We start from the raw sequence: 54347 nt of genomic DNA on the forward strand, positions 1-54347 counted from the left end.
GGAACATTTTAAAATCTCTTAATAGGAAAATGATAAAATAATACTCTCAGTGGAATTTTATGTAATTAAAAGCATTTATTCAGGCTTGTACCAAGAGGGAAAACATGATATACCCGCACATAAAAAAGCCAGGACACTGAATTTTATATATATATATACTGCATGATTAAGACTATGTAAAAATTGGTATCTTTAACAGAGCCTGAAATGTGAAAATGATTTTACACATTCAGGATCTGTCCCTCTCCTACTGAGTTCCAGCAAACAGCCCTTGCTTATTGGGAGGAGGACTAGTTGTAAACTGGAGGGTTGGGGAGTGCTGGAAGGTTGGGCCCTCTCACCGCACTCATGAGACAGCCCCTCCAGGCCTCTGCTCTGACCCTGCCAGGGGCCATCCAGAGGGGTCCTTCTAAGTGGGCAGCTTTCTGAGCCTTCTTGTAGGAATCCAAATCGTCACTCACTGACTCTCCAGGTGGCTGAGGCCCTGCGCACTTGGCACTTGGACTTGATCAGCCATTTCCCATGCCTCCCTTTGCTCACCTCCCCGCTGTTTTTAGGGCACTGAGGCTGTATTCTCTGTGGGGAGGCGCTGCCTCCAGCCATCTGACTCCTCCCTCCCTAATAGTCGCTTATCTGAAATGGCACTCTCCCCCACCCATCAGGCTGCTCACTCCTTCCTAGAATTTCTCCCTTGACTCCTCCCAGGGCACACTGGCTTATTATGTTTCCCATTCTCTGATTCTCGGATGCATCCCTCCTACCTAGTGAAGGGCCTGCTACACAGCAGGACCCTGATAAATGCCTGTTATCCTAGAGAATGTTGAACTACGTGACTACCTGAAGGCCTGAGAGCTTCCAAGATGGGTTTCCCATTTCCTGAGTGACCTACCCCTCCAGAAGCCTGGCAGCCACAGGCTCAGAGCACGTGCCTTGGTGGACGCTGAGCTGGGGGTTGGGGGTGGGTGGCTCTTCTGTCTGAGACCTCCATCCCTCCACGCCACGTTCTCTGACCCAGAGGGAGCCAAGGGGGCTGACTCTGGGAGGTCAGATCCTGGTTCAAGGTTAAGGTCACCAGCTGGGTGGCCTTGGGGAAAAGTTACAAGCATCCTCTGAACATTTACATTTTTTTCCCTTGTGCAGAAACAGCAGCATCTACAGCAGTTCCTACTTCACGAGGACAACAGAATGCCCACGAATCACTCTGCAAACTCAGAGCCTGGCAGAGAACAGGTGTACAACAGGAGGCAGTCAGATTATCAGCAGCCCACACATGGGCCTTTGTCTCGTTCAAGTTTATAATGCACACATACACACACACTCACACTTTAACTGATTTGAGCCTTTCAACAGCTGTCAGTTAGAAGGGAAACCACGGTCAAGGGGTGTCATGCCTGCCCACAAGAGAGAACTGAATCTGAAGGGGGCTCGGATGCCCTTCCTCTCTGAGCCCAAGGTAGAATTAGGGAGCAGCTGATCCACATGGCTTCAGATGGCCCAATGGAGCCCGAGTCTAAAGCACAGACTTGGTGAGGCTGTGAATCGCCAATGAAGGCAGAAACTACAACAGCCAGAGGGCCACATTCTCTCAGGCACCTGAGGCAGGCAGGGAGCGCCTAGGTCCCACTGTGTGCAGCCCCCTCGTTGGGCAAGGGCTTAAGAGCAAGTCTGGGTTGGACCCGGCGTGGTGGCAGGACACCTGGAAGAGGCTCCTGGCTTCGGATTGGCTCAGCTCCAGCCATTGCGGCCGCCTGGGGAGTGAATCATTGGAAGGAAGATCTTCCTCTCTCTCTCCTCTCCGTATATCCGCCTTTCCAACAAAAATAAAATAAATCTTTTAAAAAAAAAGAGCAAGTCCGGGTTGATCAACCAGCATCTCAAGGTCCAGCCAGGATTGCCACACATTCCCGCTGCCTCAGGAGGGTAAGCGAAAGAGCCCTTTCTGCAAGTATCTCTTTCTTGGGCAGCAGCTCCAAGCAGCAAATGCCAACTTGGGTGAAGAACCTGACATCCTGCAGCCTCTGACCTCCGACCCAGTTCATCTCAGACAAAGAAAGCACTTCCTCCCCAAGGTAATCGGGAGAAGGCTTTGTACACAGGTCTGGGCCCAGCTCACAGAGACAAACATACGATATGGAATATACCTAACATCTCACAGTGTTGGCTGAGCTGACATGGGAAGGGGCAAAAGCTGCTTCTAAACGACAACTCCGATGGTTCCTGGAGCTGGAGCATCTTGTATGTGGTCAGAAGCCTAGCACATACTCCCTCATGATAATTTGGTCTGAGGGTTCCAGCTGCAGGGTGGGGTCTGGGAGGGGAACATGCTACAGATATCAACTCAAGAGGCAGTATTCTACCACCCACGGCCCCTGCCAGCCCAGGAAACCCTAGCCCCCAGTGATATATTCAGAGACCTTGGCATTGCCAGGTGTGTGGCGGTCATCCCAGGACCCTGAGGTTCTGGCTTCCTGGCATGTGTTCCCCATGGGGAATGTGCCATGTGGGCACCATTTGGCCACTCTCAGAGCACTGTGTTGCACCAAGATGTGGGGCCAGCAGGGCTGAGACACAGCCTGGGGAAGCAAGTGACAACCATTGCCCTGGCCAGGCGCTGCAGGTCAGTGGGAGGGCCACCTGGGAAAAGTGGCTTCTTCCTCCACATTCAGTTAAGGTCACTTTTGGTACTAAAATGAATGGATTCTGCTGATTCTTCACAAAGAGGGAGAGTTCCAGCATATTCATGGCCTTGTATCAAAACTATAAAAATCTTTCTATGTATATATGTACACACGCACACACACACATCTCCAAAGAGTTCGGTCTTGCAGGCTGCTCAGAGCATGGCCAACCGAGAGGCTGGGCTGCTTTGCAGACGTGAAGAATGTCTGGAGAAACAGCAGGAAGGGCAGGAGGGGAGATATGCTGGCTCCCAGCAGCCTGGGAGACAGGACGTGTTCCTTCCTCCATCTCGGGCATGCCAGAGGGGAGGCTTGTGCTCTGGGAGTACCCCTGGCTGCCAGGCCTGGCCAGGGAGACACCAACTCAACCTGCACACATGCTTTGCCCAGGATCAGAATTCATCCCGCAGCTGGGGGGGGTTGTCCATGCCGAAGAAAGACGATGGCTTCCCCTGGAGGTCCCGTTCTCGCTTCACAAAGGCGGTGAAGGAGGAAACACAGTTGCCGATGAAGTGGTCGGCTTGCCCCAGTATGTACAGGTCAACCTGGGCCACCTCGGGTTTCAGGCTCACTACCTTCACCTGCAGGAGGAAGGGCAGAGCTTATCAGCAAGGCTGGCTGTGGGCCAAGCAGGCGGCCCTGTCAAGGCCAGCAGCAGCCACATTGTTGATCTTCGCCCCTTGAGCCGAGGTTATGGACACCGGAGGAGGAGTGGAGAGGCTGATGTGGTGGGCACAGGTGCCCAGCCCACCTCCTCTTCCTGCCTCCAGCCCCAGTTCTGAGCACCCTGCTAGCCCTTGCATGGCTCCCTCTGGCTGTAGTGCCTTTTCTTCATCCATCAGCACCCTGAAAGGGTTCTGCAGGCTCAGCTCAAACCCTGCAGTCCAAGTCTGATGAGCTTCCCAACCACAGAACTGCGATCGGACCAAACTACCTCACTCATCCAGTCTGCAATGCCAAGCCCAGTGTTTGGTTCAATCTGTTCCCCCAAAGTGAACCTTTCTCTTGCTTGGTCAACTACAACAGCCTCCTCATGATCCCATCAAAGCTCCCCTGCTCTGCTCACCACGAAGCCACACAGAACCTTCTAAGACACTTCCAAGCCCTGTCCTTCCAAGCTCCCTCAAGCTGAACATTCTTGAATGTGACCTCCCCCACCCTGCAGAGAGACAACAAATCAGGAACACACTCCACAAGGCTGTGCCCAGGTGGTCTCTGACTTCACCTAGCAGTCCTTGGGCTCTAGCCCCTACCCGCCTCCACCCCACCCACGTTCTTTCCTCTTCCTTCTTTGTACCTTTTGGTCCATGTGGGTCCACTTCTCTCAACCTGGTTAACTTACTTATTCCTCACATATCAGCTCCCGAGGGAAAGCTCTCCCTGGCCCCCTTGGTCAGGGTGGAGTCTTTCGCTCTATGCTCTCACTGAACCTATGGCTCTACTTGGAGCACCTTGTGATTCTTTGGTTAACACTATCTCATGTACCTGACTGGGAGCAGAGATGTGGCTGTCTGCTCTCCCAGGCTGACCAGGTCCAGCACAAAGGCTGTCTCAGTAAATCTGATTGGCAGTCCAATGAAGGGAGGGAACCTGCTAGCCACTGCCCCACTTCTGAGCATGGCACAGTTCTCTGCATGGTCACCATCTCTTCCTGGGTCTTGGCTGGAGAGCCCTGGAGGGAGAGGTCATGTCCTGTTTACGAACACCCCTGACAGCACTGGCCTGGCTTAACAGAAGATCAAGGCTCAGTTCAACAGGAAGGGTGGGACCATGGAGAAGGGGGCTGTGGAGGGGGAGGGGTATATAGGAAGGGCACAGGTCCCCAGCTGAAGGCAAATGCCTAGGTTGTCTTGTACCTAGGTAAGTGTTACACTGCTGGGAGAAAAACAGCCAGTAGATGGTGGGCATTTTGGGCCTGGTTAATGCCAAATTTGTGTTAACTATACCAGTATGCCAGCATAGTTGCTTTCGCTGTTTATCTTTTCCTTTTTTTCGTTTTTATTATTATTATTTTTTTAAGATATGTAGGGAAGGCTAGGAATGCCAGGCTGGGGCATACAACTTTTGTCCCACTACAGATTGCCTAGGGAAAGAGGTCTGGGGACCTACCGGAGTGGGAACGACTGAGGGCACGTTTGGCAGGGGAGGAATGACTCGGGGGTCTCCCACAGACTAGGTTACTGTATTTGGAAGCAGGCAAGGGAGCTAAAATGGAATGATTTAGAGGGGAAAAGCTGGAGGGCATTTCTGGGTCAGGCCAAGGCACCTGCCCACAATGAAGACCTGGGCTGAGCTAAACAGCACTTCCTGCCACCCACTGGTATGTGCAAAAGCTGGGGCTAGGCGGCATGCCTGTCTGGGCTGGGCTGCAGTACCTGCCCAGGAGTGTCAGAGCAGGGAGCGGGTTCACATCAAACTGGGGCACAGCACCTATCCGAATGTGAGAAAACTGGATTTGGGGGCAGATTCTGTAAGGAACTTTTGGGCTTGCCTCATGGGACCGCAGCACCTGCTGGTCTACATGGAGAGCAGTGGGTGGTGACTAAGCCAGCTGGACTACAGAACTCACATAACAGGAACCCACCTGACAGCTAGAGCTGGGAGGAGGTCAGGCTGAGACACCTGCTGGCATATGCAAAGGCTGGGACTGAGGATAGAACACGCCAAGCAGGGCTGCTGTCCCCATTGCCACACATGGGATCCAGGGCTCAGAAGAGACCTGATAGGGCAACTTGGGAAACACCCCTGCCAGGCCCCAGCTCCCTCTGGGAGCAGGGGCAGGCCAGACCAGGCCAGACTGTAGCACTCGTCAGCATGTGTGTAGACTGGATCTGAGTGGGCAAGTCCAGGCCACAGTACCTGCTAGCACCCACAAGAGCTAGGACAAAGTGTGGGCCATGCTGAGCTGGGCTAGGTTGTAACTCCCACCAGCACAAGCTGAAAATGCAGACAGATCATTCCAGGCTGCGTTGAAGCAACTGCCAGCATGTGTAAGACCCAGGGCTGGGAATGGGCCTGGTATGGGAACTCAGGACTTCTGTGCTGGGCTGCAGCTCCCACAGGTGGGTATAAGAGCTGGGACTGTAGATGGACCAGGCTGGGCAAGGCTGAAATACTCAATGGCATATATGTTGGGTTGGGTTTGGGGACAGGCCAGACTGGACTAGGCTCTAGCACCCACTGGTTCTCGCAAGAGCCAGAATGAGTGTGGGACATGCCAGGCACCCAATGGGCCACATAAGAGCCAGGTCTGGAAGTAAGTCAGGCTGGGCTCAGCTGCAGCACCCATTGATTGGTAAGGTGGAATGGGTGTGGACCAGTTAGGCTAGACCACAATACCCACTGATGAGTGCCAGGACTGGGAACCAGCCATGTCAGTCTGGGCAGCAGCACCTGCAAGATCTGGGGCTGGGAATGGGTTTGGTAAGGGAACTTGGGGAACATCCATGCTAGGTCAAAGACCCCACTGGTAAGCACAAGAGCTGGAGCTGGGAGCAGGCCAGACCAGGCTGTGCAGGGTCAGTCCACAGCACACACTGGCATGAATGAGAACCAGGATGGGTGGATCACAACACCTGCTAGTTCACATGAAGGGTGGGACTGGGAGTGGAGCCAGGCTGGGCTAACTACACCTGCTGGCCAGAGTTGGACTGCGGGTGGGCTAGCTTAAGCCAGGCTGTAGCCATCTTCTGCTGAATGCCGAGGCTGGGACAGGACATCTCAGACTGGATTGAAGCACCTGCTGGCATACACAAGACCCAGGGCTGGGAGTGGGCCTAGTAGGGGAACCTCCAGGGCTCCCCTGCTGGGCCGCTGCTTCCACTGGTGAGCCTGAGAACTGGAACTGGGGGTGGGTCAGGCTGGATAAGGTGGCAGCATCTGTCAGCATATGTAAAGGCTGGGGATAGGGACAGGTTAGGCTAAGCTAAGGTGCAGCACCCATGGTGTGCACGAGAACAAGATGGGATATGGGATGGGCTGGGCTAGGCATCAGCAGAGATTGGCACATGCAAAAAAAAAAAGAAATAAAAAAAGGACACAGGCCTGGTCAGGAGTTATTGGGGTTGTCCCAACCTGGCCGTGGAGGGCTAGCTGGGCTGTGCAGCAGCACCCATAGATTCATGTGAGATATGAGGCTGTAACAGAACTGACCAGGCAGCTGCATCCACTGGTATACACATAGGCTGGTGCAGGTGACAGACTAAATCTGACCCTGCACTGGCTAGTGCACATAAGAGTCAAGTCTGAGGTCATCCTAAACAAGGATAGTTGGGGGGGACTCCCCAAATAGACTGCTGGACTCAGACCCAGCCATCCCAAAAAATCACAGGATGTGTGACCTGACATTGAAATGCATGTACTGGGACTGGGCTGATTGGCTGCTGATACCTGTGTAGTGGACAGCATGGTCAGATGCATGTGGGGGGACACATAGACTAGCAGCAGACACTGACTGCCTTGCCAAAGGATACAAAGCCTGCTTGTGGGTCTGAGGATGTACTAAGATAGATTTTGTAAACCAATATAGACCTTGGGATGATCTTCTCAACCCTGGAGCAACAAAATCAACAATTTCTGAGAACTATCAAAACCACTCAAGTAACAAACTAAGAATGCCCTTCCCCACATCGACATCCCTCAGGTGTCATAAAATGACTGTCTCCCATCCCTGGGTGCTGATGTAGTTGACAGCAAGGAACAACCCTCTCTTCCTCCTCCTCTGCAGACACAGGAGAAAAAAAAAATTAAACATGTCCCACCCACCTCTTCCATACTAGGGCCTCTCACCCTAATCAGAGGCCCACATGGGAACGCATCCCTCTCAACTATGTAAATATTTTTTAAAAATTAGAAATTAAAAAAAAAAAAGATGGGCATAGGAACAGGAAATTGAAAATGGCAAGAAGTTCAGGGTGTTGCAAAAATAACTGCTGTAAAAACTCAAAAAAACAAAAAAACAAAAAAAACAAAAAAACTCCCTGGGACTCTCCAAATGCTTCAACTTAGTATAGCAGGGGGTGGGGCTGGGAGGTGAGGGGCAGAGATGGGACTGAAGGCGCTTTGCTGTTCCACAGAGATTTCTGACATCACAAACCCATCACTTTGCTATGTGGATTGCAGCAAAGAAGTAGTACCAGTTAATCATGGCCAAAATCCCCCCAAGAATCCCACCTTGGCCCTGAAACTTATGAGTTCTGTGTCATGCCCACTATAATTAGCTCTGGAACCTCTTGAGTAAATTCTCTCCCTGCTTGTCATTCTGATTTCCTTGGCTATAAAGTGCAGGACCCTGAGGTTCCCCAGTTCTGATTTTCTAAGCAACTCGGCACTTTCCGTCTCAGTAGAAGCTTCCATTTCTGTCTGGGGTACAGGGAGAAGGGGAGCCACTCAACACAAGTCAGGGGTGCCTCCAACGGCTGCCTCTTCAGGACTGCACAGCACTTCCCGCTTTCATTCATTCAGCAGAGTTTTGCTGCACACCGTTGATGACTTCACTCACCGTACTCATCATTACTGCCTAGTCTCGCGGATCCTGCAGCTCCTTACCAAGCACATTCTGCTCATGTTTTATGTATTGAAAACCTATAATTCCTGAAGGCTACAACCGTAAAGGATAGAATTTGCCTCCAACCAAACCCAGAATGGATGGCAGAATTCTGGTGCGCCCCTCAGGCGGTGAGACCACCATTGCACCAATGAGGGGCACAGACCCATGTCCCCCGACCAATAAGGGCCGAGGCGACCCGTTTTGGCTTCCATGTCAAGGAGAGCTTGAAAAGGCCCCTTCCCTGTCTCTTCTGCGCTCTTCTTCCTCTGCAGTCCACTCCTTCACACGTGTCTTCCTGCTGCACGGGGAAGGGAAGCCCGTGACCATGGTTCCCTGAAATAAAGGCCATCTAAATTCTTTTCATATATTTGGCTGAGTTATTCTTTCCCTGGTGGTCAGCGAATCTAACATTTTGGCCAGCGGCGAATCTAACAATCCCCTTCCCTTAAGCATTTACTAAGCACAAATGATCCTTCCCTTTGTGTGTCAACTACCTATTTCTACTGACAGCTAGCTTGACTGAGCACTTATTCTGGAGAGGGAACTGCTGTAACATCTCAACACACAGGCTTCACAATCTTCCTGTGAGTAAGTACCATTTCATCTGATTCTGCAGACTCAGAGAAAAGCCAGTCACCTTGGCAAGGCTGCAGAGTGAGCAGAACCAACGTGCCCTGGCCCTGGAGACCCTGCTCCTGACAGCTCTGCTGTGCTGCTCTCTCCCCAGGGCCTACTCTATGTCCTTATTCCAAAACACCCCACTGTTTCCTCTGTGCCAGGCACTGCAAAACACCGCGGATGGCAAGGCAGTTCTTAGCCTCCATGGCTCAGAGCTCTGAGCTGCATGCTGAGCAAGCTGAGGGACACAGCCTGGAACCTGGCCTTCAAGGATTCACAGCTTCTGGGAAGGTATAAAGACCTGCTCCTCCACAACTCAAGAAATCAGTGCAAGAGCAGAAGTCATGAGGTGCTGTGAGCGGTACTGAAGTGGAGGAAAACCTGGAATGACTCCGTGGAGGACACATCTGAAGTGCAGCTGGAAGGGCGGGCAGGAACTGGAGAACTGGGCATCCAGGCAAGAGGCTGCAGCACAATCAGGAGCGCCCCCAGCATTTGCCTTCCCCGACTCCACCGTGCTGTTCCCTGGTGGCCCCAGGGCATACCTTCCCATTGAAGAGCTGCTGGATCTCCGGAACGTAACTTTCAGAATCCGTGGCGATGTAGACGGACTGGGCATCAAGGGCCTTCACACTGAGCTTAACGGCTCGCATGATCTCCTGGAGGTCGGGCAGGCACATGGTCATGGTCAGTGGTGCTGCAGTGCTGCGGCTGTAGCCCACACACTGTGGCGAGGCCATGAAGTGCGAGCCTGCTGTCCCGTCCTTCAGCATAGCGCAGGCATTCTTCTGCAGGCAAGAGATGTGGAGAATAGTTAAAGACCAGCAGCTGCCTTGGAACCCTAGTTGAAGAGCAAGTGATCAGAAAAAGTTTAGGCAGCAGGTGCCCAACTATATTTTTTAGAAATGCTTTGATGGAAGCGGGGAAATGTACCAAAACAATTAACATTGGATGTACCTAGGTGACAGGATATTGCCTATGCAAAAAAACCAAATCAAACCAAACAAAACAAGAAACAAAACAACAACAAAAAAACCCCCAGCAGCTTTTCTTCCTGGCCTTCCAGCATTATCTGGAACTTCCAGCAGAATTCTGACCAGTCCTGGTGATAAGAGGCAGGCTTATCTGATTCTTAGAACACTGTTTGCTATGAGTTTCAGAGTGATAACCTTTATCAAGTTAAGGTGGGTCCAGTCTATTCCTGACTGGGTCTGTGTTTTTATCATGAATGGGTGTTAACTTTTATCAAATGTTTTCTAATCCCCTACTGAGATGATCCCATGCTTTTTTTTTTTTTTACATTCTTTCAGTGTTAATTGAATGAATTTTATCACATTTCTGGGATGGATTTGACTTGTCTGTGCTGTGTTTCTGACTGTATTATTACACTGTGCTTGATAATATTTTACCTCGGATTTTTGCAGCTATGTTCATAATTGGACCAGGTTATAATTTTCTGCGTGAACTTGCCCTGAGTTTGGTAGTAGTTCTATTTATGCTAGCTTTATTATAGCACTTTTATCTTTTTATGTTCTAGGAAAGTAAAGAGGGCATTATGTATTCTTTGAATGCCTGACTTCAACCACTCAAAACATTCTAGCTCCTTTCCTCTGTGCAGGAGGACGCGGGTGGAAGCTCCTGAGTAAATGTGAGATTCCCTTGTCCACAGGCTAAATGAGATTTTAATCTAATGTCTGTATGTTTCAGCATTTTTCAAGTTTTCAACAAAGAGCATTTCCAAAATATCTATGTATCTCCTTTGGAACTGCTGTTTTTACGTGTAGGAAAATAGCCTTGGCTATTGTGCATATGAAGGGAGTGGCCCAGCAGACAGGAGTTCTTTGCCTGTTTCTCTGTGTGTCTTTGCATTGTGAAAAAAAAAATAGGGAAAACAAGGTAGCTGTTAAAATGAGAGTTGGGGAGCCCAGCGTGATAGCCTAATGGTTAAAGTCTTCACCTTGAATGCACCAGGATCCCATATAGGCACTGGTACTAACCTGGCAGCCCTGCTTCCCATCTAGCTCCCTGCTTGTGGCCTGGGAAAGCAGTCAAGGACAGCTCAAAGCCTTGGGACCCTGCACTCGCATGGGAGACCTGGAGGAACTTTCTGGCTCCTAACTTCAGACTTGCGCAGCTCCAGCCATTGTGGCCACTTGAAGAGTGAATTATCAGATGGAAGATCTTCCTCTGTCTGTCCTCCTCTATCTGACTTTGCAATAAAAATAAATAAATCTGCAAGCACTGTAGAGCTCCACACTGTAGAGTGTGTAGAGTTACGGGGACACAACCTTACGTTGTTGGCCAAGTGAGATTCTGTGGCCTTAGCTGGCACTTGAGGACAACCCTTCTAGGCGTGGGCTCTGCTCAGGGACAGTGCAAGCGTGCCAGTGAGAGAAGAGGGCAGTTACCCAGTCAGAGCCGATGCGCAGATGGATGCCCACGTACGGCCGGATGAGGTGCGTGCGGATGTGAACCTCCCCGGTCCTCACCATCTCGTCAGACCACACCATGTACCGCTGGAGAGGCCGGTGCTCCTCCAGGACGGGGAACTGGGCTGGGGCTCCCGGCAGAGCGAGCACTGGATGTTCCTCCGGGGAAAATCTAGGCACGAGAAGGGAATGGGGGCAAGTCAGACACAGCAGGCAGACAGCCTGGCTGCCAATGCCATAGGATAAAGGATGGCATTGCACCACGTCCCAGAGACCCTGTGGAGGGCCCCAGGAACATGCAAGAAGCACGAGAGGTTGTGAAATCCCAACGGGCTGATAAGAAACCATGGGTGGCGGCAACAGACACAATATGCAACCCTGTCCTGCCACACGGCATTTACAGCCCTCTCTGCTTGTTTAACAATTAAAAATTTACAGTAGAGCATTCCAGTCTGTTGGTTTCCAATCCATGGTGCAGTAATTCACCCCAGGGTGGGGCGTCTGGGCCAAGCCTTTGCCCTTTTACCCACACGGCGGGCCTGGGACATGCAGCTGCTTACAAAGGCAATGGCTGGCTCCCGCTCAAAGGGACTGTGTACACTGGATTAGATCACTCCTCAACATTCATGGATGGCCTTCTCTATGCCAGGTCCTGGGGAATAACGAGACAGGTACGAGCCCTGCCCTGCTACTATTTCCTGTCTGCAGACTCTGCCTTCTCCTTCACACACTGGGCACCGGCTGATCATGTCACATTTGTCTCCTCTGCTGGGCTCAGGCCTCCACCGAGCCTGGAGCAGAGCTTGGCATGCACCGCGAAGAACTCAGCAGATGCGTGTCTACTGCCTGCCTGCACAGCAAAGCCACGTTGCCTCTTCAGCTCAACCCATACTCCACCCCAGAGCTGAGAAACTTCTTGCTGTCCTTTGAATTGACTAAGTCCTGTGAATTTCAACTGCAGCTGTCTGCATACTTCTTCCCTATGTCCTGAATATCTGACCCTGTTAGCCAAACTCCTCTTCTTCCATGCAGGATTCAGGTCCGGGCACCCTGGAAAACAGCCTGGCAGGCAGCTTCGTGAAAAAGCAGACATGTTGCAGCCATGTGACTCAGCACAGGACTCTGGGCATCCAGGCCAGAAAGAAGGAAACCCATCCGCACACAGACTGGGACAAGAATATTCACAGCAGCCGTGCTCAGAGTGGCCTGCAACTGGAAACAACCCGAGTTGCCCCCACGAGAAAAAGGTGCAACAGGGCTGGATGTGGTAGCCTAGTGGCTAAAGTCCTCGCCTTGCATGTGCTGGGACCCCATATAGGCACTAGTTCGTATCCTGGCTGATCCGCATCCCTTCTAGTTCCCTGCTTGTGGCCTGGGAAAGCAATAAAGGATGGTTCAAGGCATTGGGACCCTGCACCCATGTGTGAGACCACGTGATCTCCTGGCTTCGGATTGGCTCAGCTCTGGCCGTTGCAGCCACTTGGGGAGTGAACCGGCAGATAGAACATCCTTCTCTCTGTCCTTCTCTCTATAAATCTGCTTTTCCAATTAAATTAATTTAAAAGAGAGAAAACCATAAGGCAGTGATGTCCCAAGGAGTAACTTCAGGGCATGAGCCGGCACAGCTTTCTGAGTGATCAGAGAAGCCCCTGCCAAAGCAGGAGCGTTTTTTGCTGAGATCTGACTCCTGTGGGGGATGGGGTGAGCAGCTGTTTGCAGGTGTGACAGAAGGACTAGTAGGGGTCCAGGGTGTGAGGGGGGACAGGTGTAGTGTGCCCCAGGAACTGCAAGGAGGCTCACAGGAGTGCAGGGGAGAGGAGAGAGGTGGGTAGGTGTGGCCATGCATGTGTGTGGGCTGGGCGGGGTGGGGGTGGGGGTGACACATTGTACCCCAACACAGACAGGCACAGAGTACAAGTAAAACAGGAAATCAGAGTCAGACGGGCACATTGTATCAATGTCCATATCCTGGTCTTGATACTGCACTGCAATTTTATGAAATGTTCCCATTGACAGGAAATTGGGTGAAAGGTAACTAGAAACTCTGGGAATTATTTCTTAGAACTGCAAGCAGATATCCAAATACCTCAATAAAACCTTCAAGTAACAATTATGAAACATTTTAGGGCCCAGCGGCATGGCCTAGCAGCTAAAGTCCTTGTCTTGAATGTGCCGGGATCCCATATGGGCGCCAGTTCCAATCCCGGCAGCTCCACTTCCCGTCCAGCTCCCTGTTTGTGGCCTGGTAAAGCAGTTGAGGACAGCCCAGAGCCTTGGGACTCTGCACCCCCGTGGAGGAACTTCCTGGCTCCTGGCTTCGGATCAGCACAGCACCGGCCGTTGTGGTTACTTGGGGAATGAATCATCGAACAGAAGATCTTCCTCTTTGTCTCTCCTCCTCTGTATATCTGTATATCTGTATATCTGTATATCTGACTTTGCAATAAAAATAAATAAATCTTTAGAAAAAAAAAAAAAGAAATATTTTAAACCACAAGGGAAAAGCAGCAAATCCACAGAGAGGAAGATCTTCTGTCTGATGATTCACTCTCCAAGTGAGCACAACAGCTGGTGCTATGGCGATCTGAAGCCAGGAGCCAGGAACTTCTTCCAGGTATCCCAACATGGGTGCAGGGTCCCAAGGCTTTGGGCCATCCTCTACTGTTTTCCCAGGCCACAAGCAGGGAGCTGGATGGGAAGTGGAGCAGCTGGGATTAGAACTGGCGCCCATATGGGATCCCGGTGTGTTCAAGGGGAGGACTTTAGCCCCTAGGCCATGCCACCAGGCCCATTGTTTGATTTAAAACAAAAACAAAAACAACAAAAATACACACTTGAAGGACAGTTCCTTCTCCTGCCCTCTAAAGTGTTCTTACACTTACACTTGCTTTATATGCATAGATAACTTGACTTCTGTTTTCACATCTGTGATATCACTGAGCTGATAACAAGCCCTACTTTGAAGGCAGGGTTTTTTTTCCTTTTCAGAGTTGTATGCCAAGTAGACAACACAATGACTTGATAGAGTTAAATGATTAGCATCATCAGCCAATTACCTGTCTATTTATAGGGCTGATGAGAAGATTCAATGGATTAACACCAGCAAAGCATTTAAAGCAGTGCGTGGCATGTAGAAGGCTCTGGGGAAACTCTGGCCAGCATTCTCACCATTACTTGTCATCTTGCATATAATTTAATTCAACTTCATGGATCAGAGATTTGACCACCACAGCTGTGTAGGTCACGGGGTCACATTAATTTCTCTTAATATTTTCCATTTTGTATGGAAAAAAGTGCAATTTATCTACCTGTTCCCATCCTACTGGACGGAGAGCACTTCACATCTTCCATGCACACAACTGTGCTACAATGGGCAAGCCACTTGAGATATCTGACACCCAACCCGAACCTCTCACTCAGCAAACATGTTCCTTCCAAGCCACTCCCCAGCCCAGCTTCTTGGGGGAGGGCTTCCTCTCCCAAACCTCCTTTGTCCCCCTTTGCACACTGACATGCTCAACAACTGTCATCCCTGCTCAGGTCACTGTCCACTGGGAAGGGCTGGGGACCACTGCAGCCTGCTCACCAAGACTCCCACCCACAGCGGTCCGAGGTCAGAGCCAAGGAAGCCAGAAGCAAGTGTTCCCCTAGGGCTGGCTCTGTGACACTCAACTTGCTAGTCTCCAAATCTGTTACACAGACAGGTGTGCAAATTGTTCAATAAGCCTTATAATGCGCCAGGTAACACTCCCATTGCCTGATTTATTCTAACTCGTTCCACTGCCATGGGACTCCCGTGAGCTCAGTGTTGTGGCTAGTCTCATCCTTTCTGTGAGGAAATGGTGCACAGAGGGGAACAAGAGGCACATGGCACAAGGCCACACAGTGCGAAAGTGGTGGTGCTGGGATCTGAAGGCAGGCACACTGCACTATGACTCTACTGCAGGTCACTCCCACCTCTTACTAAGCACCTCCAAAATGGAATCTGTGGGCTATTTCTCTGGTAGCCAGCTCCAGGCACAGGCCCTGACGCACAGTAGACACAAGAGATTAGTTTTAAAATGAAGGAATGGAAAGGACTGGATTTGGGGACCTGACCAGAAAGACCAGATGATGACAGCAGAAGTGAGAGGAAGAGCACGTGCCCTGGACCAGGCCCTCAGCTGAATCTGTTCAGCTTTGTCTCCAGGGGCTGTGACAGGAAGGGGAGGCTGTCCCCGCTTCCCAGTGGGAAGTGTCTTTATGTCAACATGGAATCTGGATCTGTGCCTCCCTTGACCTCCTGAAAGAAATCCAGATTTGGAAGATCTGTCCCTTCTTCCCACATCTGGACCAATACATAACTGTCTCGATGGTCCATCAGTTCTGATCTAAAAAGCTGCAAGAGGCTGAGGCTGATGTAACCATTTGCTCCTAAGGAGGCAGGAAATGTTGCCAGGAAAGAATGGCAGGGAGAGGGGGCATGGCACAGTGGCCTAGTGGCTAAAGTCCTCACCTTGAACACTAAGGGATCCCATATGAGTGCTAATTCTAATCCTGGCAGCCCCGTTTCCCTTCCAGCTCTCTGCTTGTGGCCTGGGAAAGCAGTCGAGGAAGGCCCAAAGCCTTGGGACTCTGCACCTGCATGGGAGACCCGGAAGAGGCTCCTGGCTTCAGACTGGCTCAGCTCCGGACGCTGCGGCCACTTGGGGAGTGAATCAGTGGATGGAAGATCTTTCTTTCTGTCTCTCCTCCTCTCTGTATATCTGACTTTCTAATAAAAATAAATAAATCTTTAGAAAAAAAAAAAAGAATGGCAGGAGAGGGACTTTGGCTGGCAGGAGTTTGTCCCTCAACCATTCAACTTCGGCCAGGTCAGGCCTGCTGAATCCCTGGTTCTTTGCCACTTGTCCTCCACACTGCTGAGACTCTGCAACAAAGGTTTCTCTGTGCACAGCACCCAATTGTGTGGGACTGGACACAGAACCCCACGCTGTGCGCACAGGATCCAGGCACACACACAAGGCAGGGCCTTGTTCCTGCTGTTGAAAGACGACCTTTCCCTCCAGCTCTGTACGGCCGGCCCTCTCTCAGCCCTCAGGTCTCAGTCCAGTTTCAGTGCTGCTGCTGACATAGCACCTGCTTGTGCAGGTAAGTGTGTGCTCAGCATCCTCAGAATGGAAGCTCTGCCAGGGCGCTCACAGACTCAGTGAGCACCACTGGAGGAATGTTCAGAAATCACTCGGCCAGGGAACACACATCTCTTATCTCCTTCTGTAATTGTCTTCATCTGGATATACAGAAACCCCAGTTAAAGACATTTTACAGGACTTCTGCAGCCAGATATGCTCATGTCTCAGATATAAACAGAAGGGTTAAAATGGTATAAAGGTAGGCTTCTTAAAAAGGTATGTGGGCCTGGTGCTATAGCCTACTGGCTAAAGTCCTTGCCTTGCATCTACTGGGATCCCATATGGGCAGCAGTTCATATCCCAGCTAGTTGCCCAGGACATGAAGGCATCAGACAGTGTGGTCCATGAAGTGCCTGAGGATGAAGGACAGTGCCAGGACAGCTGAGTGATACATAGAAAAGCCTGATGGCTGAGATTTGGACTGGATAATAAAGCACTTGTTTTTTAATTAAAAGGCAGAGTAACAAGGAAAAGAGAGACATAAAGACAGAGCCCTTCCACCTGCTGGTTCATTCCCCCAATGTCCACCACGCCTGGGCTGGGTCTGACTGAAGCCAGGAGCCCAGAACTCTGTGCATGTATTCCATGTGGGTGTGGGGGCCCAGTATGGGGTCACCATCTGCTACTTTCCCAGGCACATCAGCAGGGAGCTGGACCGGAAGCGGAGCATCAGGGACTTGAACTGATGCACCAGCCTTGGCCCTTCCAGCTTGCTCATCTACTATTATTTGAAGAGAATTTATCTATGATTATTTGAGGACCTCTTCTAACTTAATTCTGAATCCTAATACACATGAGGTTGAAGGTGGTGGGGATGAAGAACTGAATCCTCCAGGTTGGCCCCTCTCTGTGACCCCTGCAACATTTACGGCTTGGGGCTCTGAGGACAGTGTAGAAACACCCATCTTGTTCATCCCTTGCATTTTACAGAGAGCTGAGGCTTGAAGAGGGGCAGCTGCCTAACCAGCCTCACAGGGAGTGTAGGGAGAGCTTCATCACTGACCCCCCACACCCCTCCCCTGTCTTGGCCCCCAGGACAAACTAGCACAGCAGGTGTCCACAATCATGGAGGTACAACATGCACCTTCTTGCTTGTCCCTACCAGTTATTCACAAGCTAATCACACTGCCTCACCAGGGTCTCCTAAGCCATGCATAGCCTGGCCCCATCCATGTTTCATGGCTTTCCTTCTGTATGCCCAGCCACACATGGTATCCTCTGCTTTGAGGGGCGCTCCATGTCCCCTCCCAGGAGCAGCTACCAGAGTCAACGTGTGCTGACTTTGGGGCCCAGGAATTACGGGACAGGATGTTTACTATAATTCCAGGCTGCAAGCCATGTGCAGAGGTCACGTGCATGGACCCAGGCTTGCTGATGGCTCCAGTCAAATTCCAAGATGACTGCCAGCATCACCCGCCTGCCATGAAGGGGACCTTACTGGATATGCAGCACCGGGGAGCCTTCAGCTGACGTAAAACCTGCATGACAACTCGCTGCAGTCACGTGACAATGAAGCAAGACCTGTTCGGTCGACTAATAACCAGTCAGCAGATGAATTGGTAAACAAAATACGGTACCTACAGACTACTAGTCAGCCTTGGAATTTTGATAAATGCTACTGCATCAATGAACTTTGAACATATTGTGCCTCATGAAATAAGCCAGACACAAAAAGAAATACTATGCTACTATACTACTCGTAAGTCACACACACACATACACAGTGACTGAAATTTCCTAGCTACTGGTTCACTTCCCAAATGCTGGCAACAGCTAGGGCAGAGTCAGGCCAAAGCTAGGCACCAAATCTGCCACTTAGGTAGAAGGGATTCAAAGACCTGCTGTTTTCCAAGGTGTGTTTGGCAGGAAGTTGGAACTCAGAGTGGAACCGGGAGGTGAGCCCAGACATAGGATCCGGGGCATCTCAGGTGGCCCCCTCACTTGTGTTCCAAAGGTCTGTCCCTACTCATAGCAGTGTTTCTACAGTGTAGGATTGTGAGTACACTTAATTTACCTTGTTGTAAAAAAACAAATAAACAAAAAACAAAATAAAAAAACACAAATGCCTCTCCAAACCCATGAGGAGTATTCTATAGGCTATGCAGTCTACAGAACAATGCAGTCATCCTAAATTTTAATTTCTACTCTTTGGGGTTCTATTAATTAAAAAAAAAAAAGCAAGAGATTCTAAAAGAGCTGTCAAGCTAGGTACAGTCAAGTCCAAAACCCATGAGAAACAGTAACACACTGTTGGCATGCTACAACATTTCAGAGGTTGCCTAGGCAACCCCAAATGACAGGAACATCCCACAGCTGTCCTCCTTTCTCCACACCAGCAACACCGGCCTTTCGGTTCCTTGGCCATGCCAAGCTGGCTCCTGTCACCCCTCCTACATGCTACCTCCACTTCGGCTCTTGGCATGAATGGCTCCTTTCCATCCTCCAGCGTCAACCCTGCCACACATTAACTGTTTAGTTATTCTGGAACTGTCCTGTGTACAAGTTGGTGCACTGAAGGCCCCATTAGAATGTAGGTTCATCAGACAGTGGCCTATGTACCTTATCCTGCCTGTATTCCCAGCATGTAGCTCAGTGCTTGAAACTCAGGGAAAAAAATTTAAGTATGTTATTTGAAAAGAAGCACAGAAAGAAGGGGGGGGGGGGAATGGAGAGAGAGATTTGCAATAGATTTCAGTGATTTCCTGTGTATTTTCACCAATAAAAAGAAGTTTCCCTAAAAAAGACAAATGAGAAGGTAATTTTGCCCAGTGGTTCACTCCCCGGATGGCCACAATAACCAGGGTTGGGCCAGGGCAAAGTCAGGAGCACGGAACCCCAACTGGGTGTCCCACACGGAATGTGCAGCAACCCAAGCACGTGGACTATCATTTAATACAGATGCATTAGCAAAAAGCTGGATTGAACAGGAGTAGCCAGGAGTGGAACTGTCACTCCAATATGGGAATGCCAGTGTCAAAGTGGAAGCCTGGGCCTGGCACAGATAGATATACAGAGAGGAGGAGAGACAGAAAGATCTTCCATCTGGTAATTCACTCCCCAAGTGACCGCAATGGCCAATCCAAAACTGGGAACCAGGTGCTCTTCCAGGTCTCCCATGTGGGTGCAGGGTCCCAAAGCTTTGGGCCATCCTCGACTGCTTTCCCAGGCCACAAGCAGGGAGCTGGATGGGAAGTAGAGCAGCTGGGATACAAACCAGCGTCCCAGGTATGTAAGGCAAAGACTTTAGCCACCAGGCTACCATGCCAGGCCCTCCTTTTTTTTTCTCCTTTTCTTTTTAAAAGAGTTATTTACTTTTATTGAAAAGGCAGAGTTACAGGGTTGAGACAGAAAGATCTTCCATCCGCTGGCTCACTCCCTGCCACAATGGCCAGAGCTGAACTGATCTGAAACCAGGAGCCAGGAACTTCTTCGGGTCTTCCTTACAGTTGCAGGGTCCCAAGACTGGGTCATCCTCTACTGCTTTCCCAGGCCACCAGCAGGGAACTGAATGGGAAGTGGAGCAGCCAGCACTTGTGGATGGAGTATTAGCCAATTGATGTATTGTACTGGCTCTTGCCTTAGGGTTCTAATTCCTCAAACTGTCTCCTAGGACCACATCTTACCTACTGCTTGGTTTCCCAGAAATCTAACTTCCAGAAGTGCCCCCACATACACACGCGCGCGCACACACACACACACACACCCCAATTCTTAGAACTAAATGAAAAAAAAAAAAAGACTGCAGGGAGATGAACAAATGCCTCCGTGATGTCCATGCAGCTGGTCCCTTCCCTTTTCAACCAGGACTGCACACTTGTCTGGTGTTTTGCCATCTGCTCTTGGAGTTGGTGGTTTGCTTTTTTTTTTTTTTTCCTCCTGACACATAGTCAGTAGGGATCAAACTCCACTCTTGGAGGCCAGGTCTGCCTTCCAGCAACGGGTCCAGGTCATCTCCAGGTGAAGAAGGAAAAGCACGCAATCACCTGGGACTATCCCCTCTGGGATCAGCAGAAGGGAGATAAAACTCTGTTCTGATTTCGTGTGTTCAGCGGTTCTGAAACTAGCACTACAGACAAGACTCAGGAAGCACGGGCAGTGGGTGAAGGGTCTAGCCAATTAATCCATAGTGATTAAGGATAGGTGCTTTGGCCAGAGAGGCCAGTGTTGTAGCATATATGGCACATTAAGCTGCTGCCTCCTCATGATACCTCCTTCCCTTCTCAGTGTGCTGGATGGAGTCCCTCTGATCTAAATCCCTGTTCGTGCACCTGGGAAACCATGGGAGGATGGCCCAAGTGCTTGGGTCCCTGCCACCCACATCAGCAACCCAGATGGAGTTCCCAGCTCCTGCGTTTGGCTTGGCTCAGACCCAGCCATTGGAGCCATTCTGGAAGTGAACTCATGGACAGATCTCTTTCCCTCTGTCTCTTTCTCTGTCACTCTTTTAAATAAATAAAATAAATCTAAAACAAAACAAAACAGGTGTTCTGGGGGTGAACATTCAGTGCAGTGGATGAGAGAACTCCAAGGATCCCCACATCGTAGACCAAAGGGCTTGGATGAAGTTTCAGCTCCACTTCTGAGTCCGGATTCCTGCTGAAGCACCCCCTGCAAGGGAGCAGGTGAGGACTCAAGTCCTTGGGTTCCTGCCATCCACACCAGAGACCCGGATTGAGCTCCAAGCTCCTGCCACTGTCAGCCCCAGCTGTGGTTGGCATCTGGGGAGTGAATGAGCAGAAGCAATTTTGTCTCAGCTTTTCAAGCAAAATGTGAAAGACCTTCCAAGTCAAACTTCCTGCATTCAAAGACAAACTGTGCTGGTTCTAGCTTCCATTTGCCGGACGAGCGATTTTACTCCCTCCCCGAGAACGTCTTCCCGTCTTCCAGTGTAAAGCACAGATGACATCAGGTGTCTCTCAGACTCGTGGAGGAATCCAATGAGTCAACACTTGTAAAGGCTCAGATGCGTCTGGCACATCTCAGCTCTTGTTATTTATTGAAGAGCTTTTTTTTTTAATTGGAGATCTTCATAGGGATCCTAGTGGCTCACAACCACGCGGTGGCCTCAGGCAAGTTCCTACGCTTCCCTCAGCTCAGTCTCTTACTTGTAAAAATGGAAACTGGTAAGGACACCCACCTGATGAAATTTCTCAAAGGCTTAAATAAAGTGTGTGAGTAACAACAACACAGTGACGGCTCCTGTGCCTGGCCGCCACGCACTTCGTGGGCTGAGAGGCAGATCCCGTGACCACACTTTCCATGAAACCACTGAAAGACAGGCCAGAGAGAGCTGGGGTGACTCCCCAAGCCTGCAGGGAAAGGCAGGGCGAGGTCAGGCCTCAGGGTCCCCTTCCTTTGGTGCTTGATTCGCTGCCTCCATCTGTCTAGGCCTGCTATGGGCTAGGAGCGTGTGACCGTGCACAAGTTAATTTAGGCTCCTCCTGCCCCCTTGCCCCAGCCTGATTTCCAAGCCTACACTCTTCCAAAGACAGGCCCTAGCAGCAAGCCCAAGTGTGATGTTGGTGAGCACCATCCCAAGAAGAATGCAGCTCCCTGAAGACCGGGGCTTCCTCACGTCTGTGCGCCACCTTCGGCCCCTGCGTATATCTCACACACATGACAGAAGCGCTATAAATATTTCACAGCCTGGACCTGTGACCTGCTAACCCATATTTTTTTAATAGGGCCTCCTAGAGTGTAATTAATAAGGCCCAGCCAGTAATTATCAGGATGACATCATCTTTCAGTCTGTGCCTCAAGTTGTTCCCTAGAAGTTGCTTCCATCTTCCCCCTGTGAAGAGGGAGGGAGCCAGCAAAGATTCTCACGCCTGGAGGAGGACAGCGAGATTCATGTGACAGCGCAATGTTCTTTTTATAACTTCTCTTATCAGCCGATAAACTCTTGCTCAATCTCGTGGCAGGTCAATGTCCCACCGTGTCAGGCGCTGAGAGGGGGAACGGATCACACAGGAGCCTAAGTTCAACAGACACAGTGCCTAGACCTTTGGTCTCATACATCAGGGTGGAGTAGTTGGGGAGAGGGCCAGGAACGGACTGACCCACGGGAGCCCCACGCCACCCCCTCCAAGTACCTCTGCATCCACTGTTCTTTGTAGGAGGCGCTGAAGGAAAGGCCTGCAAAGAGCTCCGACTTATTGAAACTCACATGAAACTGATCCCAGAACGGGCCAAAGGGGTTTCCTTCCTGCAGAAAAAGTGGTAGAAAGCTTACTGGGGTGGAGAGAGGGCCAGGGCATTGGGGAGGGGCAGGATGGGGCAGGAGAACAGGAGCAGAGGCTTCTGACCCTGGGCAAACACCCTCACAGGAGAAGTTGTGGCCGGGCAGACAGTGTCTGGGCTTCCATTCTGGCCCGAGGCACGCAGTAGTAGCAGCAGCAGCAGCAGCAGCGGTGCCTCTGCTCCTCACCAGCCTCCAGGGACCCTGCAGCACCTGCGCACGGAGGAGCGGCCTCTGAGTTTAGCTCATGGCACTGCAGCTCCTTCAATGCCCTCATTTTCAATGTGAAAGCTGAGGCTCAGCTTACTCAGGGCATTCAGCAAGGGAGGCCTGCAATGGGCAGGAAGCCAGGCCTCCTATCCTGTAACGTCACAGCTCGCGGAGTCACTCCCCGCAGACTCAGTGAGGACTGCCTTATGCTCCCAAGTGCCAGAATTTTACACATTTCTATGAATAAAATACAACTGAAGCAAAAGCTGAAACAAATGACAACCAATTCTACATATTTTCACGTATATTTACATAGAAAGAATATATATATCTTTATATAGATAGACAGATATCAAACAGCACCTCATCTACCCACTGAGAAACATTTCAGTTAAGCGGGTAGGGTTGAATCTTAGCTCCACTGCTTGTCTGCTGTGTGGCCTTGGGAAAACAATGAGCTTCCCTGTGCTACCCTCAGAGTCTGCTCCACAGAAGGACGACACCATCAGTACTTTCCTCATGGGACAGTTCGAGGATTAAGTTAGCTAACATTAACATGCACGCTGGTCTTAGTCTGTAGGCACCCTACAGTAAGTGCTACACACCAGCTGTGAGTACTGCCATACATTTGCAGTTCACAACGTGCTGTCACAGCCAGCCCATAGGAAGCTTCATGAGCCACACATGCCAGGAACCGGTGTCTCTTGTCTGCAGGTAGAAAGAAAGGTCCAGAGAATCCCAGGCAGCCCAAAAGGACAGGCCTGAAAGGAACTGCTCTTTTCGTCTTTCTGCCCAAAGTCCTCTGATGGCCCCCTTGCATACTACTATCACGTGGTCTTGGGGGTCCACAACAGAATGGACGCCCAGTCCCACAGCACCCACCTTCATGGGGCACGTCTTCTTATCTGGGCTTCGCTGGGCTGCCACCTCAAAGCAGTACGCCACCCGTCTCTCTGGGGGCCAGTGGGTGGGCGCCAGCTTCTCCATGAATTCCTCCAGGCTGAGGACCCGGTGGTAGGCCCGGAGGGGCTCCAGCTTAAAGTACTTCTGGTAGGACACATGGAGCTATGGGAAAAGGAGAGGAAGAGTGGAGGTCCTGCCAGGAGCTGCATGAGAGACATTAGCAAAGCCATATACTCTCGCACCCACATGAGAACAAAAACTGTCAAGAGACCCCCAAGTTAGGACAGATACATAAAGGGAGAAGAGGTCCGCAAACCAAAGAACAACACTGTAATAACATCGTTTTCAAAACTAACTGCCAGGCCCAGCGCGGTGGCCTAGTGGTTAAAGACCTCACCTTGAATGTGCCAGGATCCCATATTGGCGCAGTTCTAATCCTGACAACCCCACTTCCCTTCCAGCTCCCTGCTTGTGGCCTGGGAAAACAGTCAAGGACAGCCCAGAACGTTGGATCCTGCACCCACGTGGGAGACCCGGAGGAGCTTCTGTCTCCTGGCTTCGGATCGGCACAGCACTGGCCATTGTGGTCATTTGGGGGAGTGAACCATCGGACGGAAGATCTTCCTTTCTGTCTCTCCTCCTCTCTATAGATCTGCCTTTCCAATAAAAATAAACAAATCTTAAAACAAAAACAAAAACTGCTGCTTTGTAAGGGAAAAAGGCAAAGATGCTGAGAGGAGAGATGGGCAAGGGGAGTTCACAGCAAAGGAACTCCAACAACCAACACACTTGAAAGACAGGCCGCCTGCCTGCTAACCTGGTCAAAGCCAGTCACCGCTCCAGTAAGGCTTCACTGTTCACTCAAGAAGCCAACGAAGTCACGAACATAACTGCACTTCTTAGAAAGGCTGAGGGTGGGGGAAGAGCAGGGGCACGCTCACACCTGGCTGGGCAGAGCAGCACATGGAGCAGAGGGCAACTCTGGGCTGTAATCTGTCAGGACCTTACAGGATGTCAGGTGCTCGTTCCACCTGCAAGTCATACCAATGGATGGATGCAAGGGGGTTCAGCACCATTATGGCAGTACAAGGGTGCTGCCAAGTTCATGGAAAATTCAAATTAAAGACTTATTTATTTATTTGAAACACAGAGCTGAAAGCCAGGGGAGGGGCGGAATCTCCTGCCTGTTTATTCACTTTCCAGATGGCTGGAATGGCCTGAGCTAGACCATGCTAAAGCCAGGAGACATAGACCCCCATCTGGGTCTCCCAAGGGCTTGGGCCCTTCTTTGGTTACTTTCCCAGCACATTAACAAGGAGCTGGATTGGAAGTAGACAGTTGGGAACCCCCTCGCATACTGGCACTACAGGAAGAGTTTAACGTGCTGCATTACAACACTAGCTCCAGGTGTCAACAAGATTTTGAAATCCACGCGTAACTTTTTAATTACACATTTTCCACAAACTTTGTGAAGACGTTGGAAGAAACTGCACAAAATATATTAAAAGCTAGACAGTACTACATCTGGTCTTAGTCTGCAGGGGACTAGGTTTGCCCCAGGGTTGAAGACTATATATTTTATGAATTTAAAAGGCTTTCTTTCCCTTACCCCTTACTAACAAAAAATAGAAGATGAAGCAAAGATGAGAAAATATTCCTGATAATCATTTTCAGTGGAGGGCACAAGCATGGTAGCTGTACTTATCTTTGTATAGCTGTAGATTTTAAGGCACTGCTTAGAACAGCACAGAGTAAGACTTGGACTTTATTCTATAGGTCAGGGTTTTCCAAGCATATCTCACTAGTCTGGGTAAATCAAGAGTTTTGCAATAAAAAAGTCCACTGGGTTAAAGAGGTCTGGGAAAGGCTGCTTTAAGCTGGATTCTTCAACATAAGGCTTCCTGAGGCCTTTATACGTGCACTGTGCAAACGTGCAGTTGTATGCTGTGAATCTACAAATTTTTTAGGGTTGGCACAGTAGTTCAACAGGTTAATCCTTAGGCTGTAATGCTGGCATCCCATATGGGTGCTGATTCACATCCTGGTTGCTCCACTTATCATCCAGCTCTCTGCTTTTGTACCTGGGAAAGCAGCAGAGGATAGCCTAAGTCCTTGGGCCTCTCACCCACATGGAAGACCCAGAAGTTGTTCCTGGCTTCATACTGGCTTAGCTGAGGATGCAAGTTCTCTTTCTCTGTCCCTCTTTCTCTGTGTAAATCTGTTTTCAAATAAAAATAAATTCTTTTTTTTTTTAAAAAAGGTACTTTTTCTAGCTAATAGGGCACCCCCCATGCCTGACTGTTGGCACGCCACTGAACAGACTTTGGGAATCTTCACTATTAATAATGAGGTGCTATTGAAGGATTTTAAGCAGAAGGTGAGACCTATCTTTTTTGAAAGATCATTCTGGCTGCATAGAAGAGACACTGATGGCAAACGCAGAGACAATCGAGGAATCAGCAGGCCATGGCCTCGGTCCTTTGATGTGCTCACTTTGAACACGCCTTTCCCAGGCCCGGCTACACGAGAGCTGAAGAGGTATGGAGGGAGGAGGGATATAGAGGAAAATCAAGCCAGGCGTTTGGGGCTGAATGTGTGAGGCAAGGAAGGCATTCAGGGCCACCTCTAGGTTCCTGGTATGGTACCCAGCGGAAGGGACACGGAATAAGCGAAGGCTAGGAACACAGGCAGTAACACGGGTTGAGGGGAAAGTGTCAAGTTCAGTTCTGGCTTAGTGAATTTGAAATATCTGTGGGACATCCATCAGCCTCAATGGTTGAGGAGTCAGAAACTCAGGCCTTTGAGCACAGGGACGTGGAGAAGAGGGACAAAAGTCAACAGAAATTTACAGCACAGCAAGTGATGACAATAACAGTAACTCGCACCTCCTGAGAGCTGACTTAGTGCCAGGTGCTCCGCTCATCATTTTACATGCAATTGCTCCTCTAATTGGAACAGACAGGACAACAACCATCTCTAGTGCACTTATGAAGAAAGCCAGGCAAACAGAATCCAGATGGCTAATCTGAGGTCACAGAGCTAGCAAGCAAACAGAGACAAACCAACAGCTAGACAGCGGGTGGAGGGAGGAGCCCACCCCCATCACAGCGCCAAGAGGAACATGCTCAAGTTCAGGGCTGCCACAGGCACAGGTAGTATCCTGCAAACCTGGGGAGGAGGGAGTTCAGGCAAGACAGAAGCCCTCAGGATCCGGTGCCAGTGGCAGGTCAAGTCAGCTAAAGACCAAGAATTGACCCCTGCATGTGGCCATGCTGAGATTCCTGGTGGCCTCAGTGAGAACGGTCACAGTAGAGGAGAGGAGCCCAATCATGACAGGCTGAATGACCCAAACAAAGCAACAAGTGAAGAAGATTCAGAGAATCATTTGGCAGTGCAGGTAAGGAGACAGGGAGCAAGTCAGGCAGAGAGAGACACATGGGACAGGGCTGAAAGAAAACCGCCAGTGCAGGGGCCAGCCCTGTGCTATAGCACATTAAGCCACTGCCTACGACACTGGCATTCTCTACAGGTGCCAGTTCATGTTCCAGCTGCTGCAGTTCCCTACCAATGTGCCTGGGAAAGCAGCAGAAGATAGTTTAAGTATGTGCCTGAGCCCCTGCTGCCCATGTGGGAGACACAGAAGGAACTCTTGGCATTGGCCTGGCTCAGTCCAACCTCGCTGTTGCAGCCATTTGGGGAGCAAACTAGAGGACGGAAGAACTCTCTCTCTACACCTCATTAATAAACAAAAATATCTTTTTTTTTGTAAGTGAATACAAAAACCAAAAACCATAAACAAGAACTTTCATGGCTTCCACATTGATAAGCTTAGCTGATTCTAAGAGGGAAGAACACGACAATGTTCAAAGCATTCGCTACTCATCAGGGCGGATGGGAACAATTAATACCAGCCTATAGCACAGACAAGCAAACGGTGACACAAAGAAGTCAAGCACCTTGCCCAGGCCACAGAGCTGGCAGGAAGCAAAGCTGGGTGACGACTTGGCTTCCAAGCTCCATTAACAGCCTCTCTCGATACGGGCACTCAAGAGAAAAATAAAACTGAAGCAGAGAAAAGGCTGTTAAGAATGCAAATGCAGCCTTATGTATGCAGTAGGTATCATTTTGGATGCCTTCAAATGTATTCCAGTCAATCTGTTAAATCTTTTTTTTTTTCTTTTTTGTCCATTAAATCTTAATTGAGCTCCTACTGTCAGACCCCTGAGAATACAATGTGAAAGATGGAGACAGGGTCCTCGGAAGACACAAAGAACAGTAAGGAACGAAGTCAGTAGCAGCAGCATGCTAGCCCCTTACCTGGCCAGTGGGAGCACTGCAGCCGCACTGCTGGGTTTGTGTTTTGTGGGTTTTGGGGAGTAAGATGTATTTATTCAAAAGGCAGAGTTACAGAGAGAAAGGAGTAGTAGCAGAGAGAGAACTTTCAGTCCCTAGTTCATCCCCTTAGATGGCTGTAATGATTGGAGCTGGACCAGGGCAAATCCAGTAACCTCTAACTCTATCCAGTTTTCCCACTTGGGTGGCAGCAGTTTAGCAATCGGGCCATGGTTTGCTGTACCTCCAGGTGCATTAGCAGGAAGCTGGATCAGAAGTGGAGCAGCTGGGACTTGAACTAGCACTCAGGTTGGAGGCTGGTACTCCAGTGACAGCTTGACTCACTGCGCCACCATGCCTACCCCTGGGTTTGAGGTCTTGGACATACTGTTAATTAACTTATACCTTATCTTTTCCTTCAAAGTCAATTATAATATCCATCATCTGAAGACCAAGGGAATGACTGAGAGGGAACCAATCAGGCTTGGAAATGGAAGATTTTGGATTTAAGCCACATGTTCTGCAATGAGACAGGCAAGGACCTGACTGCCAGCTCCAGCATCTACAGCCTATGTGGCCTTGGACAAATGAGTGAACCTCTCCACATTTCAGTTTCCTCACAGGCATGGGATGTGGGACAGTGCAGTGCTTCAGTGCAGCCGCACAGAAGGTGCTGGATCAATGACAGAGAAAATACTTCTGGATAGAGGACAGGACATGCTCAAGGGAGTGGGAGGTGAAATCCAGAGAAGGACGTGGCGGGATTCAAACAGATGCCAGACTGGGGAAGGGGAAGTGGGTGCCAGGGTCGGTGGGAAGTACTCACATTGGTGAAGGGAGGCTTATGATGCTGGTACTCAATCCAGGGAGGGACGGCCAGAGTGCGGTTCAGCAGCTTAGCAAACGCCAGGGAGCCCAGGAAGTGCTCAGCCTGGTTCCCAAATCGCCCTGGGAGGAAGATGCAGACAGAGAGGTGAAGCCTTAGGCACACAGGGGACCCAGGGCTGGGAGAGGACCTGGGTGCTGTGAGGGGAAACAGGAAACAGCAGCACCACCACAAGCCTGGCCTCCAGGGTGTCCTGTTCAAGGCTGTGCAGGCCCTGCTTCAGTGGCCAGCCACTCCTGACTCCCCGCTGTTTCCCCAAAGGGTTCACCCACCCCCCACCCTGGAGCCTTCGTTCCCCCAGCGTCCTTGCCCCTGCCCACTAAGGAGCAGCAAGAAGGTCACGCTGAGACATCCCCCACCCCCAAGTCACACTCACACGGCCTCCTCTGCATGCCACTTTCTACTGGAACCACTTGAGCTCTTCACGTCTCCTCAAAAGCCTGTCCCCGATCAGGCCCGTTTTCCCAGGAGTGAGCATCCTGGTCAATTTTGCCCATCTGGCATTGACCCCCTCTCCCAATCCGTCATTGCAAACACCCCTGAGAGGCCACAAAGGACCAGGCTCTTAGATACAGCTTGGCAATTAGGAAATAGGCTCGGCCCTTAAGCTCCTGGGAGGCCCTCAGCAGGACTACAAATATACAGTGAGATATTTTGGCCTGAAAGAACTGAAAAGGAATGGTGATGGGGAAGACAAATAAGATATGGCTGGGGTGGGGCGGGGCTGTCAGTGCAGTCCCTTCTGGTGACATTGAGGCGGAGGTAGGAGAGGTGGCCAGACAAAGTGAAGGAGATGGGGTTTTGGGAGGAGGGACCTGCACATGCACCTGAATGTGCATGTGTGCATGTGCATGTGTGAGGGACAGAACGGAGGCAAGGGGGTCTGTGGCTGCAGGTGTGTGTGTGTGTGGGGGGGAATCACAGAACCCTGAAGATCGCAATGAGACCTTTCCCAGTCCTGTGCCACCACCCCATTTAAATGACTGGCACCCCTCCACTGGCCCTCTGCCATCTGCTCGCTTTTATTTTCCCCCTAGCTTTCATCAGCACCATCTTCTAAGACAGCATGTCTTTAAGAGTTGTCTCTTGTTGTTTCCCCTTGGCTAAAACGACAAGGGTTTACCTCATGCACCACCACCTTATCCCCAGCCCAGTCAACAGGGCCGAGACAGAAGGGGATGGGATGCCCTGTCAATGTTTGCTGCATGAATGAAAAGAAAAGCCTGCTGGCCGCATGGCTCGGGGGACACCAAGCCCTGCCTCCACTGAACTCTCCGGGTTGCCTGAGACCACGTCCATTCCGTTTTCTGTCACACGCAAGGATGGCCATGGTGGCCCCCGTGGTGCTCCTGGACTTTCTCTCCTGGCCCTGCCGGGGCGTCTCCAAGGTGTGATGGCTTCTCCTCTCCCGGCCTTTCTCCATCTGAGGAGAGAGGGCTCAGGGAGGCCTTACCCATGCAGGGGCAGTAGAGCAGGTAGCCGGCAGGATCCCAGGAGCCCGCGGGCAGCCCGGGGAGCGGCTGAAGCAACAGCAGTAGCAGCAGCAGCAACCCTCGCCACGCCAAGGGCGGCGGTGCCCACGCGGCGGCGCCCATGTCGGCCCCGAGCGCGCAGCGCCGTGGAGGCGGGGGAAGGCGAGCCGAGGCGCCAGAATCCGCCCCGCTCCCGGCGCGCCCCGCGCGCCGCCCGCGCGCCGCCCCGGCCGCTCTAGCCCGCGGGCGGGCGGGACCATCGAGAGCCCGCGGCACCGCCCCCTCCACGGCCCGAGCGCCCGCTCGCGCGGCTCCCACAATGCACCGCACAATGGCCCGGCCGCCGCCACTACCGGGGCCTGAGCGGGCCTGGCGGAGCCCGAGCGCGGCCCGGCCCGCAGCGCGGGGCCCCGAGCGCGGTGAGTGCCGGCGAGGGCCCCGGGGGACGGCGGGGAGCGGGGCGGGAGGCCGTCTCGCTGCACCTGCGCGCGGAGGGGCACCAGAGCCGCGGCGCCCCTTGGTCTCGGGGCTCCTCGGCGCGGGCGCTCACACACACCCCTGTCGGGGGCGGCGTTGGGGGGGGAAGCCCTTATTTTTTTTTGTGCCAGCCTGGCCCCAGATAGGCCCGAGGGTGACGAAAAGTCTGCCCGGATCATGAGACGTGGGATCTGGGAGACCCCAAGAAGCCTCGCTGACCTCCCTCTTTTCCCGATACCTGGAGTCGCAGCCCTGGGGTCCCCCCACTCTCGACCCCCAGGCTCTCTGGAGACCCAGATAACGTGCTGCTGATCTTCCCCGGAACCCGGGTCTGGGGGACGCCGATAAGATGCACCTGCCCCCTCCCTCGGACACGCCTACCCAGACCCGCGTACTCCCCTCCTGTAGCTCCCAGTAGTCTGGTTGCCCCCCACCCCCGCGGCTGTTGGCTTTTCCAGGTTTACATAACCCCCCTTTGAAGTTTCCCTCAAGGATCTGAGTGTGAAAAAACCCGAATAAGCCCGACCGGTAGTAGTTTCCTTCCCCGCGGATCACACCCCCAGACTTCACACATCTTCCAGCCGCGACGGTTAGAGACCAGACGGTCTTAAAATCCAAAGACTTCCTTTCTGCCTGTGTGCAATCATGGGAGCCCTCTGACCCCCACAAACCTTTCGACTTTTGGGGGGAGTCCCTTAGAGAACCGGATCACCTGCTCGTGACGGCTTGCTATACTTGCTATACTTGCTTACTTGCTTTTTCTTCCTACCCTTAAGATTCCAGTCTTCTCCCTAGAATTCCCATCCCTTCTTTGCACCCTTCCACTTGGATCTCTCTCAGTCTTTTTTTTTGGGGGGGGGGGAGCGGAATTTAGCTGCTTCCCACCACGCAGTAGAGGTGGTCTGGAAGCTAGCCTAGGAGCCAGACTTTTAGGCTACAAATCCAGTTCTATACTGTGACCCATGAAACTTGATGGTGGGGAAAGGGCGCTGGAAAGAGGAGGGCGGTTGGGTAGGAGGGGAGCTGGTGTGTTCACCTGCTCTGCTCGGGTAGCCTGTCTTGCCGGAGTGTGTGTTTTTCCACCTGTCAGCCCCAGCCTTAGGTTTCTGTCTCTCCTCCTTAGGTAAAGCCACCAAATTTGGAAGGACAGGGGTTGTCAAAACATGCTTTGTTGTTGTTTGTTTGTTTGTTTCCTCCATTGAGAATCAGTCTGTGGCGAGGTGCAGCCATTTGCTCAAGTTGCCCCCCCCCCAGCAGAACAGCAGGAATCTGAGGAAAGCTTGAATCAAAGGGACTGCAAAGGGCCCAGCCACACCAATGGGAGAAACAGCAGCCTGGGAGTAAATCCAACCTCTGTTAATCCTGTTTGATGTTTCTTGGAATGATGCAAGTCATTGAGACTTTCCTGCCTCCCTGTAATTTAATTCTCCCACCTCTCTGGAGTGTGTGTGTCCTGGGCAGGGAAGCTGGGGGGCGGGGAGCAGCTAGTCCCACTCAGTTCTTTTCCTTCTCACGCCGTGCTCCAGCCAGCCATCGTGTCTTTGCAGTCCTGTTTCTAGTGCCCAGGTCAGGAGCCCCACCACCCACCTCCTTTTTTTTTTTTTAACATCTATTTATAATTTCCCAGTTGCTATTTTGGGTTCTGCTTAAGGGAGGATTCCGTTCACCCCAAGGAAAGTTCCTGGGTGTGTTTCCTTCTCAGCAGGTGTTGGATTGAGTGCTTCAGATCCACCCCCCCCCCAGGAGCTCTGGGCTGAAGGGATAAAGGCTATTTTAGGGTAGTCACTGGAGTGGAGCTGTTAATCCTCTCTAGGTCTCTTTAGTAAAGAACACTCAGAGATTAACTCTTTCCTTGCTGCAGGAGGCATGTTGGGGTGGGGATGGTTGGGAGAGTTTGTGTAGCAGCAGAAAATGGGAACCTGCAACTTGATACAAAAGCAAAGAGAATACTCCTCTTTTAGGGGGGCACTTTTGGAGCCCTGTGTGGAGCTCTTGGCATACCTGATTAAAATAAGCCTTAGAAAAAGCCCGTGAGGTACGTATTTTTAGCTTTACAGATGAGGAAACAGGCTAATAATGGAGAAAGAAGGCAGTTTCTATAGAGATGATGTAACACCATAAAAACCAGTTTCCTCAGAGGGCAGCGGGTATCATGGCATGCAACAGAGGACTCGCAGGCTGGGGAGCGGCGTGGCTCTCAGTCTGTAGGCCCTGCCGCGTGGGACAGAAGGGACAGTGAAAGTGTAACCAAGGAGATGATGCAGGAAGGGGGAGGGAGGGAAGGGGTGAAGGAGAGAGAGGAAGGAGCTGGCGTCCGACTGGGGATGTGCTGAGGATTTGTCGTGGGGAAAAAGAGAAGTAACCTGAGTGAGGGAAGGACAAAGGAATGCCCTGACCACAGGCACAAAGAGGCAGGGGCAGCCGGGAGCTCAGCACACAGTGTCACCCTCAGGAGGAGTCTCTGATTTAATCCTCTGTGAGACCCTTGCAGGGAGCAAGGCCCTGTCTCTGTCGTAGAAATTGAGGCAAGCATGGTACAGAGACCCAGCGAAACCTGACCAGGGCTTGGGCACTGCTGAGTGACAGCCCCTCTGATAGCAAGTCCAAGGTTCTTTCCATGCTAGCCTGCTCGTTCAGATCAGAAAGCAGAAGGGATCTTGGGCTGAAAATACACCAAGTTTTGCCAGTGCCTGGGAGGGAGGGATTGTGTTTGTTTTATGGGAACAGGTTCTGGCAGCTTCTCTGTAGTTGTTCAGGTTGGAGTGGGAGACCAGAAGGGCAGCTTTGAAAGACAAGTAGAATTCTTTCACAGTTTTGTTGAGGAAGGAGCCTGCAGAAAGGGACTTTGGATTACATGAGACAAGCCCAGGAGATTTTTAAAAGGAAAGGCCAGACCCCATGCCCACCCCCAACCCCAAGCGTTCCTGGGCAACACTAGCAGTGTTGATGATCCAGCAGCCTGCTAGTAACTTGGTCAGGACTTTATTGTGCCTTTTAAAAGCATAAATGAGTAGGATCAGGGTGTTGGCTCTTAGCTTTTGAAAGCTGTAAGCCCTTGACGCAGATCAAGGGGAGCACGATGGCTGCTGGCCTGCTTTCTTTGGTTCTATCAGGACAGCCTTGTGAGTTCTTCCCAGCCACTACCAGCCTCTTTCCTAGAAACCCATTACTCATGCTTTCAGTAGTGGCCTGCTACCCTGCTGCATCTTGGTCGTGCTTGTTCAGAAGAACAGATGAAGTGGACGTGTGGGAGGTAGGGGCTGCACTGTTCTCTTTCTGAGTTTGCGTGGAATTTCCAGGGCCAGGCCCCTAGTCCCATCAGCAACGGTGCTGGAGCTGATTTGCTTCCCTGTGGCTGCTATTTCCAGCTAGAGCTGAGGTAGATGATTACAGGTACAAACAGGGAGCAGAATTTGATTTTGAAGGCAAGGGAACTTCCTTCCAAACTCGCCATGCAGTGCTCGCTTTGGCAGCACATATACTAAAATTGGAACGATACAAAGATTAGCATGGCCCCTGTGCAAGGGTGACACGCAAACTCGCCATGCAGCCAGTTCCAAGGGGGCAGGATTATCTCTGGGTTTATAAACAGGTAATTCCACCCTTGAGAAGAAGGAGGGACTTAAACAATGAAAGCCAGACGTCAGAGGTCGCTAGTGGAGAGGGCTGACGTGCCCAGTGACTAGACGGCTTAAATGGAACCAGTCTTCGGTATTGCCTCCCGCTCCCCAGCACGTGATTCATGCAAAACGCAGCCACCTTTGTGCAGATACTTCTAGGCAAATCTCCATCGGTGATGGGGAAATGTTTATCATAGTACAGTGCCGTGTTTCTTCAGCAAGAGGAATGGCTGCTCCTGAACAGGATGAGGCTCATGTTAATGATGAGCCAAGCTCTCTCGGGCATGAACCCGCTGATCCCATCATCTCATTCCCGGCCAGGCTATTGCGTGAATGGTGGCTGTGAGCAGCAGGTGCTGACGAGCTGAGCAAGCATTTTGCGACCCACAGCTAGTTTGTGCCGTTGGAGCCTTCCCCAGATGGTCATGGACCAGCCCCACACGCCACGTGCTTGTTTCATGTGGAGAAGCCTTGCAACCAAATTCTGGCATGAACTCATCAAAGGGAATCCCCCTGTTGTAGTTGGTTGTGTTGTGGTTGTAACCTGTGGTGAGCCTGGGAGCATGAATGTGGACCTGTTGTCGTCCTCCAAGAGTCGGTGCTGTGCCTCCCATCCCCATCCTCTGAGTTGGCATCAAGACAGGAGTTCTCTTGTTCCAGTTCTCTTCCCCCACCCCACCGCCCTGTTCTCCGACTGCCCACTTTGGAAAGGCTGCAGACTCATTTTGAAGCAGAACTTCCCGGGCCCAGGTTGGTTTCTGAGATTCAGTTTACAGAGAATGAATAAAAAAAGTTGAGGTTCATTTTCTAGATGTGAAGTATGGAACTCTTAAGAGACTTGATAGAAGTGTTTAAACAACCAGTCTGATGGAGAAGACTAAATTCTAGTGCAAGAGTGTGACTTGCTCAGAGTGTGCCCTGAGGGGTCTGTAGGTGGGGCCCCTTAGCACCCTGATATATTGGACAGGCCTTGCCAGGAAGACATGATCTGTGCCCAGAGGCAGTGGAGTTCTGGAGGGGACCAGCTCTCACTTCAGGAAAACTCTGAGGCTCTTGTGGCCTCCTGATGTTGACACCTTGTTAGGAAGACATCTGGCACAGGGCTGGTTTTCCAGGGCTTAAATTCCTGGAATAAAGCCACCTTCTTTATTCTCTGAGGCCGTTTGGGCATTTTATGGCTCCTTAGCACCTCCCTGAGGAGGAAAATTGTGGAAAGTAGTGGCTGAACAGAAGGCAGTAGCTGAGTGGGAGGGAAAATTGGGGGGGGGGGGGTGCGGGAGGAACGGATGCCTTCCGGTTTAGTGAAGAGGATGTAAAAGTGAAGTTAGGAAGCCAGATTTGGAGTTTTAGGAATTTTAGTTCCTTAGTTTATCTTGTTTCTTGTTCACCTAGGTGGTACTGGTAATAATAGCTATCACTACGCATTGCTCCTTCTTTCCTCAAAATATCCTATCATTTGGAGTATTAATGCCATTTTATAAATGAGGAAATGGCTCAAGGAGTCACCCAGCTGCTAAATGGGGAGGCTGGACTTGGGCTGGGCCATCTATGTTCGCAGCCCATGTTCTCGTGGCCTGGACTCCCTAACACCAGCTCCTCTGGTTTTTTGTTTTTTTGTTTTTTTGTTTTTCAGGTGAAGAGATCGTTTTCTGAAAGCTGTGTTGAAGGCGGCAACGGAGCAGAAGGCTCATGCAGAGCGAATGGGGAGGCTTTCTGAATAAGATGGCTCTTCGCCATTAGCCCTGCCATGACCACATTTTTCACCAGCGTCCCCCCCTGGATTCAAGATGCAAAGCAGGAGGAGGAAGTGGGCTGGAAACTAGTTCCCAGGCCTCGGGGCCGGGAGGCAGAGAGTCAAGTGAAGTGCCAATGTGAAATCTCGGGGCCGCCCTTCTCCAGTGGGGAGAAGCTGAGGCCTCACAGCTTCCCGCACATCGAGCAGAGACCATATAGTTGCCCTCAGCTGCACTGTGGCAAGGCTTTTGCCTCCAAGTACAAGCTGTACAGGTAAGTGCCACACCCATCTCTTCCTGCCCTTCAGTTCCCAGAGGACAAAGCCAGAACCCGCTGTGGGGTTGAATTTGTCCTACAGATCCAACCCCTGACCAGTCAATGTCACCCACTAGACAAGATGGCATTTTTTTATTGAGACACTGGAGTTTGATGGCTACAATCTCAGCCATGAACAAAACAGCCTGCACATTTTTTAAGTCTTGCTTTCCCCATCCCTGTAAGGTACTGGTCATATAATCTTAGCCAGAAGTTAGAACTCCAGAAGGAAAATGGGGTGCACCCAGCCCAGGGTGTCTATTAAAGTGGAAACCCAAAGCTGGGTGTGCCTCCCCTGGGGTTGCATGCAGTACCCCTCCTCTGGAGCCAGTCTGCCACCCGCATGTTGACTGCCTTCTCTGAGGAGTCCCTGCTACTTGCTGAGCCAGCTGCTTTTCTGAAATCTGGAAGCCCGCGAGCCATGACTGAAAGTGAAGCCCTGTAAGCAGAAGCCTTGGTTGGGAGGGCAGCCTGTTCGAAGACAGCTCTGACTTGGCCCTTGCCTTTCCATTAACTGCCCTTTTACAGCTGTGGTGGACTGGGCCTGATGGGCAGTTGGCCAAGCAGCTGTTTGTCCAGCTGTTGTTTTATTGAGCTCCTGCTGCATACCAGGCTCAGGACTGGGTGCTAGGGACAGAGTGGTGAGCCAGACAGACTGGAAGTGCTGGCCCTCATTGACTTTACTGTTTCAGTATTGGGGCCTGAACAGGATGACCACAGAAAGCCCCACTTCCTCATCCGAAGTACAGTTGATGGGAAGGAACTAAAATAGGCAGCAAGGCAGTGTGGTGGCCATGGCTGCCTCAGGACAGCTCTGCGGTCCTCACACTGCCTGCATGGTCTGTGTGTGCCTGAGTCTTAGATGACTCCAGTCACGACCACCTGCTGACACATGGGCTGAGTGCCGTTGAGGGGCTGCGGGAAGATGCTAGCCCAGGGCCCGTAGTTCTCCAGGAGGTCTCTCTGGGCCTCAGTTTCCTCCCCTGAAAACGAGGGAGTGGAGTGAATCACTCAGCACTTCCCTGTCACCTATTGTCACTGCTGCGTCAGTTACGTCAGAGGTTGCCGGTAACCCACACAGGTGTGAGTGTGAGGACAACAGATGTATATGATTCGCCCCTGGGAAGAGAAGATCACTGGGGCTGTTCCAGTGAGAGCTGAGTGACCCAGGTTTCTAGAAGGTCTGTGTTTCAGTGCAGCCCCTGCCTTGTGCTGACTGGTAAGTGAGGCTGCCTGGGCCTCAGCCTCCAGTAGAGAACAAGGTTAATGACAATTCCTACAGGGCCTAGTGAATGGGGATGCTCCTGGAGTCTTGTTGAGTTGATCTTGAGTCTGCTGCAGAGCTGTGGGCTGCCCTTCCTAGGCTCTGAGCTGCTTTCTGACTGTGGAAGCAGGTGAGCCAACGGGCCCTGAGGTGCTGGCATCAGTGAGCATGCGGTGGACAGTTCCGTCCCACTCATGGCCACTGTCTGTCTCCCTGGGGGCAGCCACAGGAGTTCCAAGCATGCGTTCCCTTCCTTTTTATCAAAAGGGATATTATTACACTCTGTAGGACTCACTCCCTATTTTTATTATTGTAAGAGTTCATTCCCAATGAGGCAACTTAGGAATACTTCATTCTCCCTTTAGTGTGTCATTTTATGGATGATTTTTGCAAAGGGAATGCACTCAGATAATTTAAAACCCATCCAGGACCAAAAGGTGTACAGTAAAAGCTGACACAGTCATCCATCTGAAAGGTGTCCAGTTCTCCGCACAGGCAACAGGGGATGTGTTTTTTGGACTCATGTATCCTTCCAGAAATACTTTAAGTATATACACAGCTGCCTCAGTTTTTGAGAAGTTAGAACCATTGTAGAGATTTAACGTCATTTGGGGACGAATTCCCTAGTGACTGATTGAATGAGAATATTTCTCATTTTGGCCTCTACAGATAGTACTGCAAGTGCTTTTCTTTCTTTTTTTTTTTTTTAAGATTTATTTTTATTATTTTTTCATTGGAAAGGCAGATATACAGAGAGGAGAGACAGAGAGGAAGATCTTCCGTCCGATGATTCACTCCCCAAGTGAGCGCAACGGGCCGATACTATGCCGATCCGAAGCCAGGAGCCTCTTCCGGGTCTCCCACGCGGGTGCAGGGTCCCAAAGCTTTGGGCCGTCCTCGACTGCTTTCCCGGGCCACAGGCAGGGAGCTGGAAGGGAAGCGGGGCTGCCAGGATTAGAACCGGCGCCCATATGGGATCCCGGGCGTGCAAGGCGAGGACCTTTAACCACTTGCGCCACCGCGCCGGGCCCTGCAAGTGCTTTTCTGCAGGTGGGCAAGGACAGCTCTGGAGCTCAGCTGGCATGCATTCCATCCGAGGCTTTCCTGTAGTAGTTCATATGTTCAGTTTCTGTTTAATGGGCACCTTAAGTATGCCACCAGCCCTTGTGATGTCACCCCTTCTTCATTTTCTCTTCTTTCCTCCCATTCCCTAGGCACATGGCCACCCATTCAGCCCAGAAACCCCACCAGTGCATGTACTGTGATAAGATGTTTCATCGCAAGGACCATCTGCGGAATCACCTGCAGACCCACGACCCCAACAAAGAGGCCCTCCACTGTTCTGAGTGTGGTAAGAATTACAATACCAAGCTGGGTTACCGGCGCCATCTGGCCATGCATGCTGCCAGCAGTGGTGACCTCAGCTGCAAAGTGTGCCTGCAGACGTTTGAGAGCACCCAGGCTCTGCTGGAGCACCTGAAGGCCCACTCCCGCCGGGTCGCAGGCGGTGCCAAGGAGAAGAAGCACCCCTGCGACCACTGCGACCGGCGCTTCTACACCCGGAAGGATGTGCGGCGGCACCTGGTGGTACACACAGGCCGCAAGGACTTCCTGTGCCAGTACTGTGCCCAGCGATTTGGGCGCAAGGACCACCTGACACGTCACGTCAAGAAGAGCCACTCACAGGAGCTGCTCAAGATCAAGACCGAGCCTGTGGACATGCTGGGCCTGCTCAGCTGCAGCTCCACAGTCAACGTGAAGGAGGAGCTGAGCCCCGTGCTGTGCATGGCCTCGCGGGACGTGATGGGGGCCAAGGCCTTCCCAGGCATGTTGCCCATGGGCATGTATGGCGCCCACATCCCTACCATGCCCAGCACGGGCGTGCCACACTCCCTGGTACACAACACGCTGCCCATGGGCATGAGCTACCCTCTGGAGTCCTCACCTATCTCCTCCCCAGCTCAGCTCCCTCCGAAATACCAGCTTGGATCTACCTCATACTTGCCCGACAAATTGCCCAAAGTGGAGGTGGACAGTTTTCTGGCAGAGCTCCCCGGAAGCCTGTCTCTCCCGTCGGCTGAGCCCCAGCCTGCCTCCCCTCAGCCGGCAGCGGCGGCGGCCCTCCTCGATGAAGCACTGCTCGCCAAGAGCCCCGCCAACCTCTCCGAGGCCCTGTGCGCTGCTAATATGGACTTCTCCCACCTCCTGGGCTTTCTGCCCCTCAACCTGCCCCCGTGCAACCCTCCCGGGGCCACAGGAGGCCTGGTCATGGGCTACTCCCAGGCCGAAGCACAGCCCCTGCTCACCACTCTGCAAGCTCAGCCTCCCGAGTCCCCGGGAGCCGGGGGACCCCTGAACTTTGGGCCTCTGCACTCCTTGCCACCCGTCTTCACCTCGGGCCTGAGTACCACCACCCTGCCTCGGTTCCACCAAGCATTCCAGTAGCCCCCACGGAGGCCCTCCGCTCATGTCAGGGAGCTCTAGGACCCGCCCCGTCCACGTCCCCCCAAGAAGGCAGCTTAGCTTTCAGAGCTGAGTTCAAAAAGAAAAAAAAAAATTCCAGTGTCTATACGGAGCACTTGGGCTGGGCGTTCAGGCTCCAGGATCAGTTCCAGGAGGAGCCCTGAAGCCTGGCCCCGTGAGAAGATCTCATATACCATTGGACTTCAGGTATCTTTGTTTTGTTTTGTTTTTGTTTTGAAATCTTGATCTGAATCGGGAGCCACATTCAGCCCTCTCCTTCTCAGAACCTCCTTCTCTTTGGAGAAGGGGTGGCCTCTTGGAGACACAGAGGGTCTCACCTTGGATGACCTCAAGAGAAAAAGCCCAGGAAGCCCGCCGTCTGGTCCCGACCTGCAGACCTCTCGGCAGTTCAGTCGGTCAGGCCCCGCTGCGGAAGGTCCCCGGGGCCCATCACCTGCTCGCAGCCCTCAGGTAGGAGAGGGGTCCTCTCTCTCCTTGCCGACCACCCCACCCCTACCGCACCAACACCTCTGTTTTCAGTCAGTGTTGTCCAGCAACGGTACCGTTTACACAGTCACCTCAGACACATCATTTCACCTCCTTTGCCATGCTGTTAGCCTTAGAACGATTGCAGTGAACACTGTTTACACACCGCGAATCCATTCCCACCAGTCCATTCCAGTTGGCACCAGCCTGAACCATTTGGTACCTGGTGTGAACTGGAGCCCTGTTTACAAGGCGGAGTCGGGTCTTTTGCTGACTTCTCTTCACTTGAGGTCACGTTTTTCCCCCGTGGGGAAATAAACTGACTTTGGACTGCTTCAGTCTCTGCCGTCTTCCATGACCGCGTCTGGTCCTGCCTCCCTCGGCGGTGTCCACTGGAGACAGGCACGAAGACTGGAGCGCTTTTTCTCACAGGTCTGCAATTGTGTTTTTCTCCAAGTACATCATGACCCCCTTCGCCCTCCTTTTGAACTGGAGAGGGGAAGACATGAAAGACATGCCCCCACCCCTCACCTCCCTTGGTCCTTCAGCCCCACTCCAAGCACCCTGAGCTGTTGCTATCCTCAGTCCTGGGAGGAGGGCCTCGGGGGTTCTAGGCCGGTGTGGATTGCAGAGGCTGGGAGTCCCTCATTTGTTGCCCTCCTGCGCTTCACCAGGAAGTCATGGAATTTTTAGGAGAATGAGTTTTTAGAAAGTTAGAGGTGGGCAGAGTTGAGTCCCAGTCCGTGTCTCCTGTTTGGATGTTTTTCTTACTCACCGTTGGAAGCCACCGTGTGCAGACGTCTCCGTTCTCCAACAAGGAACGTGCACCGCCTTCCTGCCTTTCCCCTCACTTAGGCCCCTAGAACCCAGCAGGGTTTCTTGGAACAAATGATGAGTTCTCTGCCGCCTTGCAGGGCTCCGTGCCACACACAGCACAGCCCTCGCCTGGAACCCAGCCGGATCCCATCCCTGCTTCTTTGCAGCTCTGCATGGGTCCTACCCACCCCTGGAAGGGAGGCAGCTCAGGGAGCACTGTTGTGGGACCCCCTTGGGATGCCTCCACTCTGATTCAGAAACACACTTCTACCTCTTCACTGTTAACTCCTACAGTTGCAGCTGGCAGTTTCAGGGCACCTGTGTTGGTGGTGCCTCTGCTGGCTTCTCCACTCGAGTTTCAGGACAAACTACCAAGGAACTGCCTCATACTCCCAATAGTTCCCTCTGAGCCCCGGCCCCTACCTTCTGGTTATATCGTCAGGCACCGAGCAGGTCTGAGACCCAGGCTTCTTGCTGCAGCCCAGGCTAGCACACTTTGTTTAAGGTGAAAGCCTTGAAGTTCAGCTCCATGGCCCTTGATTGGCAGCTAGCTGGAGCGAACAAGCATGTGTTGATTTAGGCAAGGTAGCTTGGGATACCTTTTGCAAAAGAAAACCAGATATAAAAATATCTGGCAGAGTTCGAATCAGTCTAGATGATTTGCTTCTAAAAATTAGTTTCAGTTGAGTCCCAGGGACTAAATTAAGGTTTATTTTCAAAAGCGCCTACTTGGGTACTCAGCCACCTCCTGCATGCTGTGCATGTTGTCTATGTTGTTGGGACTTCTGGTAGAGGAAACGCGATGTGAGAATTGGCGTGGGGTTCACTGCAGCCATTCTGTGCTGGCCTGCATGCAGGCCCTCCACCCGCCCTCTCCTGGCCGCCTCCCTGACCCTTGGCCTGCAGAGGGAAGCGGGCTGTTGGAGGAACCCAGTCCCCTCTGCCTGCCCTTTGCTGTCCTTTCCCTGGAGTCTCCCTGCTAACTTTCCTGATGTTGGGAAACTCAGGATGGACAAAGCAGCTATTTAAGAGCTTGTAACTGGGCCTGGCCCCTGCCTACTGGCTTCTTGTCTTCTCCCTTCCCGCTCTCTTTCTTCTCTGTGCCCTCACGACCCACAAGGCATTCTCCTTGCCACTGTGAACCTTGCAGGTGCAGAGGAATATTATCTGCCTTTATCTTTTCTTGCTTTTCTCTTTTTCTTTTTTTTTTTTTTTGACTCTAGCTACCCAGCTGTTTTTTTAAACCTTCCCAAAATTATATTAAAAAAAAAAAAAAAAACTTTCTGGCCTGATTGTTTAGAGGTTAAGAAAAGCTCTGTCCTACCTACACTCAGTCCCCAGACTTCAGTCCTTTGGTACCCTTCCTAAGGACATGGGCACTTGTCCAGGACAGGAGCTGTGGTGTGTGGCACAGAGACCAATCAGGGACCAGGAGAAAAGGAGTGATGTTCCCTTCCCCCATGATCTCCTTCAGCTGGCATCAGTGATGAGCTGGCCTCAACAGGGACAGGCGCTTCCCTCCCTGCGCCGTGTGGCTGGTCAGGGCCCAGGATGCCCCTGGGAGTCAGTGCTGCCAGGCCTAGGTGGCAGTGCCAAGGAATGCTGTGCTGCCTGACAGACAGGAGGCAGGGAAAGGAGGACCGCTGAGTTTCTCACACATACCCCCAATCTTCGCAAGTGGCATTTTGTTCATGGAAATCCGGGAAGCAGGTGTGATGATGTTTTTGCTCGTAGATATTGTCCTAAGCTGAAATCCACCCCCTGCACCCTAAAACTTTGCCTAATAGTCCTTGCAATTCCCCCATCCCTTTTGATAGCTCTTGTTATCCACCCCCCACTTTACCTTCCTTATTATCTAGGAGCTGTTTTTAAGCACGATTTTTTTTTAAACAGGTTATATTGTACAGGATCAATACTTTGCTTTTTAACAAGGATATTTATGTAATAAGAAACTTTGCCTTAGGCAGGTGTTGGCCAGAAAAGTCCAGATTCTTCTGGAACCCTCCCCTGGCCTCTCCTGGATCTCTGAACCTGCTGTGGAAGGAATTGGCTGTAACCTTGACCACTGGAGAGGAGGGTCTGGCAAGGGAGAGGGGTGCTCGCCAAGATCACCTAGTGCCCCTGGAGGGTCTTGGGAGATCCCGTCCAGCCTCAGGTGGTGTGTGCCGAGCTGCTGGAGGCCCCCTCGGCACTAGAATGCCCCAGTAACACTTCCTCCTGCTCTTCCCTCCCTCCCAGTGGTCAAGGCCATGGGGCCACTCTTTCGTAATGCCAGATTATTTAAAGAGAAAAAATACAAAACAAAAACCTTCTAGCACTTTGTAAACACAGCGAATAACCTCTTGGAGTATTTTTGGCTTTATATAAAACAAGGTTTTTAATTGTAAAATATAAGTGCCATTAGAAAATGCACAGGGCATATCTTTGTTAAAGTAGATTTTTTTTCAATGTTTTACAGAATTACATTTTCGAAAAAAAAGTTTTTATAATGAAGTTGTTTATTAAAAACTTCTGAATGATGTGTTTGGAAGTTGTGAAGCTGTCTGATTGGGAAGGGGTGGTGAGAGCCTGGAACAAAAGCGGGACTCTGGACCTCATTAGCATCAGAGGTGAGGGTGGGTGTGGGGCAGGCAGTAACAACCCCTCGGTAGTGGCTGTGAGCTTTGTTCCTTAAAGTTTGTTATTATTTTTAAATTAGCTACATAATCAGATTTTAAAAGGGGGATTTGTTTACTTTTATTGGAAAGATTTACAGAGAGGAGAGACAGACAGAGGTCTTCCATCTGCTGGTTCACTCCCCAGAAGGCCACAATGGCTGAAGCTGAGCTAATCCAGAGGCAGGAGCTAACAGGCACAGGGTCTCAAGGACTTGGGCTATCCTCCGCTACTTTACCAGGCCATAAGCAGAGAGCTGGATGGGAAGTGGAACTGCTCGGATTCAAAGTAGCACCCCACATGCACTTGCAGATGGAGAATTAACTTGTTGAGCCACCATACCGACCCTAAAGTTTAAGATCTTAAGTGAGTGCCGTTTAGGTAAGTGGCATTATTTCTGGATGCATGGGTTAGAAAACCTGAATTGAGTGGCCTTTAAACAGTGACATTTCCAATGAGGGAGTGTGGCAGACATCAGGCAATCTAGAGGGCAGGCCAATCCAGAACCTCCAAGGTGGAGGGACCTACATGCCCCTGGCCGGCTACCTGGCTGCTGCATCCTCTCCAGGCCCTGCAAAGCAGCGTCCACCAAGGAAGACCAGTCCAGTACTTCCTAGCTCCAGACCTGACCCTTTCACAAGGTGCTGAGTGGAAGAGCCTTCCCACGGGCTGAGGGACAGTGTGCCTGAGGGCCATGCGGGAGGCTTCAGACTGCACTTGTCTTCTGTGCCCTGGGGTCAATGTCCAGAACCCAACCACACAGAGCACTTGGGAGTGTGGCCCAAGCTCCTGAAGGCACCAATGCTTGCACGAGGCACACCAGGCCAGCGCTTAGTCCCTTTTTACTTGGAAAAAAAAAAAAAGTCATGGTCCACACCAACCAGTCGAACCCCAAGGGTGTCCACCTCCCTAGTGGGATTGCATATCCCACCCCCCAGGACAAGTGTGGGGGTTCCGAGGAGGGGGTTGTTGGATCCATTAGGCAGGAGAAGGCTGGGGGCTTTCTGGAGGCCGTGGCAAGGACTAGCAGGGGAGGCGCAGAGTGGTGGGTAGACTGCACATTGCGGGAGCTGAAACCCCCGGAGCACAGACATTTGCTGCGTGGAGGATGGCGGCAGCCAGCTCATCCAGGTCCTCAGCCCTTGCCTGGTACAGGCGCTGCGCCTGGACAAATTGGACAAAAGCTCACCTTTGCGCTCTGGGATAGAGCAAAGTAAAACCGAAGTCGGCTTTATTCCAACCAACCAGCCAGGAGGCTCCATTTGCTCTTGGGTTTGCAGGACCTAAGACCCTCGCTGTGGAGCCTTCTGCTCTAACTTTGGTTTTGCTATCTTTCGTCCCAAGAATAGTTCCAGCATCTTCAGATGCAGGTCTGTTACCAGCATTTGTGACTCTCAATTGGAATCCGATCGATTTGGGAGAGAGATGTCTCGAGCCTTCCGTATGTGCTTCAGTCACTGTCCTCTGCAAGGCTGGGGCTGCGGCAGCCCTCGCGCTCCACCGCATCCACCCCAGACCATGAGTCTGCCCAGACCATGTGACTGCCCAGCGCGGTGTCTGCGATGGGAGATTCTAACCCGCCATATCTAGAATTGAGCCTGACCCCTAGCACCTGCTCTAAGCTGCCGCCCACCCCTTGCTCGGTTCACCTCATCACTTTCCCCCACCGCCGCGCGGACCCTACGCGCCAGCCGGGCCTCCTTGCCCCTTGCGCTCCACAGCCGCGGGACCCCGGCAAATCACATCCGGAAGAGGGGGCGCGAGGGGCGGAGCGTGCTTCAGAGGAGGGACGACTCCTCCCCCGCGCCGCTCGCGGTCCCTCCGCCGCCGCACCTCTGCTTCGCAGAACCCGCAGTCCGGCCTGCACCCTTCGAACCCCTCTAGGCTCGAGGCTCCCATCGGTGATGGCGGACGAGGGCACGGGGGCCTTGGAGAGTGCCGCGCACCCGCCAGCTGACCCTGCGCAGGACGGGGACGTGAGCCCGGCCTCTGCCGCCTGCTCCGGAGAAATGGAGGACCCAGGGCGCCCCGATCCTGCAGCTGGCCCTGGGCGCTGGGAAGCGGCCTCTGCGGCGACTGTCCCCGACCTGGAAGACGACACGGTGGGGAAGGAGGTCCCAGAAACCTGTGGCGCAGACGAATGGAAGGCTCGCCCGGGAGGCGGTGGGAGGGCCGAGGATGTGACCACCGAGAAGGGAGCCATCTTCGTGGAGGAAGCAGAGAAACCGGTGGGGGAGGAGAAGCTAGAGGTGGGCGCCAATGTCCCTGGGGACCCAGGCCCCTTCAACCTCGAACGCCTAATTGTAGACCCACTGGAGGCCATCCAGTGGGAGCTGGAGGCGGTCAGCGCCCAGGCCGACAGGGCCTACCTGCGGCTGGAGCGCCGGTTTGGGCGGATGCGCCGGTTGCACCTAGCCCGGAGGAGCTTCATCATCCAGAATATTCCGGGTTTCTGGGTCACTGCCTTCCTAAACCACCCGCAGCTGGCAGCCATGATCAGTCCTCGAGATGAAGACATGCTCAGCTATCTGATGAACTTGGAGGTGAGGGAGCTAAGGCACGCCAGGATGGGTTGCAAGTTCAAGTTCCGGTTTTGGAGCAACCCTTACTTCCGAAATAAGGTGATCGTGAAGGAGTACGAGTGTGGAGCTTCGGGCCGGGTGGTGTCCGTGGCCACTCGCATCCGTTGGCACCGGGGCCAGGAACCACCAGCCCTAGTGCACCGCAACCGGGACACTGTCCGCAGTTTCTTTAGCTGGTTCTCCCAGCACAGCCTGCCTGAGGCTGACAGGGTGGCCCAGATCATCAAAGATGACCTGTGGCCCAATCCCCTGCAGTACTACCTCCTGGGGGAGAGACCCCGCAGGGCTAGGCGGGGCCTGGCCAGATGGCCTACAGAGGCCCCTACCCGGCCCTATGGGTTCCAGTCTGGCTAAGTGGGCCTTGGGGTGGCACCTCCATGGTGACCCCCTCTGCCTTTGCCTTCTACCCGCCCACGTGTGCTCAGGCCAGCGGTGGCTATGGGTGCCTTGCTGTCAGCTTTCCCTTCTGTGCACCTTGGCTGGTCTGGATGTGTAGTGAGCTCAGCCCCAAGAGTTCCAGTCAGTCTCTGCTATTTCCATGTAAGTTTTGTGTTCGTGTCAGCATCCCAGAACTGTCACCTCTCCACCTGCACCAAGTACCCAGTGCTGTGGATGTGTGCCGCTGTCAACTTTGTGACCTGAACAGTCAATGACCTTGGCCTCTCCTGCAAACTGGGCCTCCTGGACCTGTGCCCTGGGCTCACAGTGACCCTGCCTCCTGGCTCTGGGTAGCTGAGTCTTATTGCCCAGCGTGGAGCAAGTGCATCTGGATGTTCCCACAGGCCAGCCTGCTGCCAGATGAACTACCTGCTCTCTCTGCTCCTTCTGCAGGGTGTCTGCCCACCAGGGGTGCTGCACACGAATGAGACAAAGGGCACAAAGTAGCTGTCAGCACATTGTTCTACCCTGTGTTGGTCCTCACCCCAGCCTGCCCCTGGCTTGTGCACCTCAGCAAGGCATGGCCTTGACCTTCCTGTTATGTTTAGACCAGGTCACCCTCAGCATTGTTGCCTGTTCCCGGATCACTCTCAGACATGGGCGAACTTCCCTGCAGGCGCACGAGAGAGCCCCTGAACCCTGCCTGGCTGCATGTATGTTCTGGGGGACTGCTAGGTCAAGATCCCTCCCAGGAACCCTGAGCTCTGTGCCCAGTTCTGGGACCCATGTAGAATCCAGGCCCTTGGCCAGTCTGCCTCGCCTCCACCTGCTTTTAGTTTGTCAGGGTGCATGCAGGTGCTGGCCAGAAGCATCTCTGGTCATGGGCTTGCCCACATGTCACATGATTTGTTTTTCAAAAGTGATGGCTCAGAAACAAGATAAACGAAAAGGGAGATTTTTGCAAACAGGTGAGCAGACAGCCTTTCTGGTTGAATTTGTCTCCCAAGAGGCAGAACCTGACCTGCGGGCTGGCAGCACCTTCTTCCCTTTGCCAGAGCCTGGAATCTTGGGCAGTAGACACTGTGTATTTGCTGAAGGGCCACCAGGAAGTCCCCTGGGAAGGGGCTGTTCATTATTCCTTTTTATACTGTTCTTGTAGAGGAACTTTAGCCCCCAAAGTTCTGTCCCCTCTGGGTCCAAACCCTCGTGGGCTTGTTGCCAGGTCCTCTCCCCCACCCTCGGGCTTGCAGAGCCATCTGCATAGCAGACCCCTTTCCACTGTGGAAGGCCTGGTCTGCTGCTGCAGCTGGTGGCAGTGCTCACCCCCACGAGTGTGGAGATCTTGTGCAGAGATGGCTGTCCAGCCAGAGCCAGTGGGGGCCTGGGGGAATATTAGGGGGTGGAGGAGTGGTTCCTGCTTTGTGTCCGCCAGTGTGTTCTGCAAATCGGGAGGACAGCAGGACACTGCAGCTATCCAAGTCCCTTTCGTCTGTGCTCTGTGCTTTGGATTTTGTGGCTTGGAAGGCAGACTCCTGGCAGCATCCTGTCTTCGTCCCAGTCCCCTCCCTGGGCCTGCCTGTGGCTGTTAGTATTGACCATTTGCAAAACTATCAGTGTCCATTTTCTATGCCTTTTGGAAATTCGTGTGACTCATCACAACTGCTGGACTGAGAAATGGTGTGAGCAAGATGATCAGTAGGATGGACCACAGAAGCTGGGACTGTGGGGGGAGCTCGGTCCCCCAGCAGGCTGGGGGCTGTGGGTGTCTGTGCCCCAGTGGTCCAATGGTTAACTGGCCTCGCTGTGGTGGTGAACGCTGCTTCTGCAGAGCCCAGTGTGGCTTGATCAGTACAGAATTAGTGACATTCCTGTCTTCTGTATGCATGATGAAAAAATAAAACCTTTCATCTGGGAAAATATATTGTTTCTCTCTCCCTTCTAGAACCCTGGGGAGTTAGGAGTGGTGTGGTGTGTGAAGTCTTGATTCCTTTGCATGGTGGCGCAGCCCCACCTTAGCCGGTTTCTGTCAGCGGCTCCTCTGTCTCCCCTCCATGTGCACGTGGCTGCTCCAGCACATCCTCTCAGCTGTTCCTTACTCATGCCAAAGCCCATGCCAGGCTCTGGGTTTCTGCCCTGATCTCCCTCTGGAATGTTCCTGCCTCCAACCCTTCAGAGGTTTTCCTTGCCTAGACTCCGCATAGTCACAGCCTGCCTCTTCCCCATTCTCATTCTGAAATGATCTTCCTTCCCCCACCTCAGCGTGGGGGCCTGGCTGAGTGCAGCGTGGCCTTGCAGAGTGACTGATGTGTGAGCAAGCCGTTGTGCAACGTGTGCGGGTTTCCTACTAGGGACTGGCAAAGCCCAGAACGATGTGGGGTTCCTGCTGCGGGGCTTCAGGTGGGCAAGAAGGCAAGGCAGATGGTGGAGGGGACCCAAGGGTATTCCATCCAGTCGGAGCACATCTGGGAATGAAAAAGGGTCACTGCTGGACGAGAGAGGTCATGGTCCACAGCAGTCACCCCAAGCTCAGTAGAGGGTACACCTCAGCTGAATGTGACTTGGAACTAAAGGGTTCAGACACTGGAGCTGGCCTTGCAGGACTGGGTGGGAGTTTGGCACCTGGGGCCGGTGAAGGGAAAGAATTCTTGGCAGAGCGAATAGCTGAACACAGCTCTTTCCTAGTGACTAGGAAGGCACTGTGTGTTAGGGACACTGCACCCTGCGCTCGGTCACCTGGGAGACCCAAGGCTAGGAGACAAGCCACTTGTTGAAGAGGAACCCTGAAGGCCACACCAAGGCATTGCCCTGTTGGAGGAGGGTGGTGTCAGGTGAGGTGCAACCTCAACGGGGCTGCTGTAGGCAAGGGAGCAGACTGGGTGGCCCAGATCTCTAGTGTTTTCCATTTGAGCCTTACCTTTCCATCTAGGCTACAACTCTTCCAGGAAGTCCTCCAGGTTGTGACCGTTCTTTCCCCTACCTGCATTAACTTGCTGTCTTCCAAGTACAGCTTAACCCGGAATTGGGGACAACAGAGCTTGCACCTTCTGGGTTTCTCTTTTGTTCCAAACACCTGTCTCTGATGCTCCTGGCAGAATGAGGGCAAGCGTGGCAATGCTGGAAGCTGGTGCCTGATTGCCTCACCTGACCTGCACCTGGTAGTTGGCAGGTGCACTTGGGCTCCTGCAGATCCGAGGCCAGGAGCCAGGAACTTCTTCCGGGTCTCCCTTGCGGGTGATTGGGCCATCTTCAACTACCTTCCCAGGCTACAAGCAGGGAGCTGGATGGGAAGTGGAGCCGCTGGGATACGAGCCAGCGCCCATATGGGATCCCATAGAGAAACTGAAGATATTCTGACAGTTGCTAGCATTGTGGCACCATGAGCTAAGCTGCTGCTTGCAAGGCAGTGCCCCATATCGGAGGCTCCGATATTGTAGTCCCAAGTTTGAATGGCTGCTCTGTTCCTGATTCAACTTCCTGCTAAAGTGCCAAGTGGACCCATGCCACTGATGTTTGAGACCTGGATGGAGTTCCTGGTTCCTGGCTTCAGCTGGTCAACTCCTCGCCGTTGTGGCTTCTGAAGGAACGAATCAGAGATGGTCCTCTCTGTATCACTCTGCCTTTCAAAAAAAAAAAGCATTTTTGACAAGGATGCCAAAACCATTCAGTGGGAGAAAAGAATGGTCTGTTAACAAATGGTGTTGGGGAAACCAGATAACCACATGCAAAAGAATGAATCTGGGCCATGACCTTATCACACATGAAAGTTAATGCAAAATGAACCAGGTCTCATAGCTAACATTGAAAATCTACAAAAAACCCAAAAAGCTTTGGGCCCAGCATGACAGCTCCATTGGCTAAGCCTCCACCTCCAAGAACAGCATCCTGTATGGGCATCAGTTTGTGTCCCAGCTGCACCACTTCCTTTCCAGTTCCCTGCTTGTGGCCTGGGAAAGCAGTTGAGGATGGCCCAGAGCTTTGGGAACCTGCATCTGCTTGGGAGACCCAGAAGAGGCTCCTGGCTCCTGGTTTTGGGTTGGTTCAGCTAGCCGTTGCGGTTGCTTGGGGAGTGAATCAACGGACAGAAGATCTTCCTCTTTGTCTCTCCTCCTCTTTGTATATTATATATATATATATATATATAAAACAAATAAAATCTTAAAAAAAGAGATGATATCATTTGCATCAAAATGCTTGCAAATGGAGTACTTGCTAAGTAAGATAAACCAGAATTGGAAAGATAAATGTAGCGTGTTTTCCCATACATATGGAAGCTAAATTTTTTTGATTTTCCCACTTTTTAGATGATATTTACGTAGTTGATCAGGGTGGGAACGATCAAGGCTTAGGGAGTAGCGAGTGTGATCACTGTTCCCAAACTTCTATTCCTTTTCCCATTGCTGGGGGAGGGGAGAGGTACGGGGAGAGGCCTCCCAGCCATCCCAGTACCCGAGGATGGGGGATGGCCACCCAGTATCAATCCAGGGTCACAATGTGGTACATGCTCTGAAGGCTCTGTCCAGGTGGATGCAATAATTCTGAAATGCTGTCAATCTCGCAGATCTATGAATGAGGAATCCCTTCCAGTGTCCATTGGCTGACACTGTCAACTTTAGTCTCCACTTGCCCAGATATTTGCTGTCACTGTTTGGCTGGGGTAGTTCTCCATTCTCTGCTATGTCCTCTGCAGGCCCCAATGGACTAACATATCCTCTATGTGCACCATGGCCTGCTGTCCAGCCCTCCATCCTTTACACTGAGGAGAACCAGTTTTCCTAGGTGGGCTCATGGACCCGGGCCAGGTGACCTAGGCCAAGCTGGTTCCCCAAACCTGGGTTCATGGACCCAACACCCCAGAACCCGGGCCAGGTTACCTGAGACCCATTGGACCTTCTACTCCTGGAGCTCATGGAGCCAATACCTACCACACAGTCAGGCTTAAGGACCTGAGCCTGGCAAAATAGGTCTGGCTAGATCCCCCCACCCCCAGGGCTCATGGACCCAACACTCACCAGAAAGCTAACATTTTTTTAAAAAGCAAAAGTAGAAATGTATGATCAGTTTTCCTGTAAATACAGTGCTTTGTCAAATTTTGCTTTAAATCATTATAAAAAAATTTAAGAATATTTTCAATGACAGCTTTAAAATTCCCTGTATATAAGTGACACAAATATCCTTTCATTAACTTATAATACAAAATTTCAAATTATTAATAAAAGAATGGGCAAGGGATGGTGCAGTGGCATAACAGACTAAGCCTCCAACTGTGGTGTTGGCTCTCGTCTCTTAGTTGCCTTTTTTTTAAAGATTTATTTATTTTTATTGGAAAGGCAGATATACAGAGAGAAGAAACAGAGAAGATGATCTTCTGTCTGATGACTAACTCCCCAAGTGACCACAAAGGCCAGTGCTGCGCTGATCTGAAGCCAGGAGCCAGGAATTTCTTCCAGGTCTCCCACACAGGTTCAGGGTCCCAAGGCTTCGGGCCTTCCTCGACTGCTCTCTCAGGCCACAAGCAGGGAGCTGGATGGGAAGTGGGCAGGAGGAACATGAACTGGTGCCCATATGGGATCCCGGCTAATGCAAGGTGAGGACTTTAACCACTAGGCTACTGCACCAAGCCCTAGTATTGTCTTTAAAAAGCAATAAATTTTTTTTCTTAGATTTTATTTTTATTAGAAAGGCACTTACAGAAAGGAAAGAAATAGAGGGTCCCAAGGCTTTGGGTTGTCCTTGACTGCTTTCCTAGGCCACAAGCAGGGAGTTGGATGGGAAGCAGAGCTGCTGGGATTAGAACTGGCACACATATGGGATCCTGGTGGGTTCAAGGCGAGGACTTTAGCTGCTAGGTTGCCGTACCAGCCCTGCAAAGGGCAAATATTACACTTCACTCACATGCGGGCCCTCAAGGAGTCAGGTTTGCACACAGAAAGCAGAGTGGTGGTTACCAGGGAAATGGGGACTAATGACTTGGTGGGCCTGAGTTTCAGTCTGGGATGATAGAACATGTTCTGGGGGGACAGTGGTCATGGCTCAGAACCAAGTGACCATACTTAATGTACAGAACGGATACATTACACAGTTAAAACAAAGGGGCTGGTACTGTGGCCCAATGGGTGGGTCACTGCCCATGATGCCTGAAGACCATGACTGCTGGTGAATCCCAGCTGCTCTGCTTCTGTATCAATTCCCTGATAATGCATCTGGGAAAGCATCACATTATCCCAGTGCTTGGGCCCCTGATAAAACCCTCAGGAGAGCCAGATGGAGTTCCAGGCTCCTGTCTTTACCTTGTCCAGGCCTGACCATGGAGGCCATTTGGGTACTGGACCAGCAGATACAAGATCTCTCTGGCTTGCCTTTTCTCTAGCTCTGCCATTAGAGTAAATCTTTTCGAAAACAGAAAATTATAGGACCCGGCACGGTGGCCCAGTGGCTAAAGTCCTCACCTTGAATGTACTGGGATCCCATACGGATGCTGGTTCTAATCCTGGCAGCCCTGCTTCCCATCCAGCTCCCTGCCTGTGGCCTGGGAAAGCAGTCGAGGACAGCCCAAGGCCTTGGGACCCTGCACCTGTGTGGGAGATCTGGAAGCTCCTGATCAGCTCAGCTCTGGGCATTGCAGCCATTTGGGGAGCTCCGTAAATCTGACATATCTTTCCAACAAAAATAAATCAATCTCTTATTTTCATTGGAACGGCAGACTTATTGAGATAAGGAGGTACAGATATAGCTTCCATCCACTAGTTCATCCCCAAGTGGCTGTAATAACTGGAGCTGAGCTCATCTGAAGCCAGAAGCCAGGAGTCAGGAGCCAGGAGCCTCCTCTGGGCTACTCACTCAGGTACAGGGCCCCAAGACCTTGGACCGTCCTTTATTGATTCCCCAGACCACAAGCAGGAGGCTGAATGGGAAGTAGATCATCTGGGACATGAATCAGCACCCATATGGTATCCTGGTGCATACAAGATGGGAACTTTAGCTACTAGGCTACTGCGCCAGGCCCAAAATAAATCAATCTTAAAAGATTTAGAGAGGAGAGGTGCAAAGGAAATGATCTTCCATGCACTGGTTC

At 51.8% G+C, this 54347-nt stretch overlaps 3 protein-coding genes and 1 non-coding gene across 4 annotated transcripts; 3 read left to right on the forward strand and 1 right to left on the reverse strand.

The window, feature by feature from the left end:
- Positions 1 to 1786: 1786 nt before the first annotated feature.
- On the reverse strand, positions 1787 to 30620 carry POFUT1 (protein O-fucosyltransferase 1). Its single transcript, XM_040981656.1, has 7 exons — positions 30467 to 30620; positions 28954 to 29075; positions 23775 to 23957; positions 22537 to 22649; positions 11253 to 11445; positions 9390 to 9632; positions 1787 to 3259 (listed from the first exon to the last, which is right to left on the reverse strand). Exons 1-7 carry the CDS (start codon positions 30606 to 30608, stop codon positions 3071 to 3073), a joined length of 1185 nt encoding a protein of 394 aa, XP_040837590.1. The 5' UTR covers positions 30609 to 30620; the 3' UTR covers positions 1787 to 3070.
- A 181-nt stretch (positions 30621 to 30801) lies between these two features.
- Positions 30802 to 43929, forward strand: PLAGL2 (PLAG1 like zinc finger 2). Its single transcript, XM_040981655.1, has 3 exons — positions 30802 to 30904; positions 36216 to 36589; positions 39110 to 43929. Exons 2-3 carry the CDS (start codon positions 36330 to 36332, stop codon positions 40338 to 40340), a joined length of 1491 nt encoding a protein of 496 aa, XP_040837589.1. The 5' UTR covers positions 30802 to 30904; positions 36216 to 36329; the 3' UTR covers positions 40341 to 43929.
- On the forward strand, positions 34420 to 34521 carry LOC121157533. The gene has a single exon (XR_005884055.1). It is a non-coding gene; the product is annotated as a U6 spliceosomal RNA (small nuclear RNA).
- Positions 43930 to 46035: 2106 nt separating the features above from the next.
- On the forward strand, positions 46036 to 49192 carry LOC121157417 (putative testis-specific Y-encoded-like protein 3). The gene has a single exon (XM_040981658.1). It carries the CDS (start codon positions 46220 to 46222, stop codon positions 47249 to 47251), a length of 1032 nt encoding a protein of 343 aa, XP_040837592.1. The 5' UTR covers positions 46036 to 46219; the 3' UTR covers positions 47252 to 49192.
- The last annotated feature ends 5155 nt before the right edge of the window (positions 49193 to 54347 follow it).

Source organism: Ochotona curzoniae, unplaced genomic scaffold, assembly GCF_017591425.1.
Source record: "Ochotona curzoniae isolate NIBS_2020 unplaced genomic scaffold, NIBS_Ocur_1.0 contig_3520, whole genome shotgun sequence".
NCBI lineage: Eukaryota > Metazoa > Chordata > Mammalia > Lagomorpha > Ochotonidae > Ochotona > Ochotona curzoniae.

Excerpts from the sequence above, each read along its gene's own strand:
- POFUT1 (XM_040981656.1), bottom strand. The coding sequence starts at position 30,608 with ATGGGCGCCGCCGCGTGGGCACCGCCGCCCTTGGCGTGGCGAGGGTTG. Across the intron at positions 29,076-30,466 it reads GCTCTACTGCCCCTGCATGG|GGCGATTTGGGAACCAGGCT; the intron begins GTAAGGCCTCCC and ends TCTTCCTCCCAG. Across the intron at positions 22,650-23,774 it reads AGAAGACGTGCCCCATGAAG|GAAGGAAACCCCTTTGGCCC; the intron begins GTGGGTGCTGTG and ends CTTTTTCTGCAG.
- LOC121157417 (XM_040981658.1), top strand. The coding sequence starts at position 46,220 with ATGGCGGACGAGGGCACGGGGGCCTTGGAGAGTGCCGCGCACCCGCCA.
- PLAGL2 (XM_040981655.1), top strand. The coding sequence starts at position 36,330 with ATGACCACATTTTTCACCAGCGTCCCCCCCTGGATTCAAGATGCAAAG. Across the intron at positions 36,590-39,109 it reads TCCAAGTACAAGCTGTACAG|GCACATGGCCACCCATTCAG; the intron begins GTAAGTGCCACA and ends CCCATTCCCTAG.